Source organism: Xiphophorus hellerii, chromosome 9 (genome assembly GCF_003331165.1).
Source record: "Xiphophorus hellerii strain 12219 chromosome 9, Xiphophorus_hellerii-4.1, whole genome shotgun sequence".
NCBI classification, from domain to species: domain Eukaryota; kingdom Metazoa; phylum Chordata; class Actinopteri; order Cyprinodontiformes; family Poeciliidae; genus Xiphophorus; species Xiphophorus hellerii.
Window position 1 is genome coordinate 26,395,915 of NC_045680.1, and position 72,089 is coordinate 26,468,003.

The 72,089-nt window shown below is 40.9% G+C and overlaps 1 long non-coding RNA gene across 1 annotated transcript; it reads right to left on the reverse strand.

The window, feature by feature from the left end:
• Positions 1-41,941: 41,941 nt before the first annotated feature.
• Positions 41,942-55,891, reverse strand: LOC116725269 (uncharacterized). Its single transcript, XR_004340366.1, has 4 exons — positions 55,881-55,891; positions 47,767-47,774; positions 43,946-43,948; positions 41,942-42,054 (listed from the first exon to the last, which is right to left on the reverse strand). It is a non-coding gene; the product is annotated as an uncharacterized LOC116725269 (long non-coding RNA).
• Positions 55,892-72,089: the final 16,198 nt, after the last annotated feature.

The window sequence follows — 72,089 nt, forward strand, 5'->3', positions numbered from 1 at the left end:
AACAATAACTGACCGGAACTATATTGCACATGTATAGAAACTAAAACATACTGACAGAGATATAATGTAATCATTTTCGTGTTCATGAATTTATTTATTAACCTTTTGAAATTATGCGAAGTTAGTTTTTTGAAAAATGGCAACAGAAGAAGATGGCAGTAAACACCAGACAGTCGGTTGTTCAACAACAATTGAATACATATTTTGAAAATGTTAACTTCCAATGAGCATTCATGTCCCAATTGATTGTGAATCAACCCAATCAACCCAATCGATAATCACAATCCAACGCTGACTTTTTAAATCTGCACCTAAACATTAACCAAAGTATGAAAAAACTAAAACTACTACCACAACTAATACAAACTAAACTGAAACCAAACAATATCAAACTAATATCTTCAAAACTAGCAGACACTTAAAACTAATTAAAACTAACTGGATTAGAGAAAGAAAAGTCAAAACAAAAACAATACTATTATAACCCTGATTGTTACATTGTATAAATAAGAATTGCAGTATTCATACAGAGGCAAACAAAAGTTCCAATAAAGCAAATTACAACCAAGACGGAACTGCATGCAGAAATTCCCCTTTAAAAGCTTTAATGTTTACAAAAAGCTCGGCGCTGACAGGTTCTGTAAGTGATTATGGTCCTGTGATCCGCTACATGCCTCCGTTTGGTCATCACTACAAATTACAGAGCATGCAGCTGATCCGGGCATTAGGAGATTCGCCACAGCCACAGCATTTACACAGTGGGCTCCACACGGCCGGGCTCCGTATGGAAGCACAGGCCAGCATCAATCAGCCAAACACCAGGCCGCCACCAGCCATCACGACCAACCACTGCTCCGACTGATTACCAGGGTAGCTTTTACATCATTAGCCCAACTCCCCTGCCCCTTTTCCCCAGCCTCCAGATGACTAACAAGGCTTGGCAGGCTGCAGCTGAAATGTCTTGGCCAACATAACCAAGAACCCACCATTACCAGGAGCTGCACAAACACGCAACTGTTTGACCCTGTTTCCAGTGGAGGGAATGCGCGGGGACAACGGAGGAACACCGACCCCTCCGACGAGGGAGGTCAGCGTTTGAGACTGAGCTAATTGAAATCAACATCCATGATTGGACACGCGGGCTGAGGCGACTTGGCAGCACGTCTCCTGCCAGCATCAGTCACTGTTCAAACGCTGCCCTGGCGGCAGAGAGGCCGGCCTGCTGAGGAAGAGGCGCGGGGGTCGCGTGGACGTCGCCAGTTTACAGAGCGAGGGACGGCAGGGGTGGACGTCTGTGCGCACGCATCAGCGCTCCTCCGCAAGGACATGGAAGACGCCTATCAGAGGCAGCTGCGAGCCTTCACCCCAAGTCGAGAGCGGACCGGACCGGGTCTGCGGCACTCTCGCCTCCCAGCAGGCTGCCTGTGGGCCGGCCGCTAATAGTGGCTGCTCTACAGAGTCATGCCAGCCCCCAAAGCGACTCCAGGACCACATTGGCCCGGGACCGCACACATTAATGCAACACTAATTAGCAAAGGAGCTGACCGAACAATTATGCACAGTTCACTCATAATGCAGAGGTTAAAGGGCATGGCTAGCACAGCATCACACAAGACCGCACAACCCACAAGTGTGGATGTGTGTCTATGCCTCTCATTGGACGTACTCTATGCATGTGTGGGTTACGACCGTAAGCTTGACTGTATCGTTTGTTATTTTATGTGGTAGACCAATAAAATGTGACCAAATGAACATCTGAAAAGTATGGCATGCATTTCAACTCAATCAAGTTTATTTGTACAGCATATATCAGAAACAAGGCAGTACAAACTTATTTACATTGTGTAAACATCATAAACACATCATGCAGTCAGCAGTTGTGAAAACCCACAACAGACATTGCATTTTGTCAAATGCAATCATAAATACACAAATATGTTTATCAATGTTCCATTTATTATGTACCAAAGTCAACTCTAAACATTTGGGGTTTGGCCTCGATTTAAAGAAACTCAGTGTTTCAGCTGTTTTGCAGTTCTCTGGAAGTTTGTTCCAGATTTGTGGTGCCTAGAAGCGGAAGGCTGCTTCTCCATGACTGGTTCTGGGGATGCAGAGCAGAACCAGAACCAAAAGACCTGAGAGGTCTGGAAGGTTGATACAACGCCAGCTGGCGGTGATGTCCTGGTTTAAGAGAGAACACCAGCAGCAGCAATTAAATTTTTACCAATCACCTTAACCCCCACCTAATTTAACTTTGTGTTTCATGTTGTCTCTTGAAAGCCGAATCTGCAAGATGAAAGCATCTTTGATGCTAAATGTTCAGGTAACATTAGCATTTTTTTTTCTCAAAAACCATTTTAAGATGTTCCGTTGTATTTGATTTTACAGTGTAAACAGTTCATGTTAGCTTGAATGGCCAAATACGTAATTCTTATGCTGCACTTTGACAAGTCCTCGGGACCTGACTTTATTTGTATTAAGGGTGAAATTTCAAGAAGGTCCATGAAAAAACTATTAGCACTTTCAATATTGACTATTTTAAAATCCTGCCTTTAATATGGTCATGTGCTGCGTTTTCAACTGCTTTGAAAGACCATGTTATAAGAGAAACAAAGTTTAGAAAAGAATTTGCGACTTTTTGAAAAAGGTTCTGCAAAATCAGTCATTTTAGGCTGCAACATTCACAAAAAATTAAATACATCAACGTACAGCCCCGGCTGTACGCTGAGGGTTGTTGTCCTGTGTGGAGGTGAACCACCCAGCATCAAGTCTTCTGCAGCTTACATCAGGTGTTCTTTAAGAGAGCGGAGTGGAAGCGAACATGGGAGCAGCAAGCAGTGATTGTGCAACCGCATTCAGCACACCACAACATTATGTTATGTTTAGGATGAAACGAGAACGTGTTCGTTGCATCAATTATGCCACAAAAGCTGAGCTGCCGGCAGCAAGCTTCTGGCACAAGACAGACTTTTCCAAATTCAAAGTGGCACAGTGATTATTACATTCCAGATAAGACTCTGTCTCTTTCACTGTCAAAACAACAAACCAGTTTCCATCTAACGAAGACATTTTGTTATGGAGGTGAAGTTCAATAATAAACCCTGTTTTTGTATTTTGGTCTTGTTACTCAGTCGACAGTTCGATCATGAAATTTTAAAAGGTATAACAGCTTATTTTAATGGTTTGTATTGTTTAGTCTAATTAACATAAGTGAGGTGTGCATGTCCCTTAACAGGAAGTACATCAGACCGACAGAAACCTGCTCTTCTGGCTTACTTCATCGCAATGGGCAAATCCTATTTAGTAGGCAGGTCTAGCATGTATTTTTGAACATGCATGATGTCACAGTGAAAAAATATTCTACAATTTTTCCACATGACAACCAAAAAGCATTAGTGTATTAAAGCGGGATTTAACATTAAATAACAGAAATTTGAGCCTAATTCTGATGTGCAAGGGAAAATCTTCAAGGTTTCTCATATTTTTATGAGAAAAATCTGAAAAGTTCTACGATACCAATAGAGACCCAGCGTGTCTAGCGCTAGCAGGAGAAATGGCTTGTGGTCTTTTAAGACAGACAAAAGAAAAATCTTACAACGGCTGAAATCTGATGCCACTCCATTTTCGTTTCCATTCCGTGAAGAAGGAAGTTGAGCCCAGTGTCTTCTTCAGAGGTTTTTCTGTCGTCACTTTCAGTACGTCTCTGTGCAGCGCCACCACAAGCGAGGAGGGGAACAGGTTTCTCAAATGGTTTGGCTCATTTGACCCAGTGCAGGATTATATTGATTAAATTGAATTAAACCAACCAACAGATCTCAACCTTAAGCAGCATGGCTATAGTTAGGCATTACTGTCTTTGTGCTGGGCTTTACCACTCACACTCTCTTAAGTAGGGTAAAGACTGTGTGTAGCATTGAAATAGAGTATTCATAGGGATTGGCTAGTGTCCAATCCAATATAAGTTAGCTTATAGGTAGCTAGAAGCTAACATAGGAAAGCTAGTAGCTACCTATTTTAACAGTTTAAACACCAACTAGATCTTAAGGTGGATTAATCTGTACAGTGGAAATCATCTTAGCATTACGACAGAAGCTAACATCTTCAGACTTCCTTATCTCCGCTCTTGGGGGTTAGCCAATCAGTGCCAAGGAAATGCAAGGTGCTTCTGGGTTAGTTGCTTTGTAAACACCAGTTGAAACAGAATCAAGTTTCATTGCGCCTAGATGTCGGTCCGTCCGTCCGTCCATCCGTCCGTCCATTCATCCATCTTCTTCCGCTTATCCGGGGTCGGGTCGTGGGGGTAGCAGCTTCAGAAGGGAGGCCCAGACTTCCCTCTCCCCGGCCACTTCTTCCAGCTCTTCCGGGGGAATCCCAAGGCGTTCCAGGCTAGCCGAGAGACATAGTCCCTCGAGCGTGTCCTGGGTCTTCCCCGGGGCCTCCTCCCGGTGGGACGTGCCCGGAACACCTCACCAGGGAGGCGTCCAGGAGGCATCCTGACCAGATGCCCGAGCCACCTCAACTGGCTCCTCTCGATGTGAAGGAGCAGCGGCTCTACTCTGAGTCCCTCCCGGATGACTGAGCTTCTCACCCTATCTCTAAGGGAGAGCCCAGACACCCTACGGAGAAAACCCATTTCGGCCGCTTGTATCCGCGATCTCGTTCTTTCGGTCATGACCCAAAGCTCATGACCATAGATGAGGGTGGGAACGTAGATCGACCGGTAAATCGAGAGCTTCGCTTTTTGGCTCAGCTCTCTCTTCACCACGACGGACCGGTACAGCGCCTGCTTGACGGCAGACGCTGCGCCAATCCCCCTGTCAATCTCCCGCTCCCTTCTTCCCCCATTCGTGAACAAGATCCCGAGATACTTGAACTCCTCCACTTGGGGCAGGGCACCCCCCCTGACCCCGAGAAGGCACTCTACCCTTTTCCGGCTCAAGACCATGGCCTCGGATTTGGAGGCACTGATCTTCATCTCGGCTGCTTCACACTCGGCTGCGAACCTCTCCAGCGAGAGCTGCAGATACGGTCAAACGCCTTCTCCAAGTCCACCAAACACATGTAGACTGGTTGGGCGAACTCCCATTCACCCTCCAGGACCCTGCCGAGGGTGTAGAGCTGGTCCAGTGTTCCACGACCAGGACGAAAACCACACTGCTCTTCCTGAATCCGAGGTTCAACTATCCGACGGACCCTCCTCTCCAGGACCCCTGAATAGACCTTGCCAAAGAGGCTTAAGAGTGTGACCCCCCTATAATTGGAGCACACCCTCCGGTCCCCCTTTTTGAACAGGGGGACCACCACCCCAGTCTGCCAATCCAGGGGAACTGCCCCCGATGTCCATGCGATATTACAGAGTCTCATCAGCCAACACAACCCTACAACATCCAGAGCCTTAAGGAACTCCGGGCAGATCTCATCCACCCCCGGGGCCTTGCCACCGAGGAGCTTTTAAACCACCTCGGCGACCTCGTCCGCAGAGATTGGAGAGTCCAACCCAGAGTCCCCAGGCTCAGCTTCCTCAATAAAAGGCATGTTGGTGGGATTGAGGAGGTCTTCAAAGTACTCTGCCCACCGGCCCACGTCCCGAGTAGAGGTCAGCAGCACACCATCCCCACTGTACAGTGTTGGTGCCGTACTGCTTGTCCCCTGAGATGCCGGGTGGTGGACCAGAATCGCCTCGAAGCTGTACGAAAGTCTTTCTCCATGGCCTCTCCAAACTCCTCCCATGCCCGAGTTTTTGCCTCAGCAACCACCAGAGCCGCATGCCGCTTTGCCCGCCGGTATCCATCAGCTGCTTTTTTAAAGATATGTTTTATGCAAAAATGAGCAAACAGGAAGATTTACACAAAAAATTTGGAAGTACATTTTACAGAAAAATGCCAGTATCCATCAAGTATGAAAAAGCTGAAATGTAAAAAAATAAAAATAACAGTGTTAACTAGAGTTCACGTCTTAACACCAGTCGGGACTTCCCTTACCTTTTGTTAGAACTGATGCTGTGGGGAGTTGTAGAAATCCCTGGATGTCTTATATCTTGAGAATTTTCTGTATTTTCTGAAGCACCAAGAGAAATGAAAGCACTTTCTAGAACTTAGCAGTTAAAAATATTATAAGCACACAGTATTCGTGTTTTGACAGGTAGAACACTTGCACAGTCTAACAGGCTTCCTTTTTTTTCCATATATGTTCCTTGGACTTCGTTCTCTGCTGACTGGCAGAAAAAGCTCCATCTCTGTGTTAGAGGAAGTTGTCATTTACAGAAACTGCATTTTTCTCTTCAAGATACACATTAGGGCTGCAAAGGTGTGGAAAGATGCAGAGAGGTTGCCTTCTGTATAGCAGGAGAGCGTAAGACAATTAGAGCCGAAGTCGCAGGCGAAGAGCACGGAAATGTACATCTAATCTGTAAAGCACATTGTACCAAGTCAGAATTCAAAAATTTTGATTCACATAAAAATCGCAGGTTATAATATAACCTATGAAACAAGCAAGTATAAGGAAATTGAGAAAAATAAAAACATTTGGTACGAAAAACACTTATGCAGGTCATTGATTTGGTGAGCCATTCTTTTGAGGTTCTAACTCAGTGGTTAGGTCATGTTTTCCTTCTTCCCAGAAAGTCATTCTGGAGGCTAGTGACATCAGCTAATATAGGTAACTCTATGGTTACCTAGAAGCAGCCTGTTGAGTAACTTGCGCAGCAGCAGTTTTAGATTTCGCCACTGTGCCTCATGACTGCTTAAAAATAATAAAAGAAAAACAACAGAATGAAAACTGTGGAAAAAACAGCAAAGGTCATGTCACCAGTTTGGCAGTATTTAACAAAAAAAAACAACTAATCAATAATTATCGATATCGACCAATATGAAATGCTTATAATATGATAAATCTTTCAGGTGCATCGTCCAGGTTAAAATGGCACCAAACAATCACCCAAAGAACCCCTTAATACAACATGGTGGTGGCATCATCATGGTCTGTGGATAATTGCCCCCCACCAAAAAAGTGATAAAATTGGGAACAGCTCCAAATACCAGCCATTTATGAGAAGATGGAGAAATTAGACAATAAAACCATGTAGTTTTCCTGCTAGATAGCTAGCTAGCAAGATCAAGAGTAATAATACAATTGATATCTTTTTCATATTTAGCAAATTTTACTATAGTAAAGCTAAGCTAGTATAGCTAAGAATTATTCATAAAAGTGGAAGAACACAAAATATATAAGACAGAAATATAATTTCTTCCATCAGTCCAACCATTCTCCTGAGGTTTTCAGGTCTTCTGTATTTCCAGGGTAAAACAATGTGCTTGAAACAGAGTGCCTTGACCATATTTTGCATCCAGCTAATCAGGGGAAAGTTAGACTCTTTAAGAAATTCTTAAATCAACCCACAGCCCAATTAGCACAGCTGTTTAAGAGAGCAGACTTGTGACCAGAAGGTTGGAATCCCAGCTGGGGACGCTGCTGTGTATCTAAGGTACTTAACCTGAATTGCCTCAGTAAATATCCAGCTGCATTAACAGACACAGGATATACAAAGGGAACCTTCCTCCTCCTCTTCGCGTCGGCTTTAACGGCCGACGGGAGCCCACTGTCAGTTTTGCAGCTACTCCCCCTCCACCCCCTCAAATAACTTCTGCAACTTTGCACAGATGAAAAGTTTTCCGCCATAAAAAAAGCGGCAACAACAGCAGGCGACGTGTTATCCCAGAGGCGGCCATTACGGCGCGCCTTTGTCCTACCAGGATCGGCGGTTCACTCCGACTGCGCCGCCGTCATTTGTATTCAGTTCAGACGGCACTGATCATCTGCCACCATCTGCATAGTTTTACAGCCTGTGATCATGGCGCCGTTCTGAGGGACTGTCATTATGCTTTACGGCATTGTTAAAGCCTGTCAGGGTGCGGCACCGGAGGATACGGCTCACTCAAACATGCCTCCGTGTCTCACTGTGTGTGTGACTTGGATCAAGGGTTACAAAATACACCTCATCTGCTGCACGCTGCGCCTGGAGATAAATCTGACCAGCACTTTGCAGAAGGATGCACAGCACCGCTGAGGCGAGGCTTAAAAGGTCTACGCTTTGAAGAGCTGAGAGCAACACAGACTTGACTTTCTATTCCTCATTAGGAAGCCGGTTGACATAAAATATCCCGTGCACAGATGAAATACACGAGGTTACCCACATTTCCAAGTGATATAGTACAAACCCAGAGTTCCATCTAATACCACATTACCTATGCAATGTGCATTAATCATACTTCAGCGTGCTATGAAAACAAAAATATAAAACTTCTTTGAATAATGGCTTTCCAGTGATTTAATGCCGAAGTCTCTTTCCTTTTGAGAGTCCCAGGTGGTAGCACTTTGCATATTGTTGAGAATAACATCCGTTTGTGTGATGGGGGGGAGAACGCAGCATTGCCCCCATGGCAATGTAAAGCAGTCCTTTAGTGTGAATCACATAGCTGGAGGTTATCACTTCATATTCTTATAGTCGCAGGCATATCAAAGATCTGAAAATGCAGCTATTCCAAACACAGTCGACAATTTTGTAAGTACGATTGTTCGTCTGTGCAGCTGTAAACTCATTTGCAGCAGGGTTCTAACAGTTTGCATCATTGTGAAAGTATGTCGTTGCCTGTGTTGGACTTGTATGTCAGGTAAACACAGCATGATCACAGGAAAGAAAACCAAGTGCAGACTGTTTTCATACAGTGAAATGCTACTGATGAGTCTAAAATGTGCCATTATATTTAAATAAATCTTTGTTTTTCTAAATCAGCTTTTATTAGAAGTCCCATTCTTCGCTGTATATATCATGTATGAGTCGTCAATATCTTACGGCCCCTTTTCCAAGTTTGGTCACACACTTCAATAAACTTTATTATGAATGCAAAAACGTACATAATTTTAATTAAGAAGGAAAATGATGCATAATTTCCATTTTTTTAATAATTAAAATATAAAAAGAAGAGGAGGGCAAATTGATCAAAAATATCGACAATGATGATACCAAGTTGGTTTTAGTGTCAGATCGATATAAGTGTGGTGAGATCAATACTTTCAGGTTTCTAACTTGAATTTTACTTCTTCTCAACTCGACCTAAAAAGAAAAAAAAAGTTTTGTTTCGATTTGTTCTGAAATTATAATTTTTGCACTTATGCCAGAAACAATGCACACAAATATGTTTTTCCATTTTTGCTGTATTTTGTGGATGTATAAACATTGTCCAAGTTCTGTCCCAGGTTTTAACAAAACATTTTAAAGTAAAAAAAAAACAACAAAAATACCTAAAGATCAGAAGTTTGCCATTATATCAAATTTGAATAAAAAGTATCAATATCGATGATGCTGATAACGAGACCAACATCGCACACCTCTAGGAGACAGTATGCATGACAGTAGGTTTCATGCATACTGTCATGAAACCTGCCCTGCTTCTTTCATGACAGGGCAGGTTTGCAGAGTAAAGATCTATTATGATTCATCTTAGTAAGACTTAAATTTGTAGTTTTTCCTAGAAGAGTTGTACACAGTGTACCCTGGTATTTGTGGGAGTTAGCGACCATAGCTAAAATCCACTAATACTTGAGACCTCCACTAAATATCCACAAAACTCCCTATTTTAACAGCTCAACCACAAAATATACCTTAATATTCATTAATACCACAATGAAAACCTACTTTTCAGCCAATCAGTGGCAAGGAAAATGAATGGCGTTCCTGGATTGGCTGTTTTGGAAGTGCTAGCCAATAGTTTGTCATATAGCATGGTGCCTGTAGGTAGTGCAGCCTCCCGAGCTGTGTTTTCTTTTGAACATTTTAGATATGCTTCATGCAAAAATCTGTGAATAAAAGAATTTTCTACAAATAATTTGGAATCACGTTCCACAGACCAATCCGCATAACTCTGAACCGTGAATACACCGGGCTCTACCGGGTACCAATTTTTGGCAGGTATGCAACTGAGACGCAAAAATGCAGGACAAAAAAAATGAAGTTGAACAATGCTGTAATCTGAATTCTATATTTCAACATCAATTGCATGTGCATCATAAAGCTGCTCAGAAGTGTTCACGCTGAATCCTTCAGGCAAAAAAAAAAAAAAAGTATCAGTAAATTGACAGTGAAAGTTAGAAGAAACTGTGGAGGAATTTGGAGCAACTTCACGGGAAGCGGAACCTCCAGAAGGCTCGAGAAGCCTATCGATTTCTAAAATACATTTTAAAAGGTCCCATGCCTGACTTTGGGTTTGACAGCAGGATTTGTGAAGACTTTGAACTAGCACCAGAACAAGGCTGCTCAGATAACGCCTAACAAGACAGCGCTGGTGTGGACCGGGCTAAGAGGGCCTTAAGGAGGCAGACAGAACCAGCTGAAGACTCGGCACGGAGGGCCGACCCTGGGCAACAGCCGCTAATGGTATGGGAGGATGCTGGAAAAATGTTCAGCTCAAATTTGCATTTAAAAAAAAAAAATTAAGGGGGGGGAAAGTGAGGAGGGGAGGAGGAATGCCAATGGCAAATTTGGATAACAAGACAACAGAAGAGGACGAGGAAGACGCAGGGTGGGAAGAGTCAGCAGCGTCTTTAATAATATCAGGGAAAAGTCAGAAAATGAAAAATCTGCCTATAGGTATGGGGCTAATTAACAAAGTTTTGTCTGAGAGAGGAATCCAGGGCAAAAGGGAACAGTTAGATTCAATATTCCCCAAAGATTGTCTTCAAAGCTTAAACCGAGGATATTAAATGCATCAGAAATAATAATAATGCAAGTGTGTGTCACTGCTGCCGGCTTCTGTCTCTTTGAACAGGGAAGATTTACAGTGTGTGTGCGGGGGTGTGCGTGTGTGTGTGTTGGTATCCTTTGTGTGGGTTGGATGCTTTAAACTCCTGAAATACTGTATTGTTCCCAATCAGCAAACAGAGCTTTGCATAAGAGGGAGGAACATTACCATATCTGCATACATTCAGAGATAAAATACACACTTAAAGCAGCTCCTCCTCTTCCTCCTCCTCCTTCTCCTCCTCCTCCTCCTCTGTGGGCCCTGCGCCCTGGAGATCCCCCATTACAAATTAAAGCTCTTGAAAAAGCATCTGTCTGCCTGGGACATGGTCACCGTAGGACCCCTGTGTGTTGATGAGAAGAGGAAGAGCGCAGATGAGCAGAAGTTTATTTTTTTAACACATTCTTCTGCAGTCTAAAGACAGCCACATTTGTCTTCACAATAATTGAACCGTGGTCCCGTGACAATCTCTCAGTATACGACAAGTCAGGGAACGGCTGGTCTAATCCAGATGTGCTTCCGCAGAGCAGCTCGCCTGCTGTTAAGCTAAGGCATCAAATACAGATTTGTCTTTCTTCCTCCTCTTGGTTCTTCCGTGTCCCTGAGAGTTAAAGTCTCAGCGAAGCTCGCTAACTTCCGTGGTGCCATGTGGAGATGATCATTTTACATTTAGCCGTGGGATTGAAAGAAGCCATAATGTAGAACTTAGTTTAAAAGAATAGTTTTTTTTGTTTGTTTTTTTGTCTTTTAAGTGCGCTGTCAGAAGTGTGTGCTTTTGATTAATCAGTGTCCAAAGACTCCAATGCACAAAGCGACATCACGGACAAACATCAGTGGAAGTCAGCCCCCGCCCCCTGTTGGATCACATCATGTTGACTCCATTCAACGCATCCGAAACCATGGCAACAACAACCACCGGTGGCTTTGATACGTTATCTGCCTGGACAATAAGATATAACAATCTACCACAAATCTGGAATAAACTTCCAGAAAACTGCTGAACTGCTGAAAAACTGAGTTCCTTCAAATCAAGGCCATAACCCCACCTGTGTAGCGCTGCCTTTGACCCATACAGAAACAACGTATTTGATGAGTATTGATGATTTTAACAATGGAAGTCAACAAAATCTAATGTCTGTTTCTGGTTTCTACAACTGTTGACTCTGACATGTTTGTGATGTTTTTACCTTTTCATGATGCAAAGCACTTTGGCTACCTTGTTGCTGAAATGTGGTACACAAATAAAGTTGACTGACTGACTGAATCCAGTGCAGATCACACTAGTGGAGCATGTGACATTAACCTGGTTTCTCCCCAGTCAGTCGTGACCAGATTCGTCTCCTTTTGCAGATGCTGAGCCGTTTGTCAGTGGTGGTACAAGCCTAGTCAGGCACTGTCTGCAAGCAATTTGATTGGCAGCGGACTGCATTTGTTGATTGGCTCGACAAATCCACAACGAGACTGTAGTAGTTGGCGAGCTGCAAGTTGATATTTCCATGGTCAGTCTTTGAGATTCTAAACCACAGGTGTCAAACTCCATTCCTCAAGGGCCGGTGTCCTGCAACTTTTAGATGTGCCTCTGCTGCACCACACCTGAATAGAATAATTCAGTCATTAGCAAAGCTCTGGAGAACTGATCTACACAAGGAGAAGGTAATTCAGCCTTTTCATGCCAGTGTTTTGTACCTGTGGCACATCTAAAACCTGCAGGACAGTGGCCCTTGAGGACTGGAGTTTGACACCCCTGTACTAAACCTTTGGAAATGTGCAAACAGAGTCAACTGGAGGGGGCAATCAGCAACGAACAAATATACCAGGTCTCAGAGAAACTGGTTAACTCGCAAAATGACGTCATGGCAGCGTGGGCCACAGCTCATGGTCCACCCACAGTCCTGTTCTTGTTCACGCTCACATAATCAGGAACACACTGCTAATGGAGACACACTCCACTTGACTAGAGCCGAACCAGACATTAAGTCCCAGCTGGAGTGAGACTTGACAATGGAGAAAACTTTAGTCTTGGTAACAATAAGGATAAACTATACAGGTCTTTTTTGTTGTGACTGGCACCTACAGTGTCCTGATAAGGTATTCCTGACCCTTGAACCTTTCCACTGAGTCTTCAGAAGCAAACCAATCAGGTCAATCAGGGAACAGAGCGTACCTGAGTGTAAGTTGTTCTTAGTCTGAATCCAGCAGTTCTGTGAAGGCCTCAGAGGTTTGTTAGAGAACATCAGTGAACAAATAGTTCCTCAGTGACTCTGGGGACATATTCATCGTTCAGGTGAGAGAATTGATCAGCTGTAATATAAGTTGTGCATCAAACAAAGTTGCTTTTAGTGCAAAAGTGATATGGCAACAATTGTTGTTGAAAGAAACAATAAACAGTCAAATTAGGAATTTAAGAGATTGCCTGATTTGGTGCTGCCCCTGATTCCAATTTAAAACTGATCCAAATTTAGAAGTTGAAAATACTGATTTAAAAAAAAAAGATTCAGGGCAAAAGATGTTTTTGTTTTTTTTTTTTTTAAACATCTTAAAAATTAAAACCTTCTTCAAAAGAAAAAAAATATTAGGTACAGTGCAAATTGTCTTAATCACATGATTTGTATCTTAACTTTTGCTTGCATGGGCAGGAGTTGTGATCATTCTTTGCTAATTTCATACATGTTTAAAACATTTTGAATCCCTTACTGTAAGAAGAACAATCTGAGCAGAATTATGAGCTGAAAGTCCACAAGCTTAGAAAACTTAGAAGTTTCTGTCAAACCCATTAGGGTGTTGGAAAGTGGAACAATTATTACTTCACAACAAGTTCTTGGAACATACATTACTGGACTCGAAGCACAATTTTCTCCAACCGTTTGTCCACAGGAACTTATCTGAAGGCAAGTTGCAGCAGAAATAAAATGTCATGGCATTTTGGGTGAAATAAACCTTTAATATCCCATGCAGAGAAAGGGAGATAATACAGCCATCGCTGTAGTTGAACCAAACGCTGGTGTTGTGCTCCTAAAACAAACAGTTTCCTGCTAGGCAGCCCTCAAATATGGAAGGCCAATTCAGCATGGCAATAAGTTAAGAATTACCATGGAAGAACTCCTGATTTGAGCCCCTTAGCCCTTTTCCCAGCAGCTTGTTTACAGTCGGACTCACTGAAGGTTGACCCCGGCTCTTGTCAACCTTGAGCAGGTCTCTGACTCCGGGCCAGTCCCATCTGACGCCTCTGTCCGTTTGCAGAACTCGGAGGGCTGAGGGGTCAGCTCCGTTCTTACACCGTCAAGCCCCCTTTGCCTAGATCCTCGCTCTGCCAACTCCACTTACTGTCTCCTGCCCCTTCTCCCGCTCCCTTCTCCAATCCGCCCCTACCTCTGACCGACCCTGATACATAGCAGAGCACCACAAGACGCCGTTTCCCTCTCAGCCAACAGGGAGGGTTATGTGTTGTGTTATCTCTCGCTATCCGTGCCTTTCTCCACTTCTTTTTTTTTTTTCCCAAACTGTCGGCTCACATTGCATTACAGCTCCTTGCTATAAGACTCCGAGCCATTGCAAAAGGATCAGCTTCTATTAGGGCACCTATTATCATCTCAAATCAGTCGTATTTTAGCATTTAAGTGTCGAAAGTTCACGCTGGATTTTCCAGCACCATGCCTGAAGGTAAAGAAGGCACATCAGGCGGCCGACGATAACATGTTCTCTCTCTCGCTCTCTCTCTTTTTTTTCCACTCCCTCGTTCTCTAGCATCCTGACTGTTTTTGAAATTACGAGAGATTTCACAGGGCTGGCGCTGGGCGTGACGAAATGCTCACTGAAAGTGCCTGGCACTAGCAATAAACGTTCACAATGTTCAGCCAGTTGTTGCACAGTGCGCCGAATATTAAGCTAATCAGTCACTTTTGTCTTCTAGGCAACGCTTGAGTCCTCTTTTACAATTCTATTTACCATTTCAAGTGAAGCCACCCCCTCCTGTGCCCACTGCCCACTCCCCGCATCCACACACACACACACACGCCCCGCCCTCCCACCTCCCATCTGACCCGAGGCTGTTCATCTCTAATGAAAGAGAAGATAACGCGCAGACAGCCGGGATCACACACCAAGAAGCCTGCCCTACATATAGAGCCTTTCCGTCCACCAAATACTTCACAAGATGTCACTGACATTATTTAAAGTGATTACATTTAGCGGGAGTGAATGTCATGGAGCGGCACAATTACTCCCGTGGCAAATTTAGCCCTTCTGACAATTTTCCCCCTACAGGTTTTCTCCCTCACTGTGCGTGTGTAAACCCCGCAACAACAAAAAAAAAAAAACACTAAGTGTGCCGTCGTGGATGCAAGCGAGAGCGGCGGTTGGTGAAACAAGGAAAATGCTGGCTTATGTCTCAATCCAAGAGGAAACATTTGCTGTCAAGCGAGTTCATTTTGGTAAATGACATGAGAATGCTGGTGCTGGCCTTGGAACGGCTTCTCCACATCTCACAGCACAGACTGATGCTGTTTTCTTTTTTTCTGACTTAACTAGGGTTTGAAGAGACATATCGATTACATCCATTAGGTCATTGCATATACACAAGCCGCATTTCCATTGACCTTAAAATTGCGCGAACTGGAATTACAAAAATAAGTTTGCCAATCGCGAAAAAAATCGCGTTCTTCGCTTAAGTTATTTAGCTTGTTTTTCAGCGGTCTCCAAAGGAGACAAATCATACAAGTCATGTGATCAACAACTGGATGTTAGTACTGGCAAAAAAGATGAAGACGACGACAGGAAGTGGTAGGCGGATGATGGCACTGTATGCACCATCATCTGTAATGACTTAACATGTAAACAAACTTATCTGCTGTTCTTATTTAATGGAAACACTACAATTGTGAAGTTGTGTTTATTGGCAGAATATCAAAGTTTTGCGAACATCAGTGGAAATACAGCAACCGTCTTGAAAAATTTCACTTACACCTTAAGCCTTTTCTTGCATTGTCATGTTAAAGCCATGAATTTGAATTTTATGTGACAGACCAATACTAAGTAGTGCATGTTTGTGATGTAAGAGGAAGTAAGAAGTTGCTCCCATTATGGAATGAAATGGCTTTGTTACAACAGGGACTTTCTTCTTGCCACTTTCTCCCTCAGAGTGCATCAGCACAGCATCGTACCAGAATTACTAGTAGAGTATCACAGGGTTCAGAGATCGAGACAGTTCTCTTTGCAATATAGCATATTTTACGGAATATAAGTCACACCTTTCTTAATAGCGTGATTGGTCCTGAGACTTGTAGTGAGGTGCATCTCATAAAATTTCCTAGATAGCCATGTTGGTGCTACCTTTCAACACTCCTAAGACATGTTGAGGCTTGTGAACGGTCCATGCGCTGGTCGTTGCCAAGGAAATGAATGTAGAGAACTTTGCATGCGGATGTTCTTGGTGTTACCTCTTCACTGCTTCCATCAGACACACGCAGTGTGGATTTACACAGCATGCATCTCCTCTCTGCCCTGCTTCCAAGGCTTCAAGGCAAGTTGACAGTTTCCGTGAGTTTGTTCAAAAGCTACTGAACACATTGCGTCACTGGATCTTATTACTATGAACAACTCCCCCTCACATTCAACAATTTCTAAATAAACGCAACTTATACTTGAGTGCAACTTCCATATTTTTTCCTCATCAAGATGCATTTTTTGACTGATGCAACCTATATCCCAGAATGATTTGTAGCCTGTAAAATTTGGTATATGCTTTGTTAAACTTATCAGTAATAATGGGGTAAATTTCCATTGTTAATACTCAGCTATTGATATATCTTAATGGATCCGGTAAGTTAGTTAATACCTGGATGACTCATTTTTTGCTTTTAAGCTCAGACAAGCTAGAATTGCCATCTTTGGACTACAGCTTCCAAAATAAAAGCTGTAGAATCAGTTACTTACTGTGGATGGCCTTAATTTGGCCTCCAGATTTTAAAGAACCTTGGATGTTACATTTCCATATAAACCCATAGGTTATAGGACAAACTTCTTTTCTGTTCCCAATATTGTTAAAAATTAAAGTTATTCTTTCCCAAGGTGATGCAGGAAAACTAGACCCGGCATGTGTTACTTCAAGGCAGAACTACTGAAATCCTTTACTTTTAAGAAACTCCAAAAAGTTCAACAAATGATCTTTGGCTTATCCAAAATATTGCAGTGAGCAGTTTGAGGATATCATATTTCTAAAACCAGAATGAGAGGTAGACTTTTGGTTATGAGTTTCCTCTCCTGTGGAACCAGCTGCCAGTTATAATGTACTTATAAGATGAGGCTGAAAACTTTACTATTAGATAAAGTTTAATGTTAGATTGGCTTAGGTTATCCTGTAGTTATACTGCTATGGGCTTGGACTGCTGATAGACAACTGCTACTGACCAACTTTCCTCACTTTTCCTACTACACTCCAGTTATTCATTTTGCGGACATTAAAATTATGTTGTTGTTTTTTTTTCTCTTTACAGTTAGAGGACTGAATGCAAATATCAGCCACACTATTGTTTTTATTTGTAAACAAAAAAAAGAAAAGTGAGGACCATGTATTGTTTCACTGCCTTTTCAAAACTTGAAATCACAAAATGACATAACATGACAAAATGTGTGAAATTTCATGGGTTACGGTTATTTCTGCAAGAGACCGACATATTTAGTTCCTCCATAGTCCAAAAATGTAGCATTACAACATCACTGTAGGTACTTGCAGACATGAACACACATTAAGTCATTCTCACTTACCCACACATACACACCCCCACGCACGCACACAAAATAATTGAGATTCTTTCTCACAAGGACATGCAGAGCCTGCAGCAAGTGCTTAATTGCACAAGCTATCATTACACGGAAAATCAACAATTTTAAAAATACACCGAGCACCTTTCATCTTCACCCTCGTCTAATCGCACCAGTAAGAGCCGTCTGGAAGGGAGCTTGATGTAGTCAAACTATCTAAACAGCGCCAGCGGGTGCCTCGCAATCAGCACCACTGATGCAGATACTTTTGGACACGGCGGAGTGCCGCAGCTCCGCCTCGCGCCGCTGCCATTCCTCTCGCCATCTCGTCTCCAGTGAGGAATCAGATGTGACCCCGTGTGCCATGTTTGCCTGTCTCGCCCGTAGTGAACAGCAGAGGAAATAATGGGCCAGAATTGCACAAACCGACACAGATCTCTCGCCCGCCGTCGCGCTGGTCTGGGCTTTGCTTCTGAAAAGTGATTCTGGAGGCTGTTGTTGAAAGCGAGCCGTTACCCGCTTCTGTCTTTTTATAGCGGCAAGGATGCGCCTGTCACCCTTCATCCCGACTGAATCGCTGGTCTCAGCCCTTAGGGAAATGATATAATGAGGACCTCTATGTCCTCTCTTTGGCTCATTGCAACCGTAAACGCTTCACCCAGCCGGTGCTTCTGACCAGTTGAGGTGGAACTATCAGCCTGGAACAGAGTGCAGCAGTCCATCAGGTCCATGTAATGTGCCGTCTGAATTCTCACTGCTTCTACATTTGTTTTAATGCAGGTTGCATTTAAATCAGGCCTTCATGGATCTACTAGAATATTAGAATTTCATCAGTGGTTAGTTAATTTGGTTGACTTCTAACGGTGAAAGCCAAATTGGGCAAAAAATATAAATAAAAAATTATTTAGAATCAGTTTTTTTCTTTCGCTACTTCTAAATAATTGAGCAGTTCTGCTGAGTTTGTGTGTAGCAATTAGCGGAAACAAGCTTAGGGACCGAGTGGCATTCCAGGTCAAAGGTCAACTCACATTTGAGGCTGACGAACACACCCAACTCCCAATTTACACACAGTGGCCCAACCTCTTAGCCTTATTATTGACAAATGCATAACAGCAATGTCAAGTGCTCAAGGGTGATCTTTTTTTGTTTTTGTTTTTTTTTTCTTTCTTTTTTCCTCCCCTTTTTCCTGATTCGGGACTCCCTGGAGTATGGTGCAGAAACATATTCTCTTCAAACAATCCCAATGACAGCCAAATAGCCTGCTTGTCGCTTGTAAAAAACCTTCTAATGATGCGAGTCAGGGGAGCGCCCCGCCTTGTTGTAGCAGACGACTCCCCTGTGTACGACAGAAAGCAGAAGAGAGGGGAAAAAAAAAAAATAATAATCATGTTTCCCCCAAATCATTTCTCCTTGTGAAACCGACGACACCGGAGCATCTAAACAAACCTCTTCTCAGACGGTCTCGCTCCTGCTTTTCTGATCCGCTAAGTCAACATTCATTACAATAACCATTAAATTTCCATTTTCAAACAGCTTTTGCACGCAGTCGCAGACCGGAAAATCTATTGGAAAAAAAATTGGACATGATAGGTACATGAGTGTTAACAGGGGTTCTTCGTGGTGCCGTTTCCTCGCGTTACTACGGAGGCAGCGGTTCTGAGAACCCCTGGCTCCCCCCTCGTCTTTCATATGAAAATTAGAACAAAGATGTTAGAAAGTTGGATGTTTGCTGTCTGGGGCTCGGGAAATATTTCGGGGGGGAAGAAGGTAAAATCACCTTCATGTATCCCTAATGTGATTTCTTGTTAGAGATTGTAATCGCAGCCATGACATGTTTGCACCTCTCAGGTTTGAAAATGCTGGCAGCTAATCTTGGATATGCGCGTTTTCAGAAAGTTTCCCTCCCTGTATTTGTTAAAGGATGTTATTTCAGGATGTATGATTTGCTCTTATGAGGATTTTCAAATTTATTTTGTAAGCTAACTCACAACAGTCTATGAAATTAAGCGTGAGAGATGTTTTTTTTTGTTGTTTTTTTTTATGTCTGTAATTTTACATGCTTGAATTTTCTGGTAGAAGCGGGATAATAAATCCAGCGAGTTCATGGAAAGTGGACGAGACCAGACACTTTGCAAAATTTTCAAAAAACTAAAAACTACAGAGTAAACATTTCACAAAATGTTTCAATTAGTGGTAATTATAGCTTTAATCTAGGTTTGGCTTGTCTGATTCCGTTTTTAAGCGTGTCTAATGCTTATTTGTTTTAAATATCTTAAAAAATAATTTTAAAAGATACTGTTTTGTGTTTCCAAAATTATATTGACTTTACAAAAATTAAGCTGTGTCTCGAACACATATTGTTTGGAACTAGAGGTTCCAGACTCTGTACCACTGTACACATGCCTTTAGCTTAGCAGCAACAGGAAGCTTTGAAGCAGATTCTGACGTTAGCATTGCTGGCAGCTAACAGTTAGCCAGTTGCAGTCTCTTCTTCTCTCTTTTCTCCAGAGGACCTAAATTGCTGCGACAAGAATAATTTAGAAGTGACTGTGTGGTTTCAAAATGTTTGTAGATGACTTGTTTATACATGATAGCATCTTTATTAGCCAACTATGTCAACACAACAGGGCAACAACTAAAGGTACTACCTTTTATACTTTAAAATAAGAATAAACATAGATATAAACATGTCAAAGTTAAAACATCTCGACATGAGAGCTGATAAAAAAGCAGTTGATTAACTCTATGTGAGACAGTTCTGCTTCCAAACACTGGACTACCATGGACATCTTTTTTTTTTTTATGGCTTAAAGATTAGCCAGTCCTTCTTTTTGTGGCAGCCCAGAAATGTATGTAGAAATTTGGACTTTTTAGCAGAGCTAGTGTCCATGTTTTGTCAGGACTGACCCATTTGAACAACCTGTAATCGCTTTTCAACCACATTTAGACATCTATCTTCACACGTTTCACTTTTCAACTAAAATTCTTTAGCATTAGTTGACTGCAACATTGGCTTTTCTATGTCTAGTCAACAAAAACTTCACTAAGAGGTTTACCTTGATGAAAAATATCTTGACTTGAAATACTGTGAGATTTAGTGTCACAAGATGCCATTTGTACCGGCAACCAGTGATGTGATGACACACCAGAGGTGAAAATATTTTTAAATAGCCAAACTTTTTGTAGCACATTTCCTTTTTTTCCATTTTTGAATTCTTCATAAAGTATTCATTTGCTCCGAGTATCATAACCGAAACCCCAGTTAGACGCTAACCCTCGTGAAAATGACCAAACAAATTTACAGGCCAATTAGAAAACCGGAGAGCAAACATAGATGATCCTTGATCTTAAGGGAGCAGGCCAAGTTCACGGCGAGATCACACAGCTTCCACTAAAAACAGATCTTCTTCATGTTCACCGAGCACATGACAGGGCGGCCAATGAGAGCGCGGTGCAGGAGGCTCTGTGTCTTAATGCCAAGAAAGTGGGAGTGCTAACGGGTCCTGATTAGCTCCGTTTATCTCTAATTAATTACCTTTACCTAATTAGATGCTCTGTTTCAGCTAGACACGGAGTCAAGTAGACTAGATTATTAGTGTGCTCATCGTGCCTTTATAAAGGGTTGAAATTAATGTTACGTGCAAAAGAATCCGCTGCTTTAATTGCACAGGTGTTGCCTTATGGCAACACTTCATCATCCGCCGGCTCCCCAGGATTATTAGCAGGGATTCTTACAAAGGGACTCCTCTGTGAACTGCACCGTCGCAGCAGCTCATTAGTTAGGCTTGTTATTGTATTATTTATTACGTTTGGCCTTCCCCCATTGCCCATATTGATTCATGGGTCCTGTTTTTTTGTTTTTTTTTTAACTCCTTTTCTTCCCGGTTGTCTGTTATTCCAAAGCCAGTTAGTGAGTTAATTTTCAAAGACCGAGAGCTATTTAAGAAAAGAAAGAATAGAAAAGAAAGAGCATATTCTCACACTAATATCTCCTGTTTTAAAGATAAGCCCCCCCGTCCCAATACATTTTTAAATAGCTTCCTGTGATAAACAAGAAAAACGCTCAAACTGAAAAAAAAAGAGAAGAAATATGAGGGGAAATTAATTGGATTATAACTAACATTACATTAATAAAATAAAACATTTAAATCCCTACAGTGGGTTTTTGGATATTGGGGAAAAAAAAGATTTTCTATTAACTTTTAAGCAACAAAATAGGAATCCATTTTACATTCAAGGTACCTTGAAGATAAGCTCAACATTTAGGACTGATAATCTTGTTTTACTTGTGTTTAATGAAGTGTTTGCCAGGGTTACTGACCTTGGCAAAAAAAAAAATAGGTAAGAAAAAGTCAAACTTTGAAAAAATAATGAAACGGAGAGGGGCAGGATGTAACGGTTAACAACTGAAAATCCACTGGGCTTCTTCCCCATTTAAAGCTGCTGAATTGATGGACAGCCTTTTTATTCCTGAGTTTTAGTTGAGTTTTACTCGCTGCAGTCTTACTTAAAACAGTTGGTACCAATATTAAGAAAGTGTAGACTATTTCCTGCTGCCAGAATAGCAGAAATGTATTGTAAAGAAAGTTAAAAAAAAAAAAATTTTCTTGAGTTTACTGCAGAATGATCCATCTGTTCCAAATTCAGCAGCGTTCCTCTATGACTTCCTCCCCCCGGGAATCCCAAAGTTCTGTACTGGTGAATCCTTCAAACGTCTGGAGACAGATCTGATTACACTCTCCTGGCTTTAGGCTCATTCATTTCTCAGATGCACCATTCACACTAGACACACAGGTGTAGACTGGTTGCACAAGTTTAGGATCCGGAATTGCAAATAGTTAGAAATGCAACTTGAAGCTTATCTGTTATTTGTGGCATCGTTAAATAAAGCTCTAATTGGACGTAAACAGAAAAGAAGTTTAGGATGAACTTTAGCTTCATCATGCAGAAGAGAATCTTTTTTAGGGAATGGATCTGATTTTCTGTTGCTCTTAAATGAGAATATTTGAAAATGTTGCAAGAGAAAAAGAACACAGAAATAAAGGAAGTAGTATCTATCCATCAGCTATACCTGCGTGTCTTTACTGGGTCGTGGGGTCCAGTGGTCATTGGTCGAGAAGCGGAGAACGTCCTGGGCAGGACAAGAGAAAAACACATTGATAGAAATGAATTGGCTGAGGCCATTTTTTCAAACAAGAATAGAATAGAAAGTTATCATCTCACAGTAGGGAAATTCAGGTGTGATAGCACCAGAGTGACAGAACGAAGAGGCATGTAGGTTCACACACAGACGAAAATATTAAAATATATGTAAAACAAATTTGAAAAAATAATCTACTGTACAGTAAGGGCAAAATGTCAACATATAATCAAAAATAGTGTATTCTGATTCAAAGGAAAGTACAGCTGAGCAGGATGATTAGTTTTTTTAATGTACAAAATATGCTAAACTCTCCTTCCCTCGGCCTTCACGCCTGTTTCTCTTCCTATGTTCCATGTTCCTGTGCATCGCTATAAGGTTCTTTTTGGTGTTCTTTTGGTTATACTTACTAAAACCTCATCTATCTTTTGCATACGCTTGAGTCCTGCCAGGCTTCATGTGCAATTTTGCTCTATTCAAATCTCAATCACAGCTCATTCTGGGTGTTCTCCCATTCACTTGGATTCCTCCTGTAAATTTTCAACTGGGCCAATCGGCGTACAGAAGGAGGTGTTGTGAACGATGACGTTGTTTTCCTGCGCTGTTTTAGAATTGTAGTCTGAAATGCACGAAGCTGTTCAGTCAGTGTTGGCCACACTTCTAAATATTGAATTAACATCTACAGCTGCCTCTTGGCACTTCTCACTTTGTAGTGGACGAAGGTTGTTCACAGCACAAGCGATTTCCGGCTTTTTAGTACCAAACTGGCATATTACATAAGTCACAGCCAAATGTTAGCGATTGGGTAAAATTTGAAACCCCCGGGTTTCAAAAACACAGTCCACACCTCCATTAAGAAGTCACTTCTCAATAACCCAGGGTCCAGACGCTTTGTATGAAGAAAATGGTGTAGAAAGAGGGGCTGGGTTTTACCAAATAACACAACAGGACCCTTACCTTTTTTATATTTTTAATTTGTTTGACAAACACACAGAACAATATTGCCACCTTCCTAAAATAAGGTGGCAATTTTAGTAATTTTTTGGCAAAAGTGATTTTTTATTATTTTTTGGTCAGATCATCTTTTTGCAAAAAATAACTTAGGCCACTGGCAATATGAAATATTTATTCCATGGAACTTAAAGTTTTGGGAAGAAAAAGGAAAATGGAAAGTATGGAAAGGGTCTTTCCTTTTTATCTCCCACTCAGTTCCATCATCCTTTTCTTTCTTTCCTCCAATTCCACATTACATTGTTTCAGAGAGAGGGGAGAAGAGAGGGTGGAGGTGGAGGGGGCAAGGCTGACAGCTTGAGGAAGTCTGATGTCCTGGCACCTAAATAGCCCTGGCAAAGAAGTGCATGATGCAGTGAAGGGAGGAATGTGGAGGGAGAGGGAAAGACAGCCCGGGGGAAGCGCTCTGCTGGACGTGCATATGGTCCTTTCCTGGTCAGCTCCTCCACCGCTTCCTCCTCACCACTTATGGGCCCTCGCAACCTCGTCTTATGGCACCTTTGCCAATAAGAATGGGCAAGGCAGCAGAAACCAAGCATGCTCAAGGCCGCTGACCTGGAAATGCGGCTCAACCTAGCAAGCCCACTCACTAACCCCTACTGGATTTGTATAGCCAGGAGAATGTACCTCCCCCCATCCACCCCTCCTTACCCATGAATACACTTCATATCACGCTCAGCTTCCTGGCAGTTGTTGTTATTGTCCTCCAAAGAATGTGCAAAGGCTCAGTCTAAATATGTATACAAGCATGACAAGGCAGATTAAAACACCAATATCTCGCGACGCATTTCGTCACGGTAACGTCAGGCATTAGCAGGAGCTGGGGTGAAAGCGTTAGAAGCCGTACAGTCCGTGTCTTCTTTAAAGTCCTCAGCTGTAATCGTCTTTGGTGGGCTGTGACGGACATCTAGATAGATCTCCACCACCTCTCTCTGTACTCACTTCAGGATATCACATGTTAAAAGCAGCTTCTAGATTTCAGATTTCTCCCCACCAAACGCCGATCATCTCTGACATTTTCTCTCAGTGAAATAAAAACAAAAGCTTCACCGATCAACGCTAATAAAAGACTGGAATTAGCAAAGATGACGTGACACCGTCTGTCATCAGCCATTACAAATCAATGGGCCCTCCAGTTGCGCAGGCTTATTCCCAGCGGCCTAACTTCTTTAAGAGTACGGCAGGTGTTTTTTAATACGTGATGAAAGGCTGCGCTTCATGAAACGTGAGGGACATGTGACGATTCGAATGCGGCCAGGAGCTGCTCGTCGAGACGAGACGAGACGAGACGAGACAGGGAATCAAGCGTCACTTTCCAGAAGCGATGGTGCGGGCTTTAAACTGAAGTATCTTAACTTGTGTCACGTTTAGGAACAATTAGAGCCTGTTTGATGTTCGATGGGAGAGAAGGCTGCTCATTTTAGACGTTTAGTATTTCAAGTACGCCGACATATTCCACTTGAGACAAACGGGCTGCATCCGCTGATAGTGTAATGACAGACATTGCTTTAGCTTGTCTTACACTTGCGTCGTAATCAAGTATAAAACGTGTAACAGTGACCTAAATCAGCTCCATACTGTCGATTCATGCATCTCCTTTCATCCTATTATGTTACATACACACGCGACAGCATGGCACTGGTTTGAAGTCCGATGTCTGTCATGCTGTTATTTGCTTGATCTCTTCCATCAGTCAGGCATAACATTATGACCACTGACAAGTGAAGTGAAAAGTGTTTATTATGTCTTCATTATGGCACCTGTTAGTGGTTGGGCAGCGAAATGAATATTTTGTCCTAATACAATGTGTTCCCATAGTTGGGGTTGGGAATATCCAAGTCTTCAAGTACTCTTCAGAACTTAACTTAAATAGCAGAAATGACAAAGAGACAGCATGTGCATTTTAGAAATGTTGTAAAAGATACAAAGCAGGGCTTGAAAAAGAAATAAAAGCAGTAAACCGCTGTTGATGCTTATTGAGCGTTGATTGAACCAATCTGAGACTCAGTAGTGAGTCATGACCCTCATATTTTGATTTTGTCAGGCTGAAGCTAGAAGGATTGGTAACTACTGTGTTCACAGAGCGTTTTGAGTGAATTTGAAATTGGACAAATTGTGACGAGAGAGTGAGAGCATCGCAAAAACTCTGCCTAATGGGTTCCTGGTCCACAGCTAACGCATGTTTTGGTGATTGACTAATCAATCCTCAAAGCAGATTAACAATATGTAAAACAGGAATTCAAAAGCGTTTTTTTGTTGTTGTTTTTGTTCTTTGATTAGCTCTAATTCAAAATCTAAAATACAGAAGACAAGTCAACCTTGGACTGGACTATTATTCACTGGTTACAGTTTCTTCAATATCAAAACAGATTTTCAAATTTGAGAACTCACTATTCTGAGTAAATGTGAATCCCCCTCAAGCACGGAATCAACAAAAAGACTAGTTAAAGCTAAACTAGACTGTTCTAAACTAGACTTTTCCCTTCAATGACAGTAGGACAAAAGTGATAAGGTGTCACATGTCACTGACGTCCTTTTAGACTAAGCAATCTGTAACTCCCTATACTGACCGTGCAGACCACTCCACACCACTCCTTTGGTTACACAAGGTTATTTAGATCTTCGAAAACTAAGGCTACTTGTCATTAAAACTAGAGTTTTTGCTGCGATCCAGCCCTCTCGTTTACAAGTCAACAGTGATCCAGATTTCTGACACCAGCACTTTTTGAAACCTGGTCGCAGAGTGAAACCTTTCGGAAACACCCTCCGTGAAGGTGTGTTGTACTCCGCAGGTGTGAAAGTACACATGCTCAGAATGCATGGTTCCTGGGTTTGTTCTACTCATCCACTGACAGACAACAAAAACAATGGTGGACAGCACTGTGCTGTGTTGTGCTACTTAAACTGTTCGGTTTAACACAACTTCTGATAACAAATGAGCAATTGGTTTATCGGAGACGGGTTGCTGTTCTCTAAATGAGGTGAATGCTGGCAGTAAAAAGAGCATGCGCGTTTCAACGACATGCTAAAATTACAGCACCATGTAGTGGCCTGGCAGAACAATTACAGCTGACTCCAGGGGTATTGGTGTTGTCGTCTAAAAGTGGAAGTTTTACCCAATCAACATCCAAAAATACCGTCAGTTTCCAGACAACGGTCTCATGTAAACGTAGCCTAAAATGTGCTGGCCTAATTTCCAGTGTGGATCCGCCTCCCAACGTAGTACTTACTAAAGAGCTAACATGTCCACAAGGTCTCGTCAAAGATCTGGTAGAGGTCAGGTCTTGACAATATGGTCTGTTTTAGAAAAAGATAAACCAACCATATACTAGGCAGGTGGTCATTTTCTTATGCCTGAATAGTTTCTTTCTCTTATTGAAATCAACAAAAAGTTAGCTGAAGGCCCTCTGCGAGGCAAAGGTCACTCAAATAAAAGCAAAGAGATAAGAGCATCCTCCTGCTTCTCATGCCGTTTCTTTGGAAGTGTAGCTGAAGTGCAGCAGCGCGTCTCACACTCCCTCTCTCCCTGACACACTCCCGCCGCACTGCTGTCCTCAGCATCTCCATGGGGCGGTGACTAATTGCCCCCGTAAATCACTGTGCGGGCCGCGCGATCCTCCGTTTATTTTTCTTGACAGTAATTTAGTGCTTGCTCTTTTACACACTTGTCATCGCGTGTTTTTCCTCACATTAGAGGCTGGTGGAAAAAGGACGGTAATTAACTGCGCGACGCACGCTCACCATGGCTCTTTCATCATGGTGTGATAATTGTGCTCCTTGTCTGTCACGGTAACCTCTCAGTTTCCCCTGGAACTTCCTCCGTGCTATTTGTCAACCCCCAAGAAATGGGGAGGATTCGCGGGGCCCTGGCTGCGATTCCACTCGCCTCGCTACCGGTTTTCCTATTTGTATCGAGGCAGGGTCATTTATATTTCGCAGAAAACTTGTCAGAGATATTAGCTCTATCCTGCACAAGAAGATAAAAGATATATGGTAAACACACCTGAGTGCTTGATAGCTGAGGAGTTCTACGACCTCCTCCGCTTTTTTGTTTCCCTGGAATTTTTTATTCTGTGGAGGAGGGGGGCAGAAAGTGGGGGAGTGGGAAGGAGGGGAGCGGCGGCCGCAGAGGACTTGGCAGGGACAGCCTAATAAACAGTTCTTACGCTCGTAGTGCTGAGATGCAAAAGCCAGGGCAGTGGGGATGTGCAGAACAGCTGAGACTATAGAAACCCCATTCAAAGAGCTAATCTATTTACAGGAGAGCCCAGTTCACGCCTCTCCTTAGAATTTGCAGAGGGATAATGCAGCATGTATGCTGTACAAGATGTCATATTCTATTTTTATCAGCTGTGGGCAGGTGATTCACTGTCTGCCTTGTTATCCTCTGCTGTTCCATGCTGGAGATGCACAGTATCCATCACCCATAACCTGCACCCCAGAGGTTAAGTCATCAATAACTTTGGAGCTGAAAATATTGCAGAGGACTTGCAGGTTTGCGTAAGGCTGTCTACGTCCCGTGCCACGTCTTCCCCCCCCCCAACCCCCTTCCTCCGCTGCCTGCACCCCTTTCTCTCAACTTCTCTGGGATTCTTCTTCTTCTATTTTTTTAATATCTTTATTCTCCTGTCACAGACAGGGGCTAATGGGATGTGTGGTCAAGATTTCAGGATCCATCACTGGCTTGCTGAAGAATTAGCATGGGCCCCATGCATCACCTGCCAGAGCTGTCAGGCCTGCTGTCTACCGTGCTTCATTATAGCGCTGGCACTGTTCTGCTCATCTCCCCTCTGCGCTGGCTGCTCCCTAGCCCGAAACCCAGGTTGGTTGGATGGGGGCTCGGGGGGGCGGAGGGGATAAAGGGACCCCACCACGCCCCTCAATGTCAGCCCTGGTCACCAGCCTCTAAATTGGGCTACACTGTCGTTCTTTAGGAAATTAGGCAGAAGAGCGGACAGAGTCGGGACTGCTGAGGATGCTGCCTCCCTCCCTCCTCTTATCCGTTCACTCCTCCCTCTCTCTGTGTGTGACATAACAGGAAGCACCTTCTCCGGCTTCCTTTTTTTAAAGTTTACCTGTAAAAAGTCTTTAAAAACTATTACAGAAATTAAGTAGCATTTGGCCCCTGTCGTGTTCCAGGAAGTGTTTGATTACTCATGTTCCTGTGCTTGAGAGTAGGCGTGAGTGCGTGTGTGTATGTGTGTGTATGTGCGTGGGGGCACACCAGCGTGTGTGTGTGTGCTCTCGTTTTTTGGTGACTCTAACCCCCTCGTGCCTCATTCGGAGCCTGGACCCAGAAAATAAAGGGGAAAAAAACCCTCGAGAGCCATCCTTTATGTCTCCTCTGCAGCACAGATTAGACCGGCGGTGCTAAGAAGGTCACGGCAAAAACGAAGAGAGCAAAGCAGGACTACAGCTGGGGACCCTGCACCGGTCCTTTCCTTTTCCTTTCCCTCTTATTAGCAAATCAAAGCTGCCTCCAGAAAGATTCACACTCCTCACCTGATTTTGTCCTTTTCCGCTAATCACACAGCCACTTTGCCTTGACTGACAGTTTTCTTTATAATTGGCCCATGATCTGGCAAGGATCTAATAACCAGAAAATCCCCTCTGAGGGTCCGCCAGGCTTGGACGACCTGTCTCCATACACACACACACACACACACACACGCACCCCCCCACCATCGCTCGCACAGATCATCCGCCATCCCCCTAACACCATCTGCAGAGGGCCGTTGCCATGCCACACTGTTTGTGCGCGACAGCGGCGAGCTAATCTTAACGTTCAATAATGGTGTGAATATTCAATGAGCAGCTCAGGCAGAGGATCCACAGTAGCGCTCTCTAATTACTGTTCATTTGCCAGAGTATCAAAGCCTAATTACTGTTCATCTTAAAGCTCTAGAGAGAAGGGAGGAGAGTCAAGGCAGGGTTAGAGGAAGATGCCCTCCAGAGATCAGTCAGTCAGTCTTTATCCGTCTCCTTTTGCCGTCTCTTTCCTCCTGCAGCCACTTCATTGTTCTTGAGCGCTAACGTCTACACATATTCTTCTCTCTCTCTTTTTTTCAACCAATGCACCAAGCAAGCAAACATTCCAAGTTTTCTTCAAACAAACACGTTAATCAATCACAGAGACAGCTTAGAGAAGAGAAAAAAGGGACGACATGAGACGGGGTCCATAATCCCGAGCTTATTGTTTCGTTTCTCTCCCTTTATCTGTTTAATGTGTTTTGGGTAAATATCAGACAAGAGGAGGGAGGGGACCGCCGTCGTCGCGGTGTCTTTGCCGTCATCAGAAGAAAGCTCCCCTCCCTCCCCTCCCTCTCACCTAATCCTGACAGAAGCCACCACCGTCACTGTCTGCCACCCGTTTGACAGTTTCTGTCACCAATTAGCAGCTAAATCAGCATCTTCCCCAAACAAGAAGAACCGCGCAATTTATACGTCTATTATTTAGCGCTTGTCTAAGTGGGTACCTTTCTCTTCATTCACATAAGAAAGCAGACAACTGTCGCAGTTGTCTGCTGCGACAGACGGGCCGCGAGCCGCCGCCGAAGTCGACTTCGGCGGCGGCTCGCGGCCCGTCCTCAGATCTGCGTCGGTGCGCGAGGCCCCGGCGGCCGGGGAATAAACCGCCCCTTCCTCTCCTACCAGGAAGTTTGTCCCGGGAATTGTCCGCCCCTTGCGCTCTGCCAAATTTACAAGCCACGGACAGCCCCTTTAATGAGGCCCGCCAAGCTGTTCGCCGGCTTTCCCCCATGATAGGATGTTAAATGAAAAGCTGCGTGGAACGTGCGTGGTTTGTTATCATTCAATCTGCTTGGGACCGCAAACCGGTCATTATCCCGCCATTATTTTCCTTGATTTACAGTCGCCGGGCGGAGGAGGCGATCGCCGCGGCTTGTTCTCCCCTCGGTGGGACGGATGGGAACCAGCTTGAAAATTTGCATTTACATGATCCGGCTGAGCAGCTTATTAGGGCTGGATATTTATTTTCCACTTAAACCCATGTTTGATTACACTTTATTAAAGGATAAGGTAGCGCCGAGCTGGCTGGGACTCACCCAATCCTGCCCGGTGGTTTCTCTGGGATTTAGGGTGATAAAAAAAATGAGGAGGACAAAATATAAGAATTACTCTGCAGTTGCTAACAAAGACACAGATGAGGATGATTTGCTCAAAGAGAGCAAGGAAATGAATAGTGTAAAATGATGCCAGTCCCCTCAGCAGAGGTAAATAGTTCTCAGTGGCAGAGAAGATAATCTTACAGGGTAACAAAGAGCTTTAAAAGTAACAGTCACATCACAGAAGGAAGCTTTTGGTCCGGCCAGATAAATATTTCTCCCATTTTGACCAACAGAAGACAAAGGAAATATTTCCATATAGAAATGTCATATAGAACCAGAAACTAACACAAAGGAGCAAGATGTTGAAATCCATCAACCATTTGTGGCTTGCAACAATATTTATGCCCATAGAACCCTTCCACATGTTTTGTTACAACTAGAAACGTAAATATATGTTGATTAGTGGTGGGACTTGCTTAAAATTTTACAAGATACGCAACATTTTCTATTCAGAAACCATTTTTATTATTGAATAAACAGACATATGAGCTCAAAAACAAATGTGTCAATTGTTTTAATCTAACAATGTGATTGGTGCAAAGTGATATTCTACCCATTCAGCTTTCCAGAGTTCCAGAAACTCCTGATCATTCATGGAACTTCTCTGTGGACTCTGGATGCCGACATTAGCGTTGGAGACGTCTGTGCTGCTGCTACATGGTTAGCATTGGGATGCTGTTGTAGGTTTGAATACCTACACTCATAGGCTAACTCCTTTTAGCACAACTTGAACAGAACGTAGTCTTTTCCTGCGTCCCATCAGACTGGTTTTTGGAAGGAAAATTTAAACCCCAGCAGGCCAAGAGAAGCGGTTTCATCGTCCATCACTGATTCATGCAGATGCCATGTGTGCATCTGCATGAATCTTACTTACAAAAATTTACTTACAGAAATTTTTGTAAGTACAAAAAGAAAAAAACAAAAAATATTTTTAACGCATTAATCTCTGTAACTAGTTAAAATTAACATCTTAAAGTCCCGGCACTACAACCAATACACTTCCAGACATCACCTCAATATCCAGTATAGTTATTTTTTTCACTTTGTATAATTTTCTGCAACTAGAGTTATCATGAAATAAAGCAAAAATGGCTTCTTATTTTCCAATAACTGCAATAGTTAGACAAAATCTTTCAGGCTTAATTTTACGCTTGCCGTGTTGCCTGAATTTAGAAACGGCACAGCCGGGATGAGGCTCAGTAAAACAAAAATGCGATTTAGCTGCATGCTCAGTTTCAGATCCGCTCTATCCACAGACAGCAAAAGGTCTCCACTGGTCCCAGTGAAACTTCATGAAAATAAAATTAATTTTTCGCACTACAATCAAATTGTTGCATCGGTTCTATCAGCAAAAACTCTTGTCTGCTGCAATCAGCTTAAAATCTTAAAAAAAAATTTCTATGACAATGCATCAAACTTAGGGTAAGAGGTAAACCAAACAATCACAGACGCCTACAGGTTATTGAACAACTATTGACTATGATCATAGTGTAAATGAGAGCAGTCCCACCTGACAGGACGTATGGGAATATGAAACAAATGAGTATGTCAACCAAAGCAAAAATGGAAAAGAGACTACCAGCTGTAATTGCTTATGGACATTTGCTTTAAGCCAGGTGATGTTGCACTTGACTTAATCAATATTTGCCTTAAAAAGCCATTCATAACAAAGTCACTGTTGATGAATAAGTCACAACAGAAGCTGTATCTCTGGTGTAAAGCTAAAGGTCATGATCTGGGGTCGGGGGATGAGGGGTGGGGGTTAACTTCTGTGGAGATGGCTGCTCATTTTAGGAAGCTCAGGATGAAACAATGAGCTCATTTACAGCTGAGCTCTGTTCAGCCTCAGAGCAGAGATTACAGCTGGAGCTCACGCTAAATGCACCGGGCTGACCAGAACTTTACATTCACTCATCATTAGCATGAATGTATTGCTTATGGGCTTTTAGAGATGTACCTAAAACATTCACTTTTCTGGAAGTGGAATACAGCTTACATATTATTATAGAAGGAGATTGGTCAGGAACCTATGACGGCATATTAGATAGAAAGAAAAAGCAGGAGTAAATTTATAATAAAAAAACTAAGACATTTATAGATTTTAGAAATGGTCTAGAAAAACCAAGTACATTTCTAAACTGCTAAAGTCAAAAAGCTGCTTGAGAAAACTATGAAAAGTTGAGATTAATATCAAATCTGAGTTTCAAAAGAAAATAAATCTGACTATTGAGACACAGAAATTCTATCGTTTTTCCGAGAAAATGTCTGATAATAATCAGATATTTATATTGAGATATTTGGCTACATTGACATATATGTTTAGAGGACTCAAGGTGAGACTTTAAAAAGTACATCCAGAAATATTACTGATGTAAGAGTAGTGATTGTACATAATGTTCCTCAAGTAAAAGCTAAAAGTAGCGGCAGCAAAACTAGTACGAATGTTTAAAAAAAAAAAAAAAAAACGTAACTCAATGAGCAAATATTACCAGTTACTGTTATCTCTGCAGAAAACATAAATAATTTTTTTGTGTTTTTGTGAATGTTGATTCCATTTACATATGTTTTTTTTTCCAGTACTTCACCAAGGAGATCCAACATGGCCGCCCTGCCAAGACCTCTTGCCACTTCTTTGCCCCCACCTCCAATGTAAAACATTTTTTATATCCGCCACTGTAAAACTCCTCATTTCTGACTCACAGTGTCTATAAGTGCTGCATGTTGTCCACTGTGCACCACGAGCACACACAAGACAATGCAGAGGTGAGCCCTTGGCCTGGAGTGCCCCTCATTTAAGACGATCGACAAAATCAATAAAGTGAAGTATGTTTCCTCGCTCTTTTGGCAGCGTTCCTGCTCCTGAAGCATTCCCTGAAGTAACCTACTCCAGCTGAGTTCTATTACTGCTGCTCTTCCCCCACGTGTATACACCCTCAACCACTCTGTCTTCCCCTCAGCTAAAGAAAAATCCAGCAGCACAAACTGCACACAGTTTTAGTTCTTAACTGAGCAGCAAAGCACAAGCCAAGACAGGCAGGAGGGACCCTCATTTCACTGCAATGTTGGAAACTCGTGGAGTTATTTTACAAATCACCATGTTTAAACCCATTACTTAGATTGATTTTGGTGTGTTTGTAATGATGCAGGAAGACTCATTATATGCTGTTGATCATGTTTGCCAACCTACTTTGGAAAAAGGAACTCAAAAAAAAGAATCACAAAACTAAAACCAATATTTTGAAGTGAAATATTGTAATAAAAAAACCAAAAACCAAAGTAAACACTGGAGTAATCAATGAATGCAATGCAACACCTGGAGCCACATGCAGTTAAACTGTAGTTATTGAACTGAATTTCAGTATTGGACATTTTTACCAGTAATTTAGTGTCCAAGTTACTTTAAAAGCCCAACAGTCTCATACTGTGGAACCACTGGTGATACTTGGTTTGGAGTCCAGAGTTCTCAGAAGCAAAGCTGAGCAGAAACAAAGTCAATTTACTTGAGCACTGCACATAAATACAGTTTGGGAATCTATACTTTACTTGAGTAGCATTGTTTGGGGAAACTTAATACATTCACTCCACTTCATATTAACAATAAATCATATCTTTTACTTCACTACATCGCTCTAAATACTTTTGTTACTTGCTACGTCCGTTGGCCTTGTTTGTGTAGTTTGTGATTATCTTGTTCCACCAGCATACGATAACATTACACACTACAACCCCGTACAGTAATTGCATACTGTACACAGTAAGCTGCATACACCAAACTGGTGTATGCAGCTTACACCAGTTTGGAGAAGAAGAATCATTTTTGTCCTACTATTAAATGAACAATGCCCAAATAATGCTTGAAACTGTAAAGTGTCTGAGCATCAATAAAAGCAAAAAAAAATCTGACTAATGCATTATTATTGATGATAATTAGAGGAACATTTTCCTAACTATTCCTGATTACACTTAAACTTCTAAATTGCAAGTACTTCAGTATTTTTGAAGGCACATACTCCATTACCTGGACTTAAGTAATAATAAGTAATAACACTGGTTGACTGATGTAAAACTAATGAGCACAAACAGTGTAAAAAGTAAGTTGTTCAGCCCCTTTGAAGCAGAGATGAGTCAAAACAGAACTACTGGTCTGTGAATGACAATAAACTCAAGCTTTTAAGACTCGTGTCCACTAGAACCGAGAGGCTCACGGCCAAAAACATTCTTCATTCTGTTTCTCACTTTTGTCCTTTGTGTGTTTGAAGGTGGTGTATAGGTTATGAAGCAAAGATGAGTAAGAGCTGGATAAAAAGTACAACCTTATCATTATTGATTATTTTTTATTAATTTAATAGTAATTGCACTCCTCTGTCAGTGTATCTGTATGAGTAATTTCTGCAGATGACCCTGGATTACAGAACCAGAGGTGCGTTGACAACTCAATTACAAGAGCTTTCCCAAACAAACTGAGGCCAGGACAGTCGAGTAGCAGTATCCTGGAAAACCCGTCTAACTATTTGCTCTAATACAAACACTTTGAGGTGTGAAAGATGAGGGGGAAGCAAAACTGGAGTCTGCAAGGTCAAATCTTTGGGTTCATGGACCCTGAGGAGGTAAATTGATTGTTGAGTGTTAGGGGAAGGCGTTTAACTGCTGACAGACAAACTCTGGGCCTTCAGGGCAACGCAGGCAACGCATTGCTTGACATCATTTCCTCCGGCCTGTGTTCTACAATCCTCCACTGTTCGATGGGGCAAGCCCCTCTGCTTCTGGTACAATTAACCCATTAAAGGGAGGCCTTTCATTCACAGGTGATTCTCTACTCCCTTGCGAACCTCAATAAGACGGTTCTGATCGAAGGAACCGTGGCCTACAGAAATGTGTGGATAAGCTCTGTGGAAAAAAATAAATAAATGAAAAAATGAAGAAATTTCATCAGACAGTGAAAGCACGTCGCCGGCGCATATTGTTTAACTCAACATCGGGTGCACAGCACATCCCATTACTTAACAAAAACCCCATTGTTTCCGGTGTGTATACGTCTGGTGCAGCGGACAATAAAAATAAATGACTCCTAGCCTCAGTGAAAAACATAAAAGTATTTAAAAATTGACCCCTGGGGTCTGCTTTGTCTGTGGCTGGAGGCATTATTATACCCCGGTTGTCACAAAGTACCCCCTCAGGTCATTACTCCCGGGCAGCCACAGACCCTTTGGCAGACAGAAGCTCCATTATCTGGGACACGGCGAAGGCGTGAGCATAGCAAAGAGGAGAGGGGAACGAGGGGAGCTCACTGGCCCCGGATCTGAGGAAACAAATGCAGCGGGAGATGGCACCGTTAGGATGTGATGTTTTCTGGGGCTTCGCCCAGTCCTGGAAGCGGCCCATTTGGGACAGGTTCTACTGGTAGCTGGCACAAGCTGGCAGAGAAATAACTGAGGCAATCAGGAACATAATTGTATATTTTTTCATCTGCTTTTCATTTGATGCATATATTCTCTTTGGTTAAATTGTTTTCTTTTTCTTTTCTTTTTTTTTTTTTACTTCTTGCCAGTTCCAGCCCATTGGAGTGCAGATGAGAGCGATGTGCTTTTGTGTATAAAAATCAAAGCAAAAAAGTCATTGTAAAATGCATCAGCACTATGAATCTGAGGCCAAATAAAGAAGTGTGTCAAGGCAGCCAGCCATCACTGTACATAGTTAATGATTAATGTTCAAAGTACAGTAACTAGTCAGAATTTAACAGGGGGGATCCAGCGGTGCTGACCCTGGTTGTTTGACTAGGAAATAACTGTAATCATGAATCTAGCTAACAAGAAACAGAACTCTTCTTAGCTTTGCAGGTTGAACTGCTATTTATTGCAGAAAAAAGCGTTATTAGAGCAAAGCAGTGAGAAGTACAACTGGTTTTCTAACCTCAAACCTGACCATAAGGCTGAGCTGATAGAGTTTTACCATATTGAACTTCTTCCATAGGGTGGCAGGACTCAGCCATAACCAAGCCACTGTGTTTTTTGCAGACAGCCTCCTTTGTAGACATCAATTTTTTAAGTTCCATCTAGGAGTTTTTAGCTGTTTGACGATCTTTGTAGTTAAGTGAAGACTCGTACAAATGTTCATAAGTATTTATGTCTCCAGCGGACTCAAGAGATAGATACTGGATGTGGACATTTCCACATAAAACATGGAAACAAACTTCTTACCAATCACACAACACTTCGCACAGAGCTCCATTGAATAGTTCAACCCGGGGCTGGTGTCACGTTCCTCTCTGCGAACAAAATGACACAATTTTCACCATGGGTCTACGTCAATAAGAGCCGATGACTGTACTTCGGATGAAGTATGTGGGAACCTTCAGAGTTAAGCAGAGGAAATCTGTCATTTGATGCCAATGCTCATCTCATCAAAAGAAGATTCTAAGGAAGGCCCAGGGCTCAGTAGAAGGATTGTCTGCCCAGCACACTGGACCCCTCCCACTTGGTAATACTTTAGGATCTCCCACAGTAAGTGGGAATTGTAAATTAGTTTATAAATCACTGAACGGCTTAGCACCAAAACACATTAAAGATCTGCTGATGCTGTGTCAACCTTCCAGACATCTCAGGTCTTCTGGTTCTGGTCTGCATCCTCAGAACCAGAACCAACCTTTTACAAAGCAATAAACTTTGACTTCTTATGTTTTTATGACGTAAAGCACCTTGAACTGCCTTGCTGTTGAAATGTTCAAAGTATAGCAAATGAGAAATAGTTTAATAATAAAACGTGATCAGTTTTGGAGTCGGTAAAATGTATCTACTCCTGTGGAGTCAAACCTGTTGTGGAGTACATGCAAATTCTTTGGCATGATCTGTGAGAAATCTGAAAAGTCGATGGCAGACGTTTCTGTAATTACTCATTCATTACCTCTTAGCCTTGAAGACAGCTGAACCAGCATGCGTTGGGCCCTCGCTGAATTTCGCTCCTCTGTTCCAGGGAATCTCATGCGCACGTCAGACCGCCAATCAAACATGACAGCTATTTACACTCGCTGGGCGAGATGAAAGCTCGGGAGTCTATCACTCAGGCCCCTGTTCACCTAAGAGAACGAAACAAAGACAGACAAAGCAGGAAAAAAGGCGGCCTGTAAAGTTTCAGATATCGAGGCTGTCTCGGATGCTTTCTGTCTGACGTGCGCGCACGCTCACATGCACCGTGCGCAGCGGCGGGGTGTGTGGTGTTCAGGCTTCCAGCGGAAGCACAGACATGCCGTTACAATGCTGCAGCATCGGTGCTTTGATGTTCAAGGTGCTGCGTCTGTTGTGCGCGTCTGTCCTCTCAAATCATCTCTTGCACCGAGAGTAAAACATGGAAACAAAGGCAAGCAACATATTCAGAGGTGTCAGTTTGTTAGACGACGGTGGCATATAAAGTAGCTTTGCTCAGTGAAAGTTACAGGACAGGCTAATTGACAATTGCTGCTTCAAAGGGTGAAAGGTTAGAGGCAGAGGGAGGCGCTCACGCCATCGAGAGTTATCAGGCACAAATGATGTTAATCAGACTAAATGTGTAGCTTCAGACTTTCAATTGACAATTTATGGAACCTGAACAATCTACATAAACTCAAATAAAGCATAGCTCTGTTTGTATGTGCAATTTGGTGTCTAGTATTCTGTTAATGCAACAGTACACATATTAAGAACTCGGGTCCACACATTGACAAATTTAGGTGCATCGGTACGCCAGGTGGTGTCCACGCACATGGACATAGTGTCTTCAGAGGTCATTTTCTGAAACCAGGTTCAAGAATGAATACATTTCAGAGCATCGGTTTCATATTCAAACTATGACATCAAAACTCCACCTATTTCTTACAATGGCGTATTAGGGTCATTTTAAATAAAAAGCCCCCAAAAAAGTTCTAGAAAAATCAAGGCAGTTTCTGAGTTTGAAAGGTTACAAATTTTACTAGAGAAAAAACTTTGAAATTTAAGTAAAAACAACATTTCTAGAAAACAAAATTTAGATTTCTGAAATCAAATCTTCACCTTACCAACAATCTAGCTTAGAAAGGACGGGGAACTGTGGAGAGGAATGACAACCTTTTAACAGAGAAATATCTCCAGCAGAACATGGTAGAGATTCGTGATAATGGGGACAATCAATGAATTGGGCTTGTCCTTTAAAATAACCAGAATTTCAACATTGTCCAATTTGTTTTTCCGTTTTGGAATTCAATAATCGGACTCAGCTGAATTAAAACATCTCAACAATAAGCACAAAAACAACAAAACAGTCAAGGTAATCTTACGCTTGATAAATGTCAAATACAAATTAGAGTTCACATCCTGTAAATGCTAGAGGTGGGATGTACTGAGCAGTTTCAGCATAAAACCTGGGTTCTTGTTCTAAACGACTCAGTGAAAAACAACTACAGAGCCAGTATCGCCGAAACCAGTACCAGTACCAGTACCATTATTTACGTATGACATATCAAACTTCTGACTCTTAGGTTTTGCTTTTGGTTTTTACAAATAAATAAATAAAAAAACTTTTTAGAGGTTGAGTTAAGAAACTAAAACTGAACATAAAAACATTTCAAGAAGGAATCTGAAACTAAAGTATTGATCTTACCGTGTTAGTATCGCGCCAATACCGATACCAACTTGGTATCGATACTATCAATCTTTTGGATAAATCTGCTCACCTCTGGCTAGCTTCTTCAATAGTGATTAGAGAATCCGAATTCGCACACATTCAAAACATGACTGGAAGGTAGAAAACGAGTTCAGTTTTGAGCTCATGACAAGCCCAGTATCCATAAAGAAAGGGATCAGCTGAGATTTGGACCAGCAACCTTCTAATTGAGACCCGACTGTGTCAATCACTTTGCCATCAACCATCCTCAGCTCATGTGAGAGCTTATGAATTTGGAGATTTTTATATCTTCAGAGCAGAACACACTCACACTAAAAAGACTCCTGTGACTGAGCTGCGGCACAACAAAGACATCAACTTCATAACACACACCAAGGCTTTACTCAGGTGATGATGAAAAAAACCAACAACTATTGCATGTCTTTTATAAAGCATTTTTCAAAAAATAATTGATAGGGAAATAAATTTGTCAATTACTGCTGAAGAAGGAACTTTCTGAATAAACATGTTTATGGTAAGCCGTGTCTCTTGGCAGTTGATCATCATGATCACTTCCACATTTTCCCAGAAGGTGGCATATTTATTAGCATGCAACAGATGGGACGCACTCGTTTGCCTTGCTAAGGCTTGTGAAATTGGTCTTTTGGTGGCAGTATAAATATGATGGAGTGCAGCCCATAAGAGGCACGGCATGGCACACGAGGACAAAATGTCCAAATGAGCAGCAAAAGTCATGTTTGTGGCTGCTTTAGTACGGTGCCATCAGTGATTGATCTACGTCCTGCAGAGCCGCTACATGGAACAAAGTATAAAGCCTATAATTTAGCTGGGAAACAATGCGTGACAACGTCTGCATGCGCACCCATTTCAGCGCGAGCATTCCCTGGTGCAGGTAGATCATTAAACTACCAGGCGCTGCAATATGGTGTAGTCAATGTCACTGAAAAGAAGGGACAATAAAGTGAGGCGGGGGGTTGCAACAGCAGGGAGAGAGCATGTATTAATGTCACATAGGCTTTAGCCTGCTTCCTTAAGCTCTGCAAAGAGTCAGCCAAGCCAATTTCCATTATCATATTGATTGAAATAGTTCATCATAGTGTAATTTCAGGTTTATCGCCACCCGGTTGGGAATAAGACCAAAGCATTATCCGACAAAAGCTATTGTTCTACGGGACGTTTGGCTGTTCCAGTTCATTGATGGAGTTGATTAAGTTTAAATGAAGCAGACACTGGATAAAAGTGAGGGTATTGACCAGCGGGCGTAGTGGCGCGCTTGAATAAAAAAAGCCTGATGCGTTCGGAAAAGCAAGATTTGCTAAATGCTCTAATCTTCAATCAAATCTAACATCAATACAGACAAAGTTTGGTAATGAGAGATTCAATGAAGCATGCAACGGAGAGAATTAATCCCCCTCGCCTAAACTGAGTTCAACTTTGAAGCTTGCTCCTCAGGACGGATAGTTATCTAAATGCTAAATAAGTAACGTATTGTACTTTTCACGGCATACTAATGATTTGTTCATTTCGCCCCCTTTATTTGTTCTTACCACTCTTCCCCCTTGTTGATCTGGTGATTAGATCAACCTTGGATAGAGGAGAGGAGTGGAATAATGAGGCTGCTGGGGAACAGCAGCCCATCAGGCGCAGACCTGTTACAGTACAGAGGGGGACATTTGTCAAATAAAACAGGAGAGTTTAAAGTATAACAGCAAGGTAGATTCACACTGGCCCACAAGTTATGAGGAAATAATTCAGAAAAGTTGTATTTAGTGGCAGCCGGAAGGGGTAAAAAACAAAACAAAAAAACTGTCGTATTCCAGAGCTGTATACAGAGCAAATTCTAAATTAGCTCTAAAAGAACATTTTTTAACACTTGTACCAGAATCTAAAACATTTTACAAACCAAATGGAGTTTTAAAAGAGATAATATGGAATTTTAAAATATATCATATTAATACTGCACAAAGCAAATGTAAAGTACCATGTGTACCTTAATGGTAGCTATATGCAGACCGCCAGTGGTGCAAGTTTCTCCATTTTGCCTTTTCATACCCATAAAAAAATCAGTTTGAAACCCAGAGCTTAACATTGCAATCAGTTGATTTTTTTTTATGTTTCATAATTCATTAGACTTGATTAATCAAACTTGTTTTTCCAATGTCAATATCTGACAAAATAATTAAAAAGCAATTTTTTACAAATTCAAATAAATTTTCATTACTGGCTAAATGAAAAACATTTTTATCAAAACACGTAATGCGACACTACTTGTCACATTGCAAATAACGTAACCTAAAACTAAAACATTGTGCATCAATGTTTTAGTTTCTGCGACAAATAGTGTCTCAGACTGTATCCACGACACGATTCCCAATCGACATCATTTTGTGTTTTATTAACTTTATATTCTAACACACTGCTTAGACGTATTTCTACCTATATATCTGGCCAAATAAATGAACCTCTTAGCACCATGTTAAACTCCTAACAGGAAGTTGTGGTTGTTTTGAAGCAATCTGAGACTGACATACTGTAGGTTTTAGTTTTGTGCTACGCTGCCCCCTATATGTTTGGCATGTTTAAAACAACCCTCGGGGGAAAGAACATGTGGGTTCATGACCATGAAGACTTTTCTGAAGACAATCCTGTGTGTATGACATATATTTTTTTAAACAATGTGGCAGAGAATTTTGTTTTTGCAAAGACCCAGTAATGTGTGTACAAGGACTCAGAACGGTGAAAAAAGCTGAAATATATCATTCCAATTTTCCTCAGACAGAAACAGAATGGCTACGCTGAGTTTGTCCGCTGTTGCTGCTTTTCAAAGAATGTTTTCAATACGAAAGATTTGGTACGTAGTGCTGACATCATACGGCATGACTCCAGTCGTCCAACACTGCCAACAGACTGAAACAGTAAATTCAGGTGCAAACTTCCCTTTTTGAACTCTGTACACCATTTACCTTTAGCAGGACTATCCTTGCTAACGTTAGCGCAGGAGTTCAGGTTAGCGCATCCCATTTTGCATCGACTGTCGGCAAGAACTTCCTTAATGATGGGAAAACTTTTAGTATCATACGTTTCAAACGTTTACTTTAGTTTCAAAGTAAACATCTGTCACTTTTTCAGTGACTGTTGGTTACATATTTTTTTCCATCACTTACATTTATCACAGAACCCTCTGCCTCTTTGTAGATGGTGGGAACTCATGTTGAATGCATTACTGCCATCTGTTGGGCTGGAGTTTGTGCATCAATATTTATCAGTGTGCCAGAAAGGAATCGATCTAACCCTGACATAACTTAGCCAGTATGGGGCTGAAAGGTTCAACAGCAGTGAGTTGGTTTTCATCACCAGCTCAGAGACTTTGCTGCCTCTTCAGATCAGCTGTAGAAACAAAGCTGTTCTGTTAAAACTGCAAACTGTTTGAGAGTTGATCTAATTTAATTATCTCACAAATATGCTCGTATTTGGCCAGTGGAGGGGGCTAATTTCCATCCCTGATCTGTTTTGGGTTGGCACCATTTAAGTATCCTGATGCTAATGACACTCAGCTTGGAGGGCTTGAATTTTTTTCGTGGTCAAAATCAGAGACTTTTGACCAGACTCCAGCTGATTCACACTGGATGTAATTTCTCATATTTCCTCAAGAATTAAATTTTAATTTGTAACAATTCATTTCACAGGTTTGGTTTATAATGAACTTTAAATGTGAAGAAAAATTCAGCATAAAGCTAAACAAAGAATATAGGGTTAGGGTTATAGAAGTGGGATACATAAATATATATTTTTACCTGAGGAACAAGTATGACTTTTTAAAATTTGTTTCTTTGCTTCTTCACCTAAACTATTATTTGCAAACTTTGTCTTCATCTTGTGTATGGAAACACTTGATTCAAGTCCAGCAAGAAGCTAAATATAAGAATATGTCAATCATTTTCTTTTAAATTTGGAGGAAGGAAACACATAAGAGCATTGACATGAGGTGTAAATTTTCTCTAATAAAGAAAAATGTTAAAGTATCTTAATTTATGAAAAAAAATACTTCTTCCATACTCATAAATTCCTACATTAGCCAAACACTTTATTTGAACGCAATATCTAAAACATATGAAAATTAAAATGTCATCCAGAACATTCAGTAGACTGTCTGCTTCGCATCCATGTAAAATAAGCATGCTTATAATAACTGCTCAAATGTAAAATACACGCTTTGTTCAGAAATAAAGCTACAGTTCTCATTGTGTGTGTGCGGGGTTTTTTTTTGTTTTTATTTTATTTTTATTTTTTTAAATAGATTTTATGCACTTTGGAGCGCCTGCTGAGTTGTGCGCCGACAGGCATCCTAACCTGCCGTGATTTGGAATTTCAATGCGCAGGTGAGGATGAGCCGCCGGCCCGCAGCAGCAGCAGCAGCGGCATCCTGGAAGGTGACTGCGTGTTCCGCTGACATGTGGCCCGGCGCCATAACAGGTGACAACTTCCTGAAATGCTGCTCATCACAAGCGAGGCCCGTTGCTCCTCTGTCTCTTTTAAAACACCTGCTTTTCTTATTTCTTATTTCTGGCATGACCAAACGCGTTTTTGCGTCAGAATGCAGGCGTACGTTTTATTAATAAACTATTCTGCATGAACAGCGCACAAATCCATCAAACTCACGATAATCGTGTGCTATTTTTTTTTTTTTTTTTTTTACTTTTCAGTGCAGCCCGTTGGGTCCTGAACGGACTGTTTTGACTTTCACTTTTTTTTTATTATTGCTATTATTTGCAGATGCCACCTCATTATTTTTCATTTACCGTTTGTAGAATGACGGTAAATGTTGTCAACCGCGCGCTGAGAGGAGTGTTTTTATATGATTTCTTTTTAATGCTGCCTCTCCCCCCCCCTCTTCATTGTTGAGAGTTGAGCTGTGGGACGTGGAGTCAGAGCTGTGTGTGTGTGTGTGTGTTGTCAGGATCCCATCTAATCTGCATGTTTGTTTCTTAAACAGGGCATGTTCGCTGAAACTTCCCCCTTCCTTCTTTGCTTAGACAGCAGCTACAGCCGGGAGAAGAGCAATAAAACAAACTCCTGCTCTCAAAGGTGCGCGCGCCTTTGTACCGCCGCGTTTTGCCTGTTAGCTGCACATCCTCCGTCTTTTCATCTGTCACTTATTCCCCCTCATGTTTTGTCATTTGCTCTGTATATTCATTTGTCGCCTGGTTTATATATATATATATATATATATATATATATATATATATATATATATATATATATATATATATATATATATATGTTTATAGTATGTATTTTTCCCCCCTCGTTCCCAGTGCTTGGCTGGGTGCACCCGCGACTGTAATTAAATTTCACCCCTTCACATAAAATAAATACAAAAATATATAAATAACTAAATAATAATTATTATTATTTATTATAATTATTAATAATAATAATTATTATTATTATTATTATTAAGCAGACACATGAGAACGTTTCTGCTCTGGAGATTCATTAGGATCAAATGGAAACGCGGACACTTAAGATTTTAGTAGTCACAGCCACATATATATATTAAAGAAAAAGGGGGTGTGAGTAGTACAAGAGGAATAATAATAAATGTAACAAAAATACATAAAATATAATAAAAAAGGCGATAAAATCTTACATATCACAATTTTTTATTTATTTTTTAAATATCCTATTGCATAAAACGCAGCCTACATAAAAGTGTTTAAAAATCATGACTTTTATTTTGTTAAATTGCTCCTCGAGTTCCTGCAATTATCTGATGTTGTCTCAGTGATTACTGTTCCCAGTTCTCACTGGAAACACTTTCTGCTCGCTTTCAGAACAAGCACCGCCCCCTGCCGGCCACTCGATAAACTGCAGAATGGCTTCAGCGTTTTTTGTTTAAAAAAAAAAAAAAAAAAAAAAAAAGGGGGTCGTGGGCCAAGTGGTTAGTAAACAGTTTAAAGAAAAATCCACAGAGACGTTTTATACCGTTCTGTGCGATTACTCAGAAATAATCAGCAGCCTGTGGCCCCCCCTCCCCCCGCCCCCCAACCTATTTTATTTTCGGGTGAATTGATTATTACTTTTGCTGTAAATATGAGAAGACATAGATGATTAATCAGCTCTATTCCGGACTTTTTTTTTTGTAAATCATGTAAATCGTCTTTCCTGACTGGCATATTCGGGATTTCTCCTCTTCGGCCAAATTAGAATCGTATTTATCTGCAGCTTGTCAAGCCTCCAGTTTAGTGATGCAAAATGAAGAGGAGGATACAGGAGCGGAGTGCGGAGGGGTGGAGGGGTGAGGGGGGAAAGGAGGTCAGTCTGAGCCCGGCGGGATGCGGGGCAGCTGCTCCCAGACCAGTCACACCTACTTGCAGCTCGGCTCCTGCAGGCATTTGCTTGGCGGAGTAATTAATAGGAAATAATGATGCAGCCGAGAGGTGCGGCGTCGCCATCAAGGACGACGCGTTGGCCGCCTCCGTTCGGCTCCTTATTGTAAACGACACGTCGCTTATTTGAATGCATGTGATGGGTGACGCAAAAGTAAGCAGCAAAAACGGAAAAGGAAGTGATTTATTATTATTATTATTATTATTATTATTATTAGAACTATTTCAACGTGGAGATAAGTGAGTCATATTAGAGATGAATAATAATTAAAAACAATAATAATTCCGCAGGTTTTCATCTGCAGCCTCCTCCTTTCCTCCCAGTCAAAGAGGCAGCAGAGCAGGCGCCGCGAAACGCGCCATAACGCACTTGTCTGCCCAATTAGCCGAAACCATTATTGCAACTTTGACTTTAATTACATCTCAATTTGAAGCCTCGCTGCTGGTGTGTGTATGATGCAGTGATTAAAAGCCTCTCCTGCCCCAGTGCCTTTAGGGCAGCGCATGATTAGGACCTGTCAGCTGCCGCGGTGAGCGGAGGCAGCCATGCGTGTTGTGCAACATGACCCGCTGTTGTTAAACCTTGTCAACATATTAACCTGAATTCCCCAGTCATCGTGGAAGGAATTGCCCGCATAAGAGGGGAAAAGTGCGCACAGATGTAAGTCTAATTGAAAATATAGATATAAATGTGGAGCTGCTGCGCGGGAGGAGGATCATGTTAACATTATGTCCCAAGGCCTGGTTTGGATGCTAACAGCTTTAATAATAAAAAAAATAATAGAGCAGAAATATGTTTCCCCTCTTCACTATATGAGCAACATGTTTAAAAATACATTATAAAAAAGGAATTTTGTTGGGTGTTACATGTTTTCCATTTGAATTTGCAAATAGCCGGGAAATGTAATAGATAGTAGTGGTTTAATTCTTCAACACTATAAAAATAAATTTTTAGGGATGTAAAATTTTGGCAATTAAAATTATATTCAATCAAATATTTTGAAAGTGCATTTTTTGAGTAAATATTAGTTATAGCATACGAGAAATGTATTTTTATACTTTTGTTTTCAGCAGAGAAGGGCAGGAGGTATGGGGGGTGGCTTAAATGTTAGCCTTTATAATTCTTAAAGTTTTATTTGAGCATTTTACTTTTTAACATTAATACTCAATAAGTAAATTCTATACAAATTTGTTTTTGAGTACTAATATTTAGCTATTAATTTTCCAAAAAGAAACAAAAAAAATCAGCTGTATTGATCTGATTTTTTTTTTACTTAACGCTTAGTATTGGGTTAGATTTTGCTTTAACATATCCTACCAACTTGCTTTAACTGCAGATGAGGATTCAGCTGTTCTCATTATGTTGTGTTCAGTGGCCAGCCGAGAACAGGAACTTTGAGTTGCAATAAGACTTCATATATCAACTTAGTAAATCTTACCTGTCAGAAGATTTGAGAAAGATTTAGTGTTGGATCAAGAATTTATGTTTGTAGCTTTGACAGGAGGCAGCGCTAATGCTAAAGACAAACTTGCTACGGTATAAAAAATTATATTAGTGGCTGTTAAATATTAGTCCTCATATTTTTAAAAACTTTTTATGAAGCATATCAGCTGCAATTGTTTAAGATTTTACAATTGTTTCCAGGAGCTTAGCAGCTTTGAGCTACTAACGTTAGCCTCTAGCTAACAAACTCAGTTTCTTAGCACTTAGGGTGTCATGGAACATCTTAGCTATAGTTGTCGGAAAAAGGTTTTACATGACAACTCATTAAACTTGATTTTAAAAGTCTGTTACTAGCTAAAACTGTGTGTCTTAATCATGAAGCTGTTGATATTTTAGTTTGTTTTTAACATGGAAGAAAACCCAGACAATAAAATGAAAGAAACTGTTAAAACACTTGCTAGTCCTGAACAGTGGTGTCTGCAGAAAGTTTCCTTCAGACTGACCAGATCATTTCGAGAGCTGTCACAAGAACCAAAAGCCATGAGAACATATTGTGAGAGTCATGCTTTGCGGTTTGAATTTGTTTGCTCTGATCCTCCCTTGGTGTTCACTGGTCTGATTGCACTGCCAAGAAAGACCCAACAGAGCTGTTAACTTATTATGAAGTGGATCAAAACAAGTATCGACTGTTATGTCTAAAGTATAAGTTACAAAAGAACAGAATAATTAGAACCTAACCAATTTATTCGAGTAAATAAATCAATTTGAGAAACTTTGTAAATCTTGCAAATTTCACAAGTTCCGTTGATCAGATGTTTCAGTTAAAATTGTTTTCCTTATGCAGAAATATTAAAATCTACCCCAATAAAAATGTTTGCCAGCTGTTTTGATTCAATTCTACAAGTTTGGTTTATCAGTCTGCAAACATTTCATAAAAATCATTTTTTAAAAATATTCCCATGGTAGAGCTAAAATGCATCTGAAAAAACCACCAGGACTTCTGCTGATTACAGGCGGAATAACAGGAATAAAGAGGTTTGACAAGGGGAGAACGGCTGCTTTGGAAGGGCCAAAAGGTTTATCTGAAGCACATTTGATCCTTGTCAAAATATATTGATTCATGTTCTTTCAAGAGACACTTGATGTCTTCCTTAATATCTGACTGGCCATCTGGACTGACTGAGGTACGCAGCTTTGTTTGCTCCGAAGATATAATATGTCAGGAAGTCAATAAGAACTTTGGAACCGAGTTATTCTTTAAAGCCTGGAATCTGGTTAGGCCACACTCTTTGTGTGCCAGTATGCGTGAAGCAGCCAGTTTACAGTACATTGCATATTCTGCTTGTGAGCAGTGCGTCAGTGTGCAGGAGTGGACGGCTGGTGGCTGGGCCCGGGGTTTATGAATCTGCCCACAGCCACAATCAGTGCAAGCTAGTTTCCTTTGGTGTATCCAGAGGTGAATAATTTATGGGAGGATAAAAGCATTTGTGGTTGACAGCTAGACAGACAGACAGTAGAGGGAGACCGGCTGTGTTACCCCCCCCTAAACCACCCCATCACCACCACTAGCGCCACCTCCCAGCCCATCCACCCCAGCCCCAACCTACACCCCCCTGTGTGCCGCGCGGTGGCCTTGCACGATACCTCCTTGGACGGCTGCTTGAAGTGCAAATCTGTGTTCCAACTTGTTCCCGGTGCCTGTCAGCATGTTTTCTTCTTGTCAGCAGCGATTGAGTGTGGGCCCGTGTCACCCTTTTACTGCTGCTGTAACAGGATCATTGACAGGCCAGTGACACTGCCCAACCGGATAATGGAAACCTATTGATTTTCTTTTCCACTCCCCCCCCCACACACACACTTTTTTCACTCAAACAACGTGTGACACTTTTGAATAACTGGCCAAAGAGCAGGTCATGATCAATGCTCCCGACCTTTGAATCGCTGCTACTCCACCAACTGAACCGGGGAAAAATAAAGAACAAGGTTGGCTGGCAAAGACAATCTTGCTGGGAAAAAAACAACAACTCAGTGTCACAATTCTGCATCATATGTCAAGTCAGTTACAGTGAAATGTGAAAGTACTCACATCCCTCAAACCCCCTTTTTTTCTCCTTTTAACATTTTTGTCATGGTACAGACACTAACCTTACTGTGCTTCAATGGGATTTTCAAGAAATTATAATTAGAGGTGGGCTGATTGATCCAAAGTATCAATACCAAATTGGTATCAGTATCGGTTCAATAAGAGCATTATAAGTTTGATCAAATAGTTTCAGATTCCCTCTCAACTCTACCCCAAAAAACGTTTGATTTGCTTTCACATGATACTTTTTTGCTCTTTGTTTATGCAAAAAATTGGACATAAATATGTTTTTATGTTGTTTTTCTCATGTTAATATGGTATTAAAGTATTTTGTAGATACCTATTAATTTTGTTTCAGATTCTGTCCTAGATTTTGACAAAATGATTTTAAAGGAAGAACCACAAAAACACCCTAACAGTCAAAAGTTTAATAGTATTTCAAACCTGCATAAAATGTACATCAGTGACTCTGATGCTGTACTTACTTGGTTTTGAACCGATACCAAAATATGCGATATCAGAGACTTGTAATTATAAGAACAGTCAAGTGAAAAAGAAAATTAGGCCTTTACTTCTAGTCTAAGAGTGTGTGGAATGCATTTCTTTTCATCCCTTTTACTCCAACACCCCTAAGTCAAATGCAAAAGTGCAACAGAACTCACCAATTTGGTCAACAGAATCCCCCTCTGAGTAATTTAACCTCTAAATGAACGCAGCTGTTCTGTGTAGAGGTTTGATGAAGAACAAGACATTATGAAAAAGCAGCAAAAAGAAAAACTAAAGATGTTCTATTTGCCAGGAGGCACCTACCAACACAGGAAATATGGAGCAAGATCATATTAGACTAAAACAGAACTTTTTAGCCTACATTCAATGTCCTTTGTGTGGAGGAAAAACATACTGGGCACATCATCCATCAATGTGAAACAGGGTGGTGACAGCATCATGCTGTGGGGAAGATTTCTTCAGCAGGAGCAGAAAGGCTTGTCAGAGTTGATGGGAAGATGGATGAAGTTCAAAAAAGAATAATGAAAGAAAACTTGTTAGGATCTAGCCTAAATATTCAGTCACAGACTAAATGAAATGTTTTAATTAGGCTCTGGATGCCTAATTAAAACATTTAACAGTTCACTTGTTTCTGGTGCCTCTGTAAACCTGAAAAGCAGCATCCAATCTGATGGTTGAATAATCTAAACACAATACAAACACATATCTTTGTTGTTGAGCTCGTATGTTTATTTACTCAATAATTTAGCAGCAAAACGGATTACTAAATTGAAATACATACATATATATACATATATATATATATATATATACATATATATATATATGGTGTGGGTGTGTGTGTGTCAATATAGTTTTGGATTAAATATTATTAATTGTAATTAAATAATTAGAAGCACTGCAATTAACTGGATTAAAACTTTTAATGGTTTGCAACCACTGGTTTTAAATCAAGGCATGTTTATGTGGTAGAGTGACCTAGTCAAAGTCCAGACCTAAATCAACATTTTAAACAATGCATGGTTTTAAAATTGATGTTCACAGGACCTCCCCAATCTTAACTAATTCGATTTGAGTTACTTTTTTATTTTTTTTCTCAAACAAAGGACTAAAAATGTCAGTCCCAAAGTCTGGAAAGCCTGAAAACTGTTGTAAAAGTTGGATCAATAAAATGTGTTCATGATTGTAAATGCACACCAAATAAAATAAATAAATAAATAAATAAAAACAAACTTCCATCCACATTATATTTATGCACTACAGAGTGTTGGTCAACACATTGACTCCTGTGCTTGTAATGCGACAGAATGTGAAAAAAGTCCATGGGGTGTGAACACTTTTGCCCCTTCGGTCTGATGAGTCTAATTGGCAGGAGAGGTTAGCCCTGAATCAAATGCAGGTTTTCCTCTGTGCCTGTGTGTGCACAGGGGTTAGCGCTCCCCGCTTTAATGGAGAACTCTCCAGAGAGGAGGCCTCTTTGATACCCATGGCGATGATAAGCATGCATTGGCTGCCTACTATTGGACGAGCCTTGGCAGATGGTGAGTGAGGGTCCTTCAGAAACGCATATCTTTCTGTCAGCCTTGTTCCTCCCTCCCCATCTCTCCCTCTTTAGCCAGTGGGATAATGAAAAGCCCGATTCTGGTCATGGCTAACTCAATCTCATTATAATCTCTCCTCTTTTTTTATTCATTCAGCCCCATGGGATGCTGTCTGCCAGCGATGTGGCTTTCAACCTCCAGAGAGAACATCTTTTGAAACAGCCAGAAGACCTAATGAAGTCACAGAGAGGCACAATTATTTCCCAAAGAAGGAGCATTAATGTACTTGGAAATTCCCTCCGGAGAAACATGACGACAATTGGTTTGTACAGCTTTGATCGCTGCTTTAAATACTGCCCAAGATAAACTGCAGGGTTAGCCCCCTTTGCCATTGGTAAGTAGGAAAACCCAGAAGTGGCTACCACACATTAGATACATCAAATACTTTGGCTTTTTTTGGGGGCGGGGGGAGGAAAAAGCAACCAAAGTCCTTAATCGTACACAACCTTTATAAATTCCATTGAGGAAGGAATAACGGGTCCGAAGGGACGCTGAAGTATACATGTCTCACCCGGAAGAATAGCAGCAAAAAATATTCCTACGCATAACAAAGTGAAATTGGGTTTGCGAGTTGCAGGGGAAAGAATGATTCATTATCGCATGAGACACCTTCAGATAACTGTACGCGGCAACTCCAGCTGCTGCTAAGAGTTGCATCTGTGCGCCGTAATCACAGACACTTTCCCTTACATTAATTATGAAATTGGTTTTTAGCTAAGAAAGTGAGTGTGATGCTTGAGGTTGTTGGCGCCCCCACTCGTAGTGCAGATTAGCAGATGCGGTACATGATAAACAGCAGCCAGTGTTAAACTGCATTCCACCCGAATCCATCAGGAATCCAGCTGGTACGCTTACCCGTTTACAGCTTTGCTTTTTCTAAAATTCCTCCGTGTCTGCTACCAACAGAACCGCCAGATTCTCTATGAGTCCATCTAAATCGACGTGCTACTATGGCCATCTTTCACAGATATTGCTGTTTTGTTTTTTTTGCAACTTTGTGAAATCACAACGAGCCGTCTATTATCCCCCCTCAGACACCTGGCAGTCACCAACATCCAAAGGAATAATTTATCACTGTGTTCCTCGTTAAGACCCGAATTTACAGTTGAAGAAACGACAAAGTGGGTTCAGCTTTGCTGGATTTTAATTGCTGACTGAAAGCACAAACATTTGAATTAGTCGACATCAAGATCTGATTTTATTTAGATATACAGGATTTGATGTATGACTCATCACAGGAGAGCTAACAAATAAGAAAATCTGTGACCAGCACCATTGTTAAGCATTTTGTGTTTCGATTTTTAAATGCTAATAATAATGTAGTGTTACCAAACAGCATGGGATGCATTTCCACTGTTATGCTGATGATACTCAGTTATATTTATCCATAAATCCTGATGAATCCCATCAACTAGGTTGATTACAGGCAAGTCTTGAAGACATAAAAACCAAGACGACTCTTAATGTACTGCTTTTAAATTCCGACAAGACAGAAGTTGTCGTCTTTGAACAACAGTCTTTGAAAAACAAACTGTTTAGTCAATCACTTAATGTGGATGACAGTAAATTGACCTCTGGTAAAGCAAAGAGCCTACATTTAACACGCTTCTTGAATTTCCTTCTTTCATCTCCGGAATATTGGCAAAATCAGAAATGAAAACATTATGTCACCCATATTATAAAAGTTATTTCTAATTCTGTGCTTGAAGAATTTTAGGCATACAGAAATTAGTAAAAAGTAATATTTAGTAATATGAGTAATTTAGGCATAAATTGTATTGTAGAAATTGTATATCTGCACTTTAGTATGATGGAAAATCAGTGTTTGCTCAAAAACATGTATTTTGGTTAAACAATATCAAATGTTGCTTAACCGATAGCAACCTACATAAAAACAAACAAGTTCAGACAGAAAATTTTGTTTTACCTACTGAGTGCCTACTGTTGCTAATCAGCATCAAACCTAAATTTTAATGATTGTAGGTGCAATGTTCAAATTAATCTTTTTTTAACAACTCATTGACAACAAAATAGAAATATTTTATGATGTGATGATGATGTATAGGTCACATCATTTCATCAAAAATGCACCAATAAGACATTTTGTGGCTTATTTTTGATTTCCAATTGTGCTAAGTTCCAACCTGTAAACACTAATTGTAGCTGATTCAGCTGTCTCTTCTAGAACTACAGAAAAATATACTTTTTATCCCTATTTTGTCCTATTAATCATAAACTGGACTAATCAACTGTTTAGTAGTTTTGGAGAGAATTGTTCCATGTTAATATAAATATTTCACCCTGAACATCTATAAATAAAGACTAATAAGGACCTGCTTGTTGTGGTACAGATGTATTTGTACAAGTGACAAATGAATTTCTGCCTCTGTCATTAATTTTTTACAGGACAGATTATAGTTTACTGCAGAAGCCTGGAGTAGCTGTTTTCTATGTTTTGCTTGTTATCTTGTTATTGTCTTGTGGTATAAAAGTTGTTATCTGATGATAATTGCCCAGTGGAAAAAAAGCTTTTTGGGTCTGATTCTGGTCAGGATGTTATTACGGACAACCAAAATTGATGCGAATATACACACATATATGATTTATTGCATTAGGGTTGTGGTCTCTCAATGGTAAATATAATTTAAATTAAAGTTAGCTCTTTAGCATCTTAGCATTAGCTTCTGCTAAATACCGTGCCATGTTTTTATGTTAGCAGAACTGATGTTTACAGTTAGTGCTTTAGGGTTAGCGCAACTAACTTTTTAGTTAGCGTTGCCCACCACTGGATTCAGGTGTATACATTTCGATCTGCTGTCTGTACCTACTTTGCCATGAAAGGTCACGGGGAGATGGTAGCTGAGTAAGCTAACAGTTATGTTTCTGGATTACAGGAGGAACCTGGAGTGGACAGATCCCACACATGCAGAGAGAAAACATGCTAACTCCATGCAGAAAAGATCCAGGCCAGGATTCCAACTCAGGATCTTTTTGCTGTACACAACAGGGCTACCTAATGCGACAGCGTGCATGGATACATTTGAGCCTGTATAATTTTGTCGGTAAGAGAAAATCAACCCATTCTGACTTTTTATTATGTTTCACAGTTGTAATTCATATAGTAACTTCTGCCTGTAAAAAAAGGGGTGTTTGAAATAAATCATTAAAAGCCAAGTTACTCTTAACATGGATGCAAGCTATGTTTACCTTGCATAACTCGTTAGGAAAAGATTTAATTAAGCAATTTTAATAATAGTGCAGTTTCACGCAACAGCAAAAAAGTGTTTTTTGTTTTTTTTTTCCTTCAAAGAAGCTTTGTAGGACTATCTTTGATATTCATGCATTAATTTTATTAGCAATCAAAGCTGTTAGTCCCAGTGTGCTTCGAAGTCTTCTTCCACCTCGCTTCAGTCGAGGCATCTGATTTACACTCTCCTGTTTGGAAAGTGTTACCGGCAAAGTTTAACACAATCTTGTGTCTTACGGGGGGCTATTTTCACATACAATACACCACCTTGGAAAACCACAGAGGAATCATAAACCACACTCACATCCACACAACGGGGAAAGAAAAATCACAGATCTTTTTTCCTCTACGACAGAAAAGTGGCAATGATGCTGCTGTGAAGTGCTGCCTTTTAAAAAAAAACAAAAAAACACAGAGATTCGGGTTGGTTAAGTAGTTCTCCCAAAGGATGCCTCAAAATTGTCTTTTTTTTCTCATTTTTAATTAAACACACACACAAAAACTAACAGCAATGCAATATGGTAAATAATTTCTGAGAAACACACATTTTTACATTTCTTCTTTGCCAAATTAGAGCTGAGCTTGAGATTAGAGGCGATTCCAATGTATGTTGACGAACTGTTGCCCTCATGGTGGCTTTAAAAGTGAAAAGTTAAGTCTCTTTTTGGAGGAAAGCAGCTGGCAAATTTTCAATCTTTTAAAAACAGAACTAAAAAAACAAAAAAAAACAATTTGATTCTAAATACTTTCCAGCATATTTCAAAGTACCTGACTGAAAGTTTGATTTGGACAGACATTAAACAAAATTGTGCAAACGCTGATGATTGGCCTCAAACTCGACATCAAGAGTACCTCATGATTTTTTTAACATGAACTTCAAAAGCACCTTGGCAACGTTCTATCCGCAATAGAATATTTTTGTGCTTTTTTTTTTTCATCAATCATGCAGTGTACATACGATCAGTGTTTGGGTGAAGTGTAAAAATACGTGCTGAATTATTGATCGTTGGTCTCCTGGTAATGAAAAGGGGCGATTGTGTGAACGCAAACAGAGCAAAAATGCATTCCACTTCCACAAAGGGCAACTCGTCTAGAGAGGCAACTTTGTAATGTGGTGCTGTCTCTATCATGGTGTGTTTAAAAACATATGTGCAGTATGCTAACACATCTGCTGCCGTAAAGACAGCAGTGGTGTTTACCATGGAATTGGCCTGGTCTGAATTGTTAGCAAGAGGCTTTTAAATGCTGCAGGCAGCTCAGTTAGCATGTATGTTTACATTTAGATGATGCAGTTTCAAGGGAGCAGTTCAGATCTGCACAACTGTATGCTGTGTACATTAAAAATGCTGAACAACGATGAGTAAGTTTATGTCTATATCACTTTCTCACAGATAAATGTTAGAAATTGTGTCACAATAAAGAGAAATCAAACCGAAAACAGTAAACAATATAACCTAGCATAAAAATGCTAGGAAGCTAGTTGCTGTTTTAAAATATCCACAAAGTCGAATCTCCGTATCAGAAGAAGAACGCCACTGTTTGGGTCCCACAGCTTGGAAAGACAGGTCTGCTCAAGTCCTGAAGTGGAAACAAATACAAGCTTCTGATTGGATGACCTCAGACTATGGATCAGAGTCAAAATAATCAATATTATCAATCCAAAAATGTTTTAAAGGTACTCATTTGAATCAGAACTGATGCAAACGGATTCACTTTCGTCCCTCTAAATTGCCGCCTTTCTTCAGATAAAAGAGCTGCAACAGCACAGCCACCTCTTTCATAAACGTCATTAGGCATAAGTAACACATTAACACAAAATGGTGCAGAACTTTGTAATTAAAAAAAAAGAAAATACAAATAAATATCTGAATTGTAATGTAATCAGCCATCTCTCATCTCATCCAACAAAATGAACTTCTTCCATTTGGCTTCAGAGGTCACGCAATCCATCCCTCCAGTTTTTTGCAATTTCGCAATTGAGGAAATTCATGCAGAAACAACAGATTCCTGTTGTTTTTGGTGCTAAAGCACAATTGTGAGTTAATTGAAAATTTTCCACAAAAATGGTCAAAAACAATTGGTTGAAGTTATGCCACCTCCCACCTGCAGGCGGCAGTATTTGTTACTTCTATGACACCACTGCCTGAGCCTTACTTCATGTCAAGTTATGGTCCATGGTAGATACTGCGAGTAGCAAAAATTGAGCTGTTTAAAAATAAATGTTTGTGTCCAATCTGCTTTTTATTTTTCTGTACATTGATTTTAGAAATATCACAGAGCTGCAGGGAGCCACAGCTCTGATGGAAGAATCTGTTGACAGGACAACTATTGGCCATGCTCTCAAAAAAGCATCATGATTATAGCAGCAATAAAAAGATTGAAACAATCAAGGGAGTGAATAGTTTTTACAGGCACTAAATGTTAGGTTTACACCCCCAACATCAACAGTACTTTGGCATGTGGGGACGGTTTAAGCTTTAAAATACATTCAGTGAAACAGCATTTTTGACATAAGCATCATAATTTAATAAACGTCTCTATACGTTGCTTCAAACTGCTGCCTCTTTCTCTCCATCAGCTGCGAGAGCCTCGGTGTTTGTCTGAAAAGCTCTGCTTGTTTCTGAACAACCAGAATGGTTCCTTCTAGTTTCCCAGTTGCCTGTGGCGTTGCTAGTGTTGTCCCTGAACTTAGCAGCACCCTCCTAAACCTATTTCTACCCAACAACCACGCAGTTTTCTCAGCATTTCCTCGCTGCTTCCCCATGGGAAAGGCCACTTTACCACTACGCCTAGCTCCAACAGCTTTACGCAATTGGGCCGACTTTTTTCTTAGCAGTGCAGAATTTTAGACCGCTTGCACTTGTGAACTTCAACTTGGTGGGTCAGTCACGTTTACCTAAAAGAAAGCTGCTTTTCTTAAAGCTTTCTAGTTAAAGGTAGAAAGAATCTGCACCTGTAAAACATTCCGCTTTGAGCTGCCAAAAGCCCTGCAGTCATTGTTTCCAGCGTCCTTTTCTTCCATACAGGTGAGATCACTTGACATATCCATTTTTTTTCTACTGCTAGTCATAATTTTCAGTGTTTGTCAGTTCTACACAAAGACAAAGGTAAAGGTTGTTTCCAATCCATAGAAATGGAATTTTGTTTCTGGGTACCTTGTAATCAACTTGGTCCGTATCTTAATGAAACAAACAAAACAAAACAAAAAAAAAAATCAGACAAACATTTCTAGTCAGCAAATATTTTCATCTAATACTGTTCCTTTCAAAACCAGTCACATGCACACGTCTTGAATTAGTTCACATCATGCCAAAGATAAGAGTTTTTGTAATGAACCAACACAATATAATTCATAACTTTGAAGTGGAAGAAATACATGCAACATTTTTTTTTCTCACAAATAAAACATGTAGAAAACTGTGGTGTGAATTTATATGCAGCCACTTTAAGGGTGCATTCACACCAGCCCAGTTTAGTCCGCTTTAATCCAACTAGTTCACTTGCCTAGAAAGTCTGGTTCAAATGCACAACCCAACTCTGCTGCAGACCAAAAAAGCAAACTCTGGTCCATCTACTAACCTAGGTCTCGGCTCGGTTGAAGTGAACTATGTGAACACGAGCAGACCAGAGACCGCTCTAAAAAGCAGGAAGCAGACTACAGTGCAGGGCATTCTGGGTGAATAAAACCAAAAACAAATGTGCAAATCTATGCTAGCGGGAGAAGTGGCTCGCGGTCTTTTGCCAAAGACAAAAGAGAAATCTTACAGCCGCTAAGCTTTTGTTTACACCATCTGTTTTCATTTTGTCAAGGAGGAAGTTGGCTCAGTGTCTTCTTCTGTGGTTTTTGTGTCTTTTCCTTCAATGGCTCTTGGTGGAAGGTAAGTTTTTGCAACTCCACAATCTTTTACAGCCTGCAACAGGTTTTCTTATGGATTATCTGGTATTTAGCTCTTCCCGTCATCAACGACCAACTTGAGGCAAATTTAAACTGGCCTTTTGGTTTTCTGTTAATAGTGACTTTCAAATTCAACCTGTGGATCTCTGCACCTCCTCCAGAGTTACAATGGGCCTCTCTGTGTGTTCCTTGGTCTTCATGATGCTTTTTGTTCACTAAAGCTCTCTAGCAAACCTCTGAGGTCTTCACAGAACAGCTGTGAACATAGATTGACTCTATTCACTAACCAGGTGGCGTCTGAAGACAATTGGTTACACTGAATTTATTAGTGTGCTTTGCAGTAAAAGAGGACCGAATACACACAACTCTCTTCAGATTTTAATTGCAAAAAAGTATAGGAAAGAAAAGTGCATTAATACTTTTGCAAGGCACTGTAGTGCATTTCCTGATCCTACATTGTCTAAGCACTTCTTCTTTGTGTCTGCTGCTGGAAAAATCCATCTCAAATAAGAGCCGAACAAGGTCCGCCCCGTTTGTGAGTCACTCTACTGAATCAAGGCCGGTGCATTCAGGTGTGCACCATATTTCATGTGCTTAAAATCTCTGCAGCCTCAGTGTAGTTGCCAGATTTTTGTGCACTTCGGCGAGCTGGTCAAGATGTTTGAGGCAGTTAAATGCAAAGTGAGTGCACCGCTCTGCTTCAAATTCAGACCTTTAATAGAACTTCTTCCTGCCTGTCTCGGTGAATAATGATTTTCCTCATCAGGGGAATTGCTATCACAGAACAAACGCCTACACTGCCTGCATACAAAGGGCCGTGAAAGATTTCCACTGTTGGGCTGATTATGCTGGCCTTAAATGATACATCATATGACTATGGAAATTTCCTTTTTCCTTGAAATTAACATTGCATGTTCCGCATGAAAAGAAAAAGAAGATCTCGCACAAGTTGCTCTCGCTCCAACTGCTCCACTTTTGGACTGGCATTGTTTTCATCTTCAGGGTCATTTCCCTCATTACAGCCTTCCTGCACTGTGCTATAAATACGCTGCTGTGAGACTAAAGCTTTGTTCCTGGAAAGGTCTTTGAATGGCATTTCTACATATTTAATACGAGACCGCGAACCCAAAAGATGCATCTCTGTTGCCTGTGTCAACACTTTCAACATCATTACCAGAGCAGAAATATCTGCGGTTGTTGTTAACCTTTTTTTTCTCCCCCTGAATGCCTGGAATGCTTTTTGTGTGTGTTTGCTGCACCTCCTGTCTGTTTGGTGCATCACTTCGGTCTCGAGCCTTATGTCACTGGGAAACAACCGTCTTTCTCGCCGAATCCCATCTGATTACTCGAGCATTATCATAAACATCCGCGGAGCTTCCGGACCATTCTACGTCCCGCCGAGATCTCAGTTTGTTCATTGTCTGTTTTTGTGAACGGTTGGCTAATGTGCCCGCGCTCCGCACTGTCACCTGACAGCGCCCAACAGGCCGCTTCAGACTCATTCCGTACCGGGTGAGACGGTGGCGCGTTGACACCTGGCTGCGCGGACCAGTGTTTTCCACGGCGGGCCCCGCTGTGTTCTTCCAGGCGTCTGATTGAAGCTCGCTGGGTGGCGGAAACACCTCGGGGGCTCATGTCCTTCTCCGCTTGCCACGTGGCGCCCAGGACACGGCTGGGTAAAACAGAGCCTTTGTTCAGGACACGGCGTACCTCTGAGGTGGGGTGTGAACCAGGTCCATTAACAAGTGCTCCTGAAGGCAATGAATTGCCTGCGTGGGGAACAGCGGGGACACTGCTGTATACAAATGGATTCGGCTGGGTTCCATTTAAAGGGTTTTCGTGTTCATCTGAGGACAGACCTGCTGCATTGTTCTTCGGGGAGGAAGTGTGACTCTGTAATGGCTCCCGAGTAGGAATCGGGTCGTCAGACGCTGATTTCACGTCTTTGTCCTTTTGTGCGTTTGGCATTGGGTCAGACATGCAGAGTCCTTCTGTGTTACAAAACCCCCAGTTTACCAAACACACTTAATTCAAGCTGTAAAGTCTTGTGTTTTAAAAGAAATGCTTATGTTTATTTGTAAGATATAAAAGATTTGCATATCAAGCCATGTAACATTAATAGCAATTTATTTTTAACCATATTTTAAATTATATTGATGCATTTTATTTATGGCTTAACATTTATTCATAGGCCTGTGGCAGTAGGCAATAGATGAATTAATCTCACGATGAATAAACACTACCTCAATAATTTCTATTTGCATAATTTATAATTTTTCTTTTTCCTCTCTACCAAAAACTGGATCTCAACTAACCCTTGTTTTGAAGGACAATTTTGTTTATAGTCTTTATAATTCATTTATTTATCGTTTCTGTTTTGTTTATTTATTTGGGATATTTAAATGTCTTCCAGGTGTTATATGTTCATCAGAATTTAAAGTACATTGATTTTGCATCATTATGCCATCACCATTATATTACTTGGAAAGGGTCTCAAAACAACAATATTATTGTTTATCGCAATTAATTCCAAGAAAGAAGTGGTTTTGAGTTGTACTTTGGTTTTTCCCTTTGCTGTGCAGCATAACACTAAATTAATAATGCCTACATTTCCAAGTTTCATTGAGTTAACAGATTTATTCTACCGCGGCAGTGCGGCTATGGATGGCATGTTAAAGAATAGTGTTTTTGCCCTCCAGCGTTGTCCGCATGCGCCAAGTTTCTGTATGTAAACACGCAGTGAATGTTTGTATATCTGATTATGATTAAGTCAGTGCCTCACCAGCTATGAACCTCACCGCATGTCACTGATGGGCTTTAAATGAGTATTTTTGAGTTTTTTGGCTCAAACATATGAAGTTGAATTCATTGCAGTCGTACTACTTCCCTCCTCCTATCTCTGGCACAGTAATATGTGTCTCAGTCATATTTCTCGGGGAAATGCCCTTCAGACTGAAGGAAAATGCTTCAAAATGTACATTAAAAAAATCAATCAAATATGTTTATCAAAGCCAATAAATCGTCATGCAGCTTGCTTTGACATGTCCATCCTATTTCCTATCATTCTAGTCATCCATTGTCAGTCCTTACATTTAATACTCTAATATCCGGCCACACTGATGGTCACCATATGGAAATAGTTGTTGGGGTTTTTTTAATCTGCATGTTAGAAAGTTTTTATTTTTGTGAATTTGCAACAATTTTTATAATTTATTATAATTTAGTAGCATAATCCACATTTTCAGTTTCACATCAACTTTTGAAACCACAAACCTTAGTACAAGACTACGCTCTCACTATGTTGATGTATGAATTCATAACACAAGCTGGTCGATCGCAGATTACCGATCTTTAAAAAAGCCTGACCTGCAGATTCCAAATATTAGTCTATGCTTTTATTTTTTGTCTGAAATGATGCTAAACATAGCAAGAAAATTAACATTTGTTAACTGCAAATGTGCAGACATGACCTGGTGGGTAGATTCGTCAGTCAAACCTGTCAGAACAAAGCAGAAGAAGCCAGTGGCTGATTTTTAGATGTTTGTAGATTTAAATAAGATCGGGGGATAAGATCGGTTTCACAAGCACATTGGCCGATCATCGATCTCCCAAAATTAAGGCACTGATAAATTGGCTGACTGATAAATGGGTTCACAACCTAATAAGCAGATATATCATTCTCTGCTGGATGCTGCACACATCAAACAATAACCACTGAACCTTTTTGAACAATACATTTGTGAATCTACATTTAAATAATTTTACTAGTTAATATTTAATACCCTTCCAAATTCCTTTTTATAGTGTGGCAATAGGGTATTGTTTTTTTTTTTAAGTGTTCTTCAGGGCATTCCCATTGCTCCACAAAATGAGAAAGGTATTATTTTGTGCTGCATTATGATTTTTCAACACCCTCTTACGCCACCTCTATTCACAACAAACCCTGCTGTTAGCCCTGAATACCCTGGCGAGGATGCTTAATTATGTGAGCGCACCTCTGGGACACAACCTCCCTGATTCTGCACCGAAAGTTCTCAGTCGCCTGCTAAAATTGACCAATTTCCATGGGAACAAAGTACACCTCCAATGAGATCATATTGCGTCTTATCACTCTGTGATGGTGCCAACCCAGATCCCAGCGTGAGACTGTTGTTGCTTCAATCCTGACAAATTGGCAGGAACACAATCTGTCTAAAAACACAAACACAAACCCCCACAAAGAAAGCGTGCTCTCCTGAACGCACATTTAGACAACATGCAGATTCGTTTAGGACGAGGGATTGAACCTTCAATCAATGTTCAAACCTACCAAACTGATACTTTTGAGTGATTAAGTGGGGTAATAATTGAAAAGTGTACATAATCTCTTATACCCAGCAACACTATCCTGTCCAAAGCTGATTTAGTTTAAAACGTATGCTCAGAGGACTTAATATCCTGGGCTGGTTGCTCTCTACGGGAACCTGCATTGCTAACGAAGTGGTAAATTCAGTGTTAATGAGTGGCTTCACTGTTACCACCTCAGAGGTAAAGCCTCCTGAGCTCCATATTCTCCCCATCTGTTGTGGTGTTGGGAGGTTTGAAGGGAGAACAGACGCTCCACATTTAAAAGCAAACTTCACTGTTACTCCCAAACAGCAGGGTGGCAAAAACCATCAAAATATGTCGGTGGAAAAAACGTGTAAGGCTCATTAGCAGCCAACTCACACAACCTGTGTCTATATATAACGAAGAGGGCTTGAGCAGAGAAGCGATTTTTAGAAATGTATTTGCTTCTATTTACCTCATTTAGTCAAAGTTAAAAGGCTGACTTTGCCTTGCCTGAAGATATTTACAGGGATTATGGGCTTTAATACAGCTAAGCCATATGCACAGATCAATCTGCTACAAGCTTTTACTAACCCTGCCCAGTATCCTCCCAAATGCACTTTTTTTTTTTGTTAGTTTGGAAAACGAGATTTATGGGAAGCTTATGCATTCATTCAGACAATATAATCAAACGTCTCTTGTTCTTCTAATGTTAGAAAGTAGTTTTTATATTCTAACTTCCAAATCGAAAGAATCAAAATTTCATATTGCACACGTTCTCATAAAAAGAAAATTTACAAGAGCACACTAAATTAAAATGGACACAAACAGGAGCACAGTGATTGGTTGTTCCAGTGGGGAGGCGACTCGCCAGCAGAACATGCAGTTCCCCTCCAAAGCAGTTGGTGTCAGCAGTGATGTGCACTTTGACAGCATATATTTAGAAATACAGGTATGAGAAAATATTTTCTGACTTTGGTGAAATATTTGGGAAATAATAGAATATTTGGAGTGCGTTTATCAAAACATCTGACCATTCTTTCAGAAGCACACATTACATGGAAGATCGTACGCTGATGTTGGACAAGTAGGTTTGGTTTCGAGTTTCTGTTCTTAATAATCAAATATTTCCTGTTGGGTTGAGATCAGGAGTATATGTGGGTCATTCATGTTCTTCAAAACATATCTTTATGGATCTTGCTTTGTGCACTGATGTACAGTCATGTTGGAACAGGAAGGTGTATCGTCAAACTGTTTCAGAAGCATTCATTTGTCCTAAATATGTTGGTATGTTTAAGCATTAAGAGTTTCCTCAAACCCAGTAATGGATAAATATCTCACTAATAATATGAAAACACATTCTAGCCACATATGCACTATTTTGTGCTTGTAAATCAAATGTACCTGTGAATTAAGTTCTGTAACCTTGCTAAATAAAAATGCTGAGAAATTCAGCGTTTTGCATGTGCAGAGATGAATGAGTGTGTAGAAAAGACAGATACTTCTAAAAACACACAAGTTAGAAAAATATTTTTGTAAAGATCTGATACAAAGACAAATACATGCAGAACAGGTGTGATCAATCCAACTCACAACCACAGTAAAAGAAAACACCCTAAAATCCTTCAGGGTTCTGTCTACCTCTACTGTGAACAATAAAGATAAACACGTCTTTTGATTTCACAATTGTTTCACAGCAGAGTAAAATTGAGAATTTCACATGAAAGCAGGTGCAAATAGTTTGACAAACAACAACCTTCTCTTATTCCGACACGATGAGTCCAAAGATCAAAAGCTCTATCAGAACCCATCAGAACAATCCGTCATTATTTTCTCTGCATTTCCTGAAAGGCTGGAACCTGTGGCGGATCGAAGATGACATCCTACCTGCCCAGTCTTTTCTGAAAAGTGTGGGGCAACCATCAATATAAGTCACATAATGCGACTGAAGTGAAAAAAGTGGATGAAGGATTTCTGTTGAATAGAGAGATAGAAACAGAAATTTAAGCTCCTACGACTTTTCTAAAAGTGGTAAATTTAGTTCCGAAAGATATTATGTAAGTTATTTCTCAGGGAAAAAAAAAAAAAATGATGACAGTGGGTGTTTAATGTGTAGGTGAGCACTACTTTCAACACTTTGTGCAGCTACTAGGAAAGAGTAAATCAGCTGGAAAAACACCAAAACTTTCAAATCATTGGAGCTACAGTCAGGGAAAATAAGTATTTGATACAGCATCAATTTTTCATATCTCCTTACTGACAAAGAATGGAGAGGTCTGCAGTTTTCATTTTAGATACAACTCAAGTGTGGGAGACAGAATCTAAAAAAAATACAGAAAATCAAACGATAAGTTTTAGATAATTAATTAGCCATTTTATTACATCAAAGTATTTGACACGTACCAACCAGCAGGTATGCTGGTTCTCTCAGTCCTGCCAGTTCATCTTTAAGAAGCCCTCCACTCATTACCTGTATTAACTGGACCTGTTTGAACTTGCTGCCTGTATAAAAGTCACCTATCCACACAATCAATCAGACTCCAACTTCATCATCATGGATGAACCCAAACAGGTTACAGGGACTAAACTGTAAACTGGGATTGGCTACAGAACAACGGGCAAACAGCTTGGCACCATAAGAAACTCTAGATGGCTGCTGATCCCCCTCAGACTGGAGCTTCATGTAAAATCTTACCTAGTGTAGTACCAATGGCTAGAGGAAGGTGAGGGATCAGTCAAGAACAACCTAGGAGGAACTGGTTAATGACCTGAAGAAAGCTATGGTAACTAGAAACCATTTACTATGGTTTCTAGTTACCATAGTAAACTACCACACCATCATGGATTAAAATCCTGCAGCACAAGCAACCAGTACTCATCCAGGGCCGCCTGAGATTTGCCATTGACCTTTGACAAGATCATATGATCAGATGAGACCAAAACAAAACTTTTCACTCCACTTGCTGTATTTGGAGGAAGAAGGTTAGGTACGGTCTAAAAAATACCACCAACACCGCATTGAGGAGAGGAGATGGGGCCATGAATCACCAAATTTTGGGTAATAACCTCCTTCCCTATTGAGGAGCATGAGAGATCTTGACCCAGCCAAGATGTCTCATGGCTGGATCTACCAGCATGACAAGGATAATATATCATCATTGTCATGATGACAATGGTGCAGCTAAGCTGTTTCTCCATAAGAAATATTGAGGTTCTGGAGTGGCCTGGCCAGTCTCCAAACCTGAACCCAATAGAAGATCTTTAGAGGAAGCAGAAACTGTGGGTTGCCCAGCAACAGCCGTGAAAACTGAACATTCTGGAGACGATCTGCATAGAGGAGTGGGCCAAAATCCCTGCTGCAGCGCAAACCTGGTCCAGAATTACAGGAAACGTGAGACCTCTGCAATTATGAGCAAAGGTTTCTATACAAAACCTTAACTTCTATTTTTATATTTTATTAAATACTCATTTCATGCAAATGATTTAAAATATAATTTGACTATCTGGATTTTTTTTCTCCATAGATTCTGTATCTCACAGTTGAGGTGTGAGACAGGACTAAAATCACAGATCTCCCCACTCTGTTAGAAAATCAGCGTTGTGTCAAATACTTATTTTCCCCAATTTATTTTCTAAGGAACGTCGGAATCTAATGCCAGACAATTGGTTTTTATTAATTCAGTTGAAAAAAAATAAGAGCTGGATTTAATACAGAAACATAAAGAGTGCCGACAGCTCTATTATATGCAGTAGCATTATAAAATAACTAAAATAAAGCTATCCAGTCGGACAGCTGAAATATTTAAAGACAAATGCATTAGCATTAAAAAACTGTTTTCAACAAGTGAATTACACAAAAAAATATCTACATGGTCGTCTTTTGCACAAGGTTAACGTTTTACATGCTGTAACTTTTAAAAGTGAGCCAAACCAAAATGGACATGGTAAATGTTTTGGCATTCCAAGCCGTGTTCACAAACACTGAGAAGTATATGGAGACCCGAAGAACCTGGATGTTTGACTTTACTTCCATTCTTCCTGTTCAACACTGAAACCCTGTGAGGCAGCACGTTTGTAGACCGGTCTTAAAAGCAACTGGGACAAATCAGTAAAACCATTTAAACCACTGAAGCTGTCTGTATGGATCAAGAGCGAAACCTGAAGTTCCTCTGCCATCAACTTCACAGGAAAAAAAAAAATCTAAACAAGCGGATGGGGGGAAGAGGGGGGCACCATCCCCTAAGCACTGCACTACACAACTTCCTCTGTTAATAGAATCTATTGATTTATTTGACACAATGTGATTTCATGAAGCAGGCCCCTTTAGAGTAAGAGTATCAAAGCGCACCTTAAACAAACACCACAGTAATCCCAAGGTGAGGCTGTTCTTTCAACGAAGAGCCACTGTGGAAAAAAGTTAAAGAGAAAAAATTAAAAAACAGTTTTTTTTTCCATTGTGCTACTGCAGCTCTGCAGTCATCCATGGCGTCAAACAACAGAAAATTGGGTTTAAATTAGCAATGTTCACCGTCTCATTCTTCAAAGTGACCGACTGAGAACGCAAAGCCGCAAAACACAATCACACATTCATAAAACACCCAAATAGTCTTAAATTTGCTCAAGAGGAGATGGAGGGAGCGTGGCGTCACCAAACGTCTTTGTCAGGATTACGTTTTCTTTTATCCCTCTGAATCCTCGTCACCCAAAGGTCATTTCCATAATAATGGTTTCTGCTTTCCCTAATGGGATTTCGCCTGTGATTATGTATGCCAGTGCCTTGCGCCGACACCGTCAGCCATGTCGTCTTGAATTGCACAAATGTAATTACATAAGGTCTTTGATAGCTAAACAATATAATTTACTGCTTGAGTGGAGGCACATATTGGAGCCGTAGATGCCGGGTTACAAAAATAAGAATGGAAAACACAAGCAGCAGAGGTGGCATGATCCGAGAATATTATGTTCTTAGAAGGAAGAGGGGAAAAAATGGTGAGGCAACAACAAGAATAATCCCGTGCGCATTTGAAAGAAAAAGATTCTTGTCCAAGTTACTTCTCGTGCATCTTTCAGAAGATTCTTGCAATGTGGGGAAAAATGCTCTCATTGGATTGGAGATGATGAAACTTTGATGGCAGTCTACTCAAGATAACGTAGAAGGTTGTAACACACCTCTTCAATAATACATTAAAGGCAGTAAAGGCAGTGTAATCTAAGAATTTAAGGACATCTGGATGTGATTTCTCTGATTACAAATGGTGTGCGAATGTTCAAAACGTAAACTTTCCTCCGTACATGAATGTGCAGGATGATTGTGGAAGACGCTTGTGTTCCATGAGGCTCTGGCTTCACAGGTAGACTGCACATTTTGCTGCTACATTTGTATTGTGTTTCCCCATTCTGGTTTTTAAATTTTAGCAAAGAAATGAATGAGATAGCCAAGGGACTGGGATTATGCCATTCGATGGGGGGAAAAAAACAAGAGACAAGCTCAAAAACTCAATGAAATTCTTAAAATGTAAGGACTTAAATTGTTTCCACCGCAGCTTATTAATGCAGGGAGCAGCCATATTGTAATGAGAAGTCGGCCATACAAATTGTAATTGCGGTATTTGGAGTTTCTCTCGCTTTTCGAATAGATTGTCTGACTTTGCCGGACGTTCCAGTTGAGGTTTCTGACTGCGGAGTTGCTTTCTATTTGTTCAGACAACAAATAGAAAGCAACATTACGTCATAACTGACTTTTGACGTTGGCCTCATCTAAACAATAAATCAATTAACCGCATGATAAATGAAAATGATCAACCTCATTTTAATTTATCGGCTTTGTCGTTTCTTCCTGCCTTTTTTCTCTTTCTGTTGACACTGGATGAAAAATGTGTCATATGTTGTGTTTAGTTTGTATTCAAGTGCAGTTTTTGTTAACAGAGACTAAGAGACCATTTTGTATTTTGTATTTGGTTGTTTTGTTTACCAGTTCCAGTGTTAAATATTCTTTTGAAAATAAAGTCTATTTATTTTTGGCAGGATGTGCTTGCATTATTATGTCATTACCATTACATCAGCTTAAAATGGTCTTCAAACAATATTATCGTTTATCACAATCATTTTTGAGACGATTAATCGCTCAGAAAACTTTATTATTGTGACAGGCCTGGCCTCATCTTCTACAGGAATTGCAAAAATCTTGAATCAGATTCAACTTTGCAAGCCTAAGTCAAGCTGCTATATTTGTTCAGAGAGAAGAAGTTTATTTCTGTCAAACCTTTCCAACAAATTCTGTTTTCTATGCATTTCCAGTTGCTATGTGGGCCCTTTAAAATCTAAATACACAGTGCTGTGAAAACGTATTTCCACCCCTACAGATTTTTTTCTGTCTGTGTTTATGACACCAACACTGTTTTCAAATCTCATGCTTGTTTAATTCGGTTTGAATAAATTCGACGTGGTTCAGCTCTAAACAAACCAAACGCCTGTTCACTATTAAACACATGAGAAGCTTCATTGGCCAGATGTGTCTGGGGCGGGAGGACCAAATATAAATACAACGAGCGCATCTTGTTCTGAGCTAGAAGAGCACAAGCTGATGATGATGATGGACTCTCATCTAGGGGTTGAACCAATTAGTCGACTAGTCGACTAGTCGACTCTAGGACGTCTCGCGAGTTTTTACATTTCATGTCGACTAGTCGCAGTCATGTGATTGCCGGTGGTGACAGCCTGTGCTGATCTGACAGCACAGTATAGGTCACAAGACACAAGAAAAATAAGTTAATACATTAGTTTAAATGATATGTAGATGGATGCATATTTGTGGTTTTACAGTGTTTTTAAAAGGAGATGGAGTTGCAGCTGCAGTCCACTACAAAACACGAGCCGTCTAAAACTCGCCCGATCAGAGCGAGCCGGTGACCGGGAAAAAAGTCAGACGTGAAGAAGATTTTTTGCAACTTTTTGGGCCACATTACCAGAGTTACAGGGGATCAGCAGCACACAGCACCACTGCTGCCGAAGAAATCCTTGATTTTTTTTCGCTACCGCAGATCCCCACCATGGCGAACCCGCTGCAGTGGTGGGCCAGCAACCAGGGCAGATTTCCCCGTCTGGCAAACCTCAGCAGAAAATATTTAGCTGTTCCGGCAACCAGCACTCCCAGCGAGAGGATTTTCTCTCTCGCTGGGAATACCATTACGAGAAAGCGGGCAAGCCTTCATCCGGCTCATGTTGATGCCCTTGTTTTCCTACATGTCAACCAAGAAAAAACCCCAACAACTCTTAGCGAAGAGAATATTGACAGCGAGTGAACTTTATTTACCCCCCCCCCCCCCCCCCCCCCCGGCCCCGTGCCACCTCTTTTTATTGTTTTTACATGCCATCTAAAAGATGTGCGTTTCCTTTTGAATGTTGGTTTCCCAGCAACTTATTATTTATCATAAACTATCTCGATGTTTTGTTGTTTCACTTGTTGCTGTTCTGTGTAAATGCCGTATTTTTCCGTGAAAACGGGTAATAAAGCCTGTACGTTACTCCAAAGCTTTGCGTCTTGCGTTGCTATGACGTCACAACGACTAGTCAACTCGACATCGACTCGACTTTTATCATGTTGACGTTGACTAGAAAATATCTTAAATCGTTCAATCTGCTGAGTCAGCAGAGCTTCCTGCCGCGCATCGGGCGGAGGAGAAGCAGGTGGTTTCGTTGAATTCAGCTGTAACCAAACGGGATCCGTTCATAACAAGTTTGGCTTGTGATGTTCCAAAAGCACCATGTAGTCAGTGTGATCATTTGACTCCTATAGTAACTATCCAGAGATCATCAGCATCAGCCGGTGTTTAGAAAAAAAAAGTCAGACCCGACTTTGTGCAACAAACTTTTCCCCGCTGCTCACGAAGAATCTCCATAATAGACTTAGTAAAAGCAGGAGAAGGGGAGAGTGTGTGTGTGTGTGTGGGGGGGGGGGGGGTTCAATATTTGCCGTGAAAATAGCTAATAAAGCCTCCAAGTAGTTGTGAAGGGTTTTTGCGCTTACGTCACTATGACGTCACCGCGACTAGTCGACATCGACTCGACTATTATCATGATGTAGTCGACCTTAAAAAATATGTAGTCGTTCAACCCCTACTCTCATCATCATCAGCTTGTTTCTCAGTGCTATAGAATAGTAATTAACCAACCAAGCAGCAGAGCCTGTGGGCAGGGCAATACAATTGTTAAGCTGACAAAGTGTGATCAAGCTGAGGATGATGACAGGAGGTTCCTCGACGTTTAGAAATGTATAAGTGTGGAGGTAAACTTAAGATTGAATCTGGACCACAGCCTGGGCTGCAACAAGATCTGCACAATCCAATCTGTGCATCTCAAATTCATTAAACCAAACGCAATCTCTTCTTTGGCCAAAGTTCAACACAAGTGAAGAAAAAGAAGAAGAAAAAAAAACCCTCTTGAAAAACTGTCCGTAACCGGTTTCCCCTCGGCCCCGCTCCCGAAGAAAGAAAAAACAAAAAGGGAAGAAGTGAAGCGGCTGTGATGGTAGATTTACTGATGAAAAAAGGTGAGGCGAGAACATTGGGAGTGATAAAAGGGGACAGGGAGCGAGTGACAGTTGGGTTAAGACAGAAGTCATGTTCAATAGCAGGTAGAAACATCAAACAGAGAGTTCACAGGAAAACCATGCAACCTCGTCTTGAAGGAGGATTTTCTGTTGTGTGGAGTAGATTATATCTGTTCAAGCTGCTGACACGGCCTCATTTGCTGCCCGTAGTGTTGGGAGGGGGATTAAACGATATAAACTTTAAAGCTTTAAACAATACCTTTCAAAATTAAACGGATTAAGGGAGGGACGTCTGATGGGGATTTCCCAGGGCTTTGTTAGTTTTAAACTCCACTCCTTTTTTTTTTTTTTTGTTTAAGAAGAAAAAGGAGGAAGAAGGCAACCGCGGAGGGAGAAGGAAAAAAAGAAAGAAAGAGAAAACACAGCAGTTAGAAATTTCTCAGGCATGTGACCGTTTTAATGAGGCTGCTCTCACGTTTTGAGGAGGGCAGTGGGCACAGGAGAGCCGCCGAGCAGATGGCGCTCGTAAACATCGTCTCTGCTCTGTTTAGATGCACGACTTCTCATCTCCCGACGCCGAGAGGAAAACAAACCCGGAACGCC